Source organism: Benincasa hispida, chromosome 6, assembly GCF_027475165.1.
Source record: "Benincasa hispida cultivar pf3 chromosome 6, pf3_genome.v1.1, whole genome shotgun sequence".
In the NCBI taxonomy this organism is placed as follows: domain Eukaryota; kingdom Viridiplantae; phylum Streptophyta; class Magnoliopsida; order Cucurbitales; family Cucurbitaceae; genus Benincasa; species Benincasa hispida.
The window spans coordinates 17,605,733-17,677,821 of record NC_143483.1 but is presented as its reverse complement, the minus strand read 5'-3'; the positions used below and the strand labels follow the sequence as shown (position 1 = coordinate 17,677,821).

The 72,089-nt window shown below is 36.4% G+C and overlaps 5 protein-coding genes across 5 annotated transcripts; 2 read left to right on the top strand and 3 right to left on the bottom strand.

Moving 5' to 3' along the window:
* The first annotated feature begins 25,647 nt into the window (after nt 1–25,647).
* Nucleotides 25,648–28,412, top strand: LOC150035480 (uncharacterized). Its single transcript, XM_090314326.1, has 5 exons — nt 25,648–25,767; nt 26,718–26,780; nt 26,901–27,428; nt 27,498–27,635; nt 27,879–28,412. The coding sequence occupies exons 1-5, from the start codon at nt 25,648–25,650 to the stop codon at nt 28,410–28,412; spliced, it is 1,383 nt and encodes a 460-aa protein (XP_090170452.1).
* Nucleotides 28,413–33,610: 5,198 nt separating this feature from the next.
* LOC120080328 (uncharacterized) lies at nt 33,611–37,534 on the top strand. The gene is made up of 2 exons (XM_039034965.2): nt 33,611–33,750; nt 36,739–37,534. Exons 1-2 carry the CDS (start codon nt 33,678–33,680, stop codon nt 37,374–37,376), a joined length of 711 nt encoding a protein of 236 aa, XP_038890893.2. The 5' UTR covers nt 33,611–33,677; the 3' UTR covers nt 37,377–37,534.
* A 6,317-nt stretch (nt 37,535–43,851) lies between these two features.
* LOC150035479 (uncharacterized) lies at nt 43,852–45,029 on the bottom strand. The gene is made up of 4 exons (XM_090314325.1): nt 44,799–45,029; nt 44,534–44,725; nt 44,311–44,449; nt 43,852–43,883 (listed from the first exon to the last, which is right to left on the bottom strand). The coding sequence occupies exons 1-4, from the start codon at nt 45,027–45,029 to the stop codon at nt 43,852–43,854; spliced, it is 594 nt and encodes a 197-aa protein (XP_090170451.1).
* Nucleotides 45,030–54,523: 9,494 nt separating this feature from the next.
* On the bottom strand, nt 54,524–54,982 carry LOC150035478 (uncharacterized). Its single transcript, XM_090314324.1, has one exon. It carries the CDS (start codon nt 54,980–54,982, stop codon nt 54,524–54,526), a length of 459 nt encoding a protein of 152 aa, XP_090170450.1.
* Nucleotides 54,983–63,430: 8,448 nt separating this feature from the next.
* Nucleotides 63,431–65,988, bottom strand: LOC120079731 (elongation factor 1-alpha-like). Its single transcript, XM_090314863.1, has 3 exons — nt 65,861–65,988; nt 64,788–65,271; nt 63,431–64,656 (listed from the first exon to the last, which is right to left on the bottom strand). Exons 2-3 carry the CDS (start codon nt 65,247–65,249, stop codon nt 63,769–63,771), a joined length of 1,350 nt encoding a protein of 449 aa, XP_090170989.1. The 5' UTR covers nt 65,250–65,271; nt 65,861–65,988; the 3' UTR covers nt 63,431–63,768.
* Between the last annotated feature and the right edge of the window lie 6,101 nt (nt 65,989–72,089).

Here is a 72,089-nt window from a genome sequence, read left to right as displayed (position 1 = left end):
CTTAGTCCGTTTTCGCATATTCGCCCGCTGAAAAGTTCGCGCACAAAAATTAAGTCCTGTGGTAGCCCCGTCGGGCTCGATAGCCATTCGGGGCACCAAATGAGATCCGTTCGCAAAACCATTTGTGTGCACGACCTTTATTCATCGTTCTTAACCACTAGGTCCGTTTACATGTTTTCGCCCTCCGGAAAGTTCGTGCACAAAAATTGAGCCTCGAAGAAGCCCTGTCGAGCCTGATAGCCATTTGAGACACCAAATGAGCTTCGTTCGCAAAACCTTTGCGCGCACGGCTTTTTTCCATCGTTCTTAACCACTGAGTCCATTTTCGCGTTTTCGCTCACCAGAAAGTTCGCGCATAAAAATTGGGCCTTAGGGCAGCCCCACCGGGCCCATAGCCATTTGGGGCACCAAATGAGCTCCGTTCGTAAAAACGTCTGCGTACACAGCTTTTTTTCATTGTTCTTAACCCCTTGATCTGTTTTCAAGTTTCTGGAAAGTTTGAGCACAAAAATTGGACCCGAGGTAGCCTCACCGAGCCCAATAGCCATTTGGGACACCAAATGAGCTCCGTTCGCAAAACCGTTTGCGTGCATGACTTTTTTTTATCGTTCTTAACCCCTGGGTCCATTTTCGCGTTTTCGCCCGTTGGAAAGTTCACGGACAAAAATTAGGCCTCGAGGCAGCCCCGGTGGGCCCGATAGCTATTTGAGGCACCAAATGAGTTTCGTTCACAAAACCTTCTGCACGCATGGCTTTTTTCTATCATTTTTAACCTCTGGGTCCGTTTTCGCGTTTTCTTTGATCGAAAAATTCGCGCATAAAAATTGGGCCTTGGGTCAGCCTCGCCAGGCCCGATAGCTATTTGGGGGCACCAAATGAGCTCAGTTCCCAAAACCGTATATGCGCATTGCTTTTTTTTCACCGTTCTTAACCCTTGGGTCCATTTTCACGTTTTCGCCCGCCGGAAAGTTCGCACACAAAAATTGGGTCTTGGGGCGCGGGCCCACTAGCCATTTGAGGCACCAAATGAGCTCCGTTCGCATAACCGTCTGTGCGCACGACTTTTTTCATCGTTCTTAACCCCTGGGTCCGTTTTCACGTTTTCGCACGTCGGAAAGTACGCGCACAAAAATTGGGACCCATGGTAGCCCTGCCGGGCCCTATAGGCATTTGGAATAACAAATGAGCTTCATTCGCAAAACCGTCTGCGCGCACGACTTTTTTTCATCGTTCTTAACCCCTGGATTCATTTTCGCATTTTCGCCCACCGAAAAGTTCGCGCACAAAACTTGAGCCCCGTGGCATCCCCGCCGGGCCCGATAGCCATTTGGGGCACCAAATGAGTTCCGTTCGCAAAACCGTTTGCGCGCACGACCTTTATATATTGTTCTTAACCACTGGGTCCGTTTTCACGTTTTTGCCCGCCGGAAAGTTCGTGCACAAAAAGTGAGCCTCAGGGAAGCCCTGTCGGACCTGATAGCCATTTGAGGCACCAAATGAGCTCCGTACGCAAAACCGTTTGCGCGCACGGCTTTTTTCCATCGTTCTTAACCACTGGGTTCAGAAAGTTCGCGCATAAAAATTGGGTCCTAGGGTAGCCCCACCGGGCCCGATAGCCATTTGGGGAACTAAATGAGCTCCGTTCGCAAAACCGTTTGTGCGCATTGCTTTTTTTCATTGTTCTTAACCCCTGGGTCCGTTTTCGGGTTTTCGCCGGATGAAAAGTTCGCGCACAAAAATTGGGCCCCGGGGCAATCCTGCCAGGCCAGATACCCATTTGGGGCACCAAATGAGCTTCGTTTGCAAAATCATCTGCGTGCACGACTTCTTTTCATCATTCTTAACCCCTAGGTCCATTTTCGTGTTTTCGCCCACCAGAAAGTACGCTCATAAAAATTGGGCCCCGAGGCAACCCGCCGGTCCCGATAAACATTTGGGGTACAAAATGAGCTTCGTTCACAAAACTGTATGCGCGCACGACTTTTTTTCATCGTTCTTAACCCCTGGGTCCGTTTTCGTGTTTTCGCCTGCCGGAAAGTTTGCGCACAAAAATTGGGCCCCGAGCAGCCCTGCCGATCCCGATAGCATTTGGGATACCAAATGAGCTCCGTTCGCAAAACCGTCTGTGTACACAGCTTTTTTCATCGTTCTTAACCCTTTGGCCCGTTTTCGCGTTTTTGGAAAGTTCGCGCACAAAAATTGGGCCCCGAGGTAGCCTCGCCGGGCCGATAGCCGTTTGGGACACCAAATGAGCTTCGTTCACAAAACCGTCTACGCGCACGACTTTTTTTAATCGTTCTTAACCTCTTGTTCTGTTTTCGCGTTTTCGCCCACCGGAAAGTTCACGGACAAAAATTGAGCCTCGAGGCAATCCCGTCGAGCTCGATAGACATTTGAGGCACAAAATGAGCTCCGTTCGCAAAACTGTCTGCGCGCACAACTTTTTTTCATCGTTCTTAATCTCTGGGTCCATTTTCGTGTTTTCGTCCGCCAGAAAGTTCACGCACAAAATAACCCCGCCGAGCCCGATAGCCATTTGGGGCACCCAATGAGCTCCGTTCGCAAAACCGTCTGCGTACATAGCTTTCTTTCATCGTTCTTAACCCATTGGTCCGTTTTCGCGTTTTCGGAAATTTCGTGCAGAAAAATTGGGCCCCGAGGCAGTCTCGTCGGGCCCTAGGGTCATTTGGGACACCAAATGAGCTCTGTTCGCAAAACCATCTGCGCACACGGCTTTTTCAATCGTTTTTAATCCCTGGTTTCGTTTTCGCGTTTTCGCCCGCTGGAAAGTTCGCGGATAAAAATTAGGCCTCGAGGCAGCCCCGCCAGACTCGATAGCCATTTGAGGTACCAAATGAGCTTTGTTCACAAAACCGCCTCCGCGTACGGCTTTTTTTCATCGTTCTTAACCATTAGGTTCGTTTTTCGCTTGCCGAAAAGTTCACGCACAAAAATTGGGTCGCATGGCAGCCCCGCCGGGCCCGATAGCCATTTGGGGCACCAAATGAGCTCCGTTCAAAGAACCGTTTGCGCACACAGCTTTTTTCCATCGTTCTTAACCCCTGGGTTCGTTTTTGCGTTTTCACCTGCCAGAAAGTTCGCGCACAAAAATTGGGCCACTGGGCAGCCCAACCGGGCCCGATAGCTATTTGGGGCACCAAATGAGCTCTGTTCGCAAAACTGTCTACGCGCACAACTTTCTTCCATCGTTCTTAATCCCTGGGTTCGTTTTCGCGTTTTCGTTCGCCGGAAAGTTTGCGCACAAAAATTGGGCCTCAGGGCAGCCCTGCCGGACCCGATAGCCATTTGGGGCACCAAATGAGCTCCGTTCGCCAAACTGTCTGCGCGCATGACTTTTTTTCATCGTTCTTAACTCCTATTTCTGTTTTCGTATTTTTGCCCGCCGGAAAGTTCACGCACTAAAATTGGGCCCCGGGGAAGCTCTGTCGGGCCCGATAGCCATTTGGGGTACCAAATGATCTCTGTTCGCAAAATCGGTTGGACGCTCGGCCTTTTTCCATCGCTCTTAACCCCTAGGTCCGTTTTCGCGTTTTCACCCGCTTTAAAGTTCCCGCACAAAAATTGGGCCCCAGGGCAGCCCCGCCGGGCCCGATTACCATTTGGGGCACTGAATGAGCTTCGTTAGCATAATGTCTGTGTGCACGACTTTTTTCATCGTTCTTAACCCCTGGGTCCGTTTTTGTGTTTTTGTACGTCGGAAAGTTCGTGCACAAAAATTGTGCCCCAGAGTAGCCCCGCCGAGCCTTATAGCCATTTGGGGCACCAAATGAGCTCTGTTCGCAAAATCGTATGCGCGCATGGCTTTTTTTCATTGTTCATAACCCTCGGTCTTTTTTTGCGTTTTCGCTCGCTGGAAAGTTTGCTCATAAAAATTGGGCCCCGTGGTAGCCCCGCCAGGCCCGATAGCCATTTGGGTCACCAAATAAGCTTCGTTCGCAAAACCGTTTGTGCGAACGATCTTTATTCATCATTCTTAACCCCTGGGTCCGTTTTCTCGTTTTTGCCTGCCAGAAAGTTTGCGCACAAAAATTGAGTCTCGGGGCAGCCCCACGGGCTCGATAGCCATTTGGAGCACCAAATCAACTCCGTTCACAAAATCGTTTGTGCGCACGGCTTTTTTTTTCATTGTTCTTAAATCCTGGGTCCGTTTTCACGTTTTCGCCCACCGGAAAATTCGCGCACAAAAATTGGGCCCCGGGGCAACCTCGCTGGGCTCGATAGCCATTTGGGGCACAAAATGTGCTCTGTTCGCAAAACCATTTGCGCGCACGACTTTTTTCCATTGTTCTTAACCTCTAGGTCTATTTTCGCATTTTTGCTTGCGGAATGTTCGTGCAAAGAAATTGGGTCCCGGGACAGACCTGCCGGGCCCGATAGCCACTTGGGGTACCAAATGAGCTTCGTTTGCAAAACCATCTGCGCGCAAGACTTTTTTCCATCGTTCTTAACTATTGGGTCCATTTTTGCGTTATCGCCCACAGAAAAGTTCGTACACATAAATTGGGCCTCTGGGCAGCCCTGCTGGGCCCGATAGCCATTTGGGGCACCAAATGAGCTCCGCTCCTAAAACCGTCTATGCACACAGTTTTTTTCCATCGTTCTTAACCCTTGAGTCCATTTTCGCATTTTCGCGGCCAGAAAGTTTGCGCACAAAAATTGGGCCCCAGGGTAGCCCCGTCAGGCCCGATAGCCATTTGGGGTACCAAATGAGCTTCATTCGTAAAACCATCTGCGCACATGGCTTTTTTCCATCGTTCTTAACCCTGGGTCCATTTTCCTGTTTTCGCCCGCCGTAAAGTTCGCGCACAAAAATTGGGACCCGGGGCAGCCCTGCCGGGCCCAATAGCCATTTGGGGCACTAAATGAGCTTTGTTCGAAAATCCGTCTGCGCGCACGGTTTTTTTCATCGTTTTTAACCACTTATTCTATTTTCTCGTTTTCGTCCGCCGGAAAGTTCGTGTACAAAAATTGGGCCTCGGGGCAGCCCCGCCGGACCCAATAGCCATTTTGGGTACCAAATGAGCTCTGTTCATAGAACTGTCTGCGCACGACTTTTTTTTCATTGTTCTTAACCCTGGGTTCGTTTTCGCGTTTTCGCCCACCGGAAAGTTCGAGCACAAAAATTTGGCTCCGGGGCATCCCCGCTGGGCCCGATAGCCATTTGGGGTACCAAATGAGCTCCGTTCGCAAAACCGTCTGCGCACGATTTTTTTCATCGTTCTTAACCCTTGGGTCCGTTTTCTCGTTTTCGCCGGCCGGAAAATTCACACACAAAAATTGGGCCCTAGGGCAGCCCCACCGGGCCCGATAGCCATTTGGGGTACCAAATGAGCTCCGTTCGTAAAACCGTCTACGCACACGGCTTTTTTCCATCGTTCTTAACCCCTGGGTCCATTTTTGCGTTTTCGCCCACCGTAAAGTTCGCGCACAAAAATTGGGACCCGAGGTAGCCCCGCCAGGCCCGATAGCCATTTGGGGCACCAAATGAGCTCCGTTCGCAAATCCGTCTTCGAGCACGACTTTTTTTCATCGTTCTTAACCACTAGTTCCATTTTCGCGTCTTCACGCGCCGGAAAGTTCGTACACAAAAATTGGTCCTCGGGGCAGCCCCACAGGGCCTGATAGTCATTTGGGGTACCAAATGAGCTCTTTTCGTAAAACCGTCTACGCACGACTTTTTTTCATCGTTCTTAACCCCTAGGTTTGTTTTTGCATTTTCGCCCGCCAAAAAGTCCGAGTACAAAAATTGGGCTCTAGGGTAGCCCTGCGGGGCCCGGTAGCCATTTGGGGCACCAAATGAGCTCCGTTCACAAAACTGTCTGCGCTCACGAATTTTTTTTCATCGTTCTTAACCCTTGTGTCCATTTTCGCGTTTTCGCCCGCCTAAAAGTTTGCGCACAAAAATTGAGCTCCAGGGCAACCCCTCTGGGTCCGATAGCTATTAAACCGTCTACGTGCACGATTTTTTTCATCGTTCTTAACGCCTGAGTTCGTTTTCGCATTTTCGCCCGCCGAAAAAGTCGCGCACAAAAATTGGGCCCCGGGGTAGCCCTGCGGGGCCCAATAGCCATTTGTGGCACCAAATGAGATCCGTTCGCAAAACCGTTTGCGTGCACGACTTTTTTCCATTGTTCTTAACCCCTTTTTCCATTTTCGCGTTTTCGCCCGCCGGAAAGTTCGCGCATAAAAATTGTGCCCCGGGGCAGTCCCGCTGGGCTCGATAGCCATTTGGGGCACCAAATGAGCTCCATTCGCAAAACCGTCTGCGTGTACGGCATTTTTCAATCGTTCTTAATCCCTGGGTCTGTTTTCGTGTTATCGCCCGTCGGAAAGTTTGCGCACAAAAATTAGACCCCGGGGCAACCCTGCCAGGTCTGATAGCCATTGGGCACCAAATGAGCTTTGTCCACAAAACCGTCTGGGCGCACGGCTTTTTTCCACTATTCTTAACCCCTGGGTCCATTTTAATTGGCCCCGGTGGGCCCGATAGCCATTTGGGACACCAAATGAGCTCCGTTTTCAAAACAGTCTACTCGCAAGACTTTGTTTCCATCGTTCTTAACCTCTGGGTCCGTTTTCACTTTTGCGCCCGCAAAGTTCGCACATAAAAATTGAACCTCGAGACAGTCCCGCCAGGCCCGATAGCCATTTTGGGCACCAAATTTGCTCCGTTGGCAAAACCGTCGGTGCGTTAGATCTCTAAATCTTTTCATTTTTAGTTTCTTTTTTCGCACTCAATCTAGAAGTAAATAGATTTCTAAGTACCCTCATTTTTTTGCTAACATTGTGAGGAATTGTGATGTTTCAGAATTTAGTAAAAAAATGATAGCATGGCAACTTTATCAAAAACAAATTAAAGAAAATGAGAGAAGAATTAAAAAACAATAACTTTTAGCAAATGATTTAAAAAATGAGAGGAAAATTAAAAAAAAGGTTAAAATATCATCTTGATCCCTATATTTTGAAATTTGTTCAATTTTAATATTTGGACTTCCAATAAATCTTATATTTAGTCCCTATTGCTTGTTTGTTGTTGATTTTTCAAAAACTTTTATATTATTTATCAGTATTTTTACTATAAATTTTGAAAACATATTCCCATGTTATATTTTCTTGCATGAAAAATTAAAGTACGCTTAAAAAATGGATGTCAGTGGATTGAGTCTTGTCAAAAGACGCAACCAAACCCACACTTCACGTTTATCTTTTAGTGTGTGTTTCATCTTTTCCCATAACGATAAAATATTTATCCTATTTTTATAAATAGTTTACGAAGCATCCTACTTCTTGCTATTATTTTGCCAAAGGACTTAATTTAGCATTTAATCCTACTTGGTGCATCTCAAAATATATATTTTTATGAATACTTCCGTCAACCACACAGAAAATAAATTAAAATATTTAAAAAAAGAAAAGAGAATTTTTCATGTGACAAATTATACTTAGACAGTTTAATAAGATGCACAATGATAGTTATACTCGGGATGCATATAAATATTTTCATTTTATTACTTTTTTTTATACAATGTTCAAGTTTATTTTTTTAAAAAAATTATGTGTTAGATTGCTTAATAAATAATATAATTTGGAAGTCATCCCCTCATAACACTTCTTGCATAAGGGACCACCAAATAGAAATAAATACGTGAAGGGTTGTAGCAATGTAATGGACGGTTTTATACCGTTATTGTGAATGTATCGCGTATGATGAAAGAGATTTTACAAAGCGTATATATATTAGGGCAAAATGTACCTTCAATCGTTATTATTTAGAGCTAATATCTACTTGATGTCGAAGTTTCAAAATTCTTATTTTTTTAAAATAGAGGAAACATCCCTACTAATGGCCTCGGAGGTCTAACGAAGATGATCGGAACCAAATTTCATTCCATGAACATATATGAGCATGTGCATCAAGAGTGTGTTCAACGTTATAAAAGTTCTTGAATTCAGACTTGCTAAACCTGCACACCAAATATAGTTTCCTTACACCGAGGTTACCTAAACCTTGTAACTTAAACCCACAAACTTTAATATTTCAAACATGTATGGTAAATGCCCCCTAAATGTTGTGACTTATTTTTAGTGGTCTATTTTCAATTATATTCAATTAACAAGTTATTTGCCCGTCTTAAATATAGTCGAGTAATTTTCTGAAAATAAAATAAACCTAGAATAGTTCAAACACTTGTATATTTTCTAAGATTTAGGACATGTTTGAGGCATTGATTTGGTTATTAAAGTTAGTGGTTATTATAGTTTGTGGGTTAGAATAGTCAGTAGATTATAATAGTATGTGACCAGACTATTTTAGTCTCGATAGAAAATGGTATGTAACAAAGAGGGAAATAGATGAGTGAGTAAAAAATAGTAAATACTCTAACAAAAAATTAATTGTAGATTATAATAGTTGAAAACACCGGTCATTATAATTTGAGCTCCAAACATATTAAAGTGGGGCTATAATAGGCCATTCTACCTAATTGAAAACTTAAAGATTTGATCCTCCACATCACGAGGTTGAATTAAAAAGTAAATTGTTTTTACTCCATTATAAATTGGACCTTAATCTATAAAATATTGTTCTAAGTCTCTTAACTATTAATATAAAATAGTTTTCCTAGATAGAAAAAGAAGAACGAATCAAACTCATAAAATATATTAATATAGTGTAATAGTTTCTAACTTTCAACAACTAGATATTTCGCCTTCTAGAATTCATAGTTAAGGATTAAATTTATTTTATGAAAAATAGTTGAATACCATTTAAGTAGTTTTAACGAGGGAACACGATATCTAAGAGTTTGCCAAAGTAATCATAGCCCAATTGATATATGAGAGTGTTATTGGCCACCAGGTCTATAGTTTAAATCTTCCTACCTTATCGTACTCAAAAAATGATATCTAAGGGTTTTATATCAAATAATTTTAAGGTATGAAATTCACCTCCATTATTGGAATGATGAAATTAAATGTAAAAAGAGAGAAAATAATTTTGTCCCTAATTTTGGTTCTAGTTTCCTTTAGGACTTTTAAAGTGTTACAATATTACCCTTAAAATTTGAGTTTTGTTTCAATTTGATCCCTAAATTGTAAGATTCACACTTTGGCTCGGTTTTTAACTAAATACTCATTTCCAGTTTTTAGCGTTAATGTCTATTAATTAATTTAAAATAATTATGAAGTGAAACTTTAATTTTAATTTTAATCGTAATGAAAGATAGTGAAACTTAATTAATTATAATTCTTTTAAATTAAGATATTGCCACTTAAAACGAAAAGTGAGCATTTAGTGAAAAATCGAAGTTAAAAGAGTAAATCTTAAAATTTAAGAACCAAATTGAAATCAAACTTAAAATTTAAGGACTAAAAATGTAACATTTTGAAACTTGCAAACCAAATAGAAACTAAATAAAAAAGTGTAAATATCAATTTATACCCTTAAATTTTAGGATTGTATCAATTTAAACTAGACCTTAATTTCACATTATATATGAATTTCTCATGTTTAGAAACTGAATTTAATTAGCAAACCGAATGGCATTGCAGGTCTTGGCTCTAGTTTTGGAGGCATAGTGATTATGAGTGTAATCTTTTTCCTTAGACTTTATTTGAACATGTTAATTTTTTATACCACTATTGAATAACTTAATCAGAATAGAATGAATTACTTAATAAATAAAATTAACAGACCCAAAAAAAAAATAGATAAGAAAAACCTAAATAATTAAAAAAAAGGATACAAAAAAAATAGTAATCGACATAAACCCTAATTAACTTTAACAAAATAAAAAGAAGCATACTCATACTTCTTTTTCTATTCTCCTTCAAGATGCTTCTTTGTTCATTCTCATGAGACGATCACGAAGGAACTTGAGAAAGGAGAAAATTACATGGTTGTTCCTCTCTTTTCTCATCAAGAACTTGTATGACAAACTATAGACAAATTTAACCCAACCAACGAACTTGGAGATCGTAACTTTGGCACCGTCTGTTACGGTAAATACTTTTGTATTTTTTCCATAGTGTGATTGGAGTGGACTGCAAAAAGATAAGTGCAGCTTAGAATGCACTCAAGTAATATTCATTTGAATATTCCTTGATATCTAACAGGAAAATTCCGAAATGGACGTGAGGTTGTAGTTAAACGATTGTTTAAAAATAACTACAAAAATGTTGAGCATTTCATGTATGAAATTGAAATCCTTACTTGTTTGCACCACCCACATCTTGTCACCCTTTGCGCCACCTAGATTATAATAGTATGTATTTGAGGTGCAGACTATTTTAGGTATGTATTTGGAGTATAAATTATTTGTCTGGAGTAGGAAATAGTATGTAACAAAGAGGGGAAGAGATAGATGAGTAGGAAATGTTAAATACGGTAACAAAGAGTTAATTATAGATTATGGTAGTTGAAAACACCAATTATTATAATTAGAGCTCCAAACATATAGTGTGTTGTAACAAGCCACTCCATCCCGTTGAAAATTAAAAATATGATCTTTTACATTACGAGGTTGAATTTAAAAGTAAATTGTTCTTCACTCAATTATAAATTGGACCTTAATCTGTAAGATATGTTCAAGTCTTTTAACTCTCAATATAATATAGGTTTCCTAGATGGAGAAAAAGAACCAATCAAACTCAAAATATATTAATAAAGTGTAAAGTTCTAACTTTCAACTACTAGATATTTCGCTTTCTAGAATTCATAGTGTTCACACGAGGCTTCTGGAGAAACTTGTTTCGTGGAGTTGAACTTGAGTTGGTGTTGATATTGAAGTTGATTTGATGCGATGTGGTACGATCTCTAATACTTGATCCTCTGATTCTCTCTCACTTGGGTGAATGTGCTTGGCTTGAAGAAGAAAAACACCGAATGTTCTTGAAGCAGAAGTCTTGGAAGAATTTTTTTTGTGTCTTCAAGGATCTTTTGTATTCTAGGGGTGGAGTCTTGAAGGTCTTCTGCTTGTTGATGAATTCTTTGGATTCTCTGAACGTAGAAAATGCTTGTATCTTCAAAGGATTTCAATCTTCAGAATGCTTATATCTTCAAAGGATCTCAGTCTTCAGGTGTGATCAGCTTCAAGAGTCGATGAGTCTTCTGGTTATAGAGAATTCCCTATAAAGAGTATAGAATCGTTGACCCTCCAAATGAGGAGAGCTTATCTATTTATAGAGTTCACAGGTGGGCTTGGGCTTGGTTGATCCATGGGCCTGGCCTTTGGGCTCAATTAGTTAGACTTGGGTTTGGTTGGTTCATGGGGTTGGCCTTTGGGCCCAATTAATCGAATTTAGGCCTGATTTGACATTTGGGTCAAATTCAGCCTATTTTTGGACTTAGTTGGACTTTGACCCAAATAATAATATCAAATTGGGTCAAATTAATCTTATATGATTCAATGGTTATGATAAAACTAATTAGCATTATCGAAATTTATCTTCAACTTCAATTCAGGACATATTCAACTTCTAATTGAGCCCAAATTTAATGATTTGGAATTTCATAATTAATTTAGTAAATGACGTGGCAACTTGTGATTCGTAAAATTTCTCATTTAACAAATGATTTATGCACATACATGAATGGATGAATCTCGAAAAATATAAAGTTGGAATCAAAATCCAAATATATTTGTTCTTGAATTTGACCTCAATTGATGTGTCAGTCAAATTATGAATTTAGTACATAAGTTTAACTTGAATTTGGGATAAAATTTAGAATATCGCTAAATTTACAAAAAAAAAAATTGAGCTTTGTCCCAATTTAATTTGATTTGGATTTAAGATAAAATTTGGGATATGCCCAAATTTTAGTAAAAAATGATTTTTTTTCTTATCCGCTCAATAGGATACTTGAATTTGGAATATGACCAAATTTTAATTTGGGATGAATTTTATATCTTTCCATTTAGAACCTAAATTTGGATGAATTTGATATAAAATTTGGAAGATGCCCAAATTTTAATTTGAGATTTTATCTTTAATAATTTGGTTTGAGGATAAAAGTCTCATAATTTAGATTTGGGATAAAATTTGGAATATGCTCAAATTTTAATTTGAGATTTTATTTGAAATTTAATCTCAATGTTGAACAATTTTGATTTTGAATAAAATTTGGAATATGGTCAGATTTTAATTTATGATTCTATCTATAATTTAAATTTGACTTTGAACAAAATTTGGAATATGTCCAAATCTTAGTTGAAGATAAATTTGAGGACAAAATCTAATAAGATGAAATTAAATAGGAAATTTGTTTAATTTAATTTGAAATTAAGATAGAATCAAATTAAGAAATCTGATAAAAAAATCTAATATTTTAAATCAAATCTTTTATTTGATTTGGATTTCCTAATTTTTATGAAACCCAGAGAACCTCTATAATTAGGACCCCAAACCCCTCCATTATCTTCATCCCCTCCTCTTCTTCTAATCTTTCCTTTCTCTCCTTTCTCTCTTCTCCTTTCATTTTTTTTTTAAAGAAAATTTCGTATTTTCTTCTCTTTTTTTTCCTTCTTTTTTTTTTTCTCTCTCTCTTTTTTTTTTTTTCTTTTTTTCTTTACTTGCCTTTTTTTTTTTTTTTTTTTTTGCGTAGGTTTACTAATTTTCCCCCTTACTCATTTGTAGGAGCTAAAACGCAACTCAAGGGAGTACAACCGCATCTTTTATAGGATGACCTTGGTATGGTCTATCTACTATATGCCTGTTCATGCTTCCTGATCGTCATGGAAGAGGCTCTACAAGGCTTACAACTCTCCCATGCTTTCACCCTAGGGAGGATCCCGATAAGGTCTATCTTGTAGCACCGTTCGCATATCTTGATCGTCATGGGAGGGGCCCTGCAAGGCTTTCAACTCTCCCATGCTTTCACCCTAGGGAGGATCCCAATAAAGTCTATTTTGTAGCACCGTTCGCATATCCTGATTATCATGGGAGGGGCCCTGCAAGGCTTACAACTCTCCCATGCTTTCACCCTAGGAAGGATCCCGATAAGGTCTACCTTGTAGCACCGTTCGCATATCCTGAACTTCATGAGAGGGGCCCTGCAAGGCTTACAACTCGCCCATGCTTTCACCCTAGGGAGGATCCCCATAAGGTCTACCTTGTAGCACCGTTTGCATATCCTGAATGTCATGAGAGGGGCCCTGCAAGGTTTACAACTCTCCCATGCTTTCACCCTAGGGAAAATCCCGATAAGGTCTACCTTGTAGTACCGTTCACATATCCTAAACATCATGGGAGGGGCCCTGCAAGGCTTACAACTCTCCCATACTTTCACTCTAGAAAAGATCCCGATAAGGTCTACCTTGTTATGTTACTCCTTGATCAAAATTTGAAGATAAGAGAAATATGCCATTGAGTATTGAGGATGAGGCGGATATGCCATCAAACTTTGAAGATGAGAAAAATATGCCATCAAGCTTTTGAGCGAAGTCAGGTTGGCTAGAGTCGATCTCGCGTACAAGGTGGAGCCAGACGGACCAGAGTTGTCCTCGCATATGAGGTAGAGCTTAGCAAACCAAACTTGATCTCGCATATGAGGTGGAACCACACCCACATTTTTTTAGAGGAAGCGAAGCTACACCAATTTTGGAGAAGGGGTGAAGTTGTACTAACATTTTGGAGAGGAAACATTTTGGAGTGTTATTCCTTAATGGGGATGATCAACATCAGTCTTGTAGTATCATATTTGCGTGGTTGTCGTACCTCTTCTGATGGACTAGACTTAAATTTCTTTAAGTTTCCTTCGTACCTTTAAAGAAAGGGATCAAATCATGACGTAGTTCAAGTGTTTTTTTTTTTTTAACTGGACCAAACTTGAAGTTTCTTTCAAGCTGCCTACATACCCTTCATAATGATAGGGATCAAGTCATAATGTAGTTCAAGAAGAATGTTTTTTTTTTTCTTGCGCGACTGAACTTAAATTTCTTTAAGTTGTCTACGTACCCTTTATAATGATAGGGATCAAGTTGTAACGTACTTCGTACAATTTTTTTTTAACATTTGTTAAGCGTAAAAATTCTTGAGAAACTTGTCATTGATTGGGCTAATTCTTATCCCATCTTGATCAACTATCTTGTACGCCATTCTTGAGAAACTTGTCGTTGATTGGGCCAATTCTTAGCCCATCTTGATCAACTATCTTCTATGCCCCTTTTGTGTAGACTTCTTTGATGACGTAGGGCCCATCCCATTTAGGTGTAAACTTATTCCTCGTATGTCTTGTCGTGATAATTGGTCTCCTTACGGAGAACACTAGATCACTAACTTGAAAGGACCGAGGCTTTACATGCTTATTGAAGGCTTTAGACATTCGCGCCTGGTAACATTCCAATGCTTGTTGAGCTTCTAATCGATTTTCATTTAGTGCTTCCAACTCTTGGAGTCGTAGTTTGGCATTGTCCTCTGTAGTGAGCCCTTCTTGCACCGCCATTCTTAGCGATAGAATTTTCTTTCCAAAGGAAGGACAGCTTTTACCCCATAAACGAGAGAGTACGGGGTGATTCCTGTAGGGGTACGGTGAATGGTGCGATAAGCCCACAACACTTCACCGATCTTCTCCTGCCAATCTCTCTTCGACTTGGAAACAATTTTCTTCGGTAGGTTGCACAATGTCTTGTTAAATGCCTCAGCCAACCCATTTGTAGCGGCGTTATACATGGATGACTTATACTGCTTGAATTTGAATTTTTCACACAACTTGTTCATCAAATTGTTGGAGAATTGTCTTCCGTTATCTATCACGATCCGATGAGGAATACCGTACCGATGAATGATATCAGTGTGGATAAAATCCACCACGTTTTCTTTCTTAGCTTCCCTTAGTGTGACAGCCTCAACCTATCTTGAGAAGTAGTCAGTGGTTACGAGGATGTATGAGTGCCCTGCTGATGACTTAGGTGTTATAGGGCCGACCAGATCAAGCCCCCATGCTTCGAAAGGCCACGAGGCTATGGTCGGATGTAGAGGCTCGGACGGTTGATGAATGAAATTCACGTGATATTGATAGGCTTCACATTTCTTTGCATAATCCATTGAGTCCTGGATCATTCCCAGCCAATAGTAACCCATTCTTTTCAACTGGAATTGTAGCTTTGGTCCAGCTTGATGCGCACCACATACGCCTGAGTGTGCTTCCTTCAAAGCCTTTGCCGACTCTTCTTTATTGAGGCATCGAAGGAAAAGTCCTTCAAAGGATCGACGGTATAGGACCATTTTATAGTAAATGAAATGCGCGGCCCTTCTGTGAACCTTGATTTTATGACGGGGATCATCCAGGAGCCTTCTATGCTCAAGGTAATTTATGATGGGTTGCCATCAGTCTTTCTCGTCAGTTAGATGGACTGATATTGCATTCGTTTCCCTATATGTAGTCCCAACCGGAGGTACAATTCATCTCCGCCAAAGCGATATATTAAGGGACACATTATCCAGGTCAGTTAAGGTAGTGGCTAGGTTTGCCAAGGCATTCGCTTTCTTGTTCTCTGTCTTCGGGACATGTTCCAACGCCACGCTTTCAAACTTCTCTATCAACTGGTGAGCATAAGTGAAGTAAGGTTTCAAGTCGTCATGCTTCACCTCGTACTGTCATAAGAGTTGATTGATTATCAACTTTGAGTCACCGAAGATTTCTATACAAGTCACTTCAATCTCTAAGACCATTTGGAGACCAATTATCAAGGCTTGGTATTCAGCGACGTTGTTTGAGCATAACTCGACAAATGTGAAGCTATAAGGCAGCATGTGCTTTTCTGGCAAAATGAGGACGATACCTGCCCTCGCACCACTTTTGCGTGCCGCACCGTCAAAGAACATGACCCACGACCCTGAGGTTTCTATGAAGAGAACTTCGTCATCGGGCAAGTCTTCACTTAACTCTCAATCTGAGGAACTGGGTGATCTGCCAGGAAATCAGCCAATGCCTGCCCTTTAACTGCCCTTTTCGGTACATAAACAATGTCGTACTGTTGAAGCATGATTGCTCACTTGGCTAAACGTCCCGAGATGATCGGCCTGAACAAGACGTACTTGATGGGATCGACTTTCGCAATTAAGTGGACTGTGAAGGCCTGCATGTAGTGCCTCAACTTATCTATGGCGAAGAAGAGTGCAAGGCACATCTTCTCTATAGGGGAATAATTGCTCTCGGCTCCATTCAGGGTTCTACTTAAGTAATAAAGAGCGCGTTCTTTCCCCTTTTCTCTTTCTTGTGCCAATAGTGCCCTCAGTGATCTCTCTTGCGCTGCAATGTACAATATCAACGACTTGCCCGCTATTGGGGCTCCTAAGACAGGAGGGCTAATCAGGTACCTCTTTATGCTATCGAAAGCATTCTGGCAGGCCTCATCCCATTCGAATTTCTCTCCCTTTCTCATCAGTCTTTGAAAGGGTTGATACCGTCCTGCCAGGTTACAAATAAACCTCCGAATGTAGGCCAGACGTCCCTGCAAACTTTTCAACTCATGTAGATTCCTTGGCCATGCCATCTTCTGGATGGTATCGATCTTAGATTGGTCTATCTCTATCTCTCGATGTCTCACAACGACGCCTAAAAACTTTCCCGAAGTTATGCCGAACGCACATTTGAGGGGGATCATCTTCAACTGGTACTTTCGCAGGCGATCGAACACGGTTCTTAGATCTTTCAAATGGCCATGTCGTCACTTGATCTTGACCACAAGGTCATCCACATAGCACGCCACGTGCTTGTGCAACATATCGTCAAACACCTTCTTATTGACCTCAACCTCAAGCTGTTCATTCTTTTTTCTAACCGGGACAATGTTGGCTATCCATTTGGATATTTAACTTCGCGAATGAACCAGGCCTCAATCAACTTATTGACCTCAACCTCAATCTGGGGGATAAGTTATGGCCGAAAGCGTTGTTGAGCCTTCTTAACGGGTCGACACCCCTGTTTGATCGCGAGATGGTGGACTGCTACTTCTGGATCTAGTCCCGGCATCCATTTGTATGACTAGGCGAAAACATCCCTATATTCGGTGAGCAGACTCATGTACTCGTCCTCTTCCTCTTCCGAGAGGGACGCGCTGATGAAAGTCGGACGCGGTTCTTCTACAGTGCCCAGATTCATCTCTTTTAGCTCGTCACCGTGGATTGACCACCGTCCTCTAGACCTTGCAGAGCATCCTCCACTTCCTCTTCGGTCATACCCTCTTCGGATTATTTGGTGATTGTGATGTGGTGGCACGAAGTTTCGCCTTCCTCCTGCTCTAAATTTCCATTATAAGAATTGGTGAAAACAATGTCATGCCTCTTTACTTTGAGTGTGCCCTCACTTGTGTTTAGAGTAACGAAGGTCTTTCTTTTCATGCGTGAGGAGACGGTACTACGAATTTCTCCATCACTTCTTGCCTCTCCTGATGGCTTCGGTCTGATGACGATTTGGCGTTTTTTAGGTCAATTCGTCGCCAGATGGCGCTCGGGATATCGACCCCTTTTTTCTTATGGTCATTTCGGGAGCGTTAGCACAGAATTTTCCCTTCTCCTTTGTCTTATTAAGGACATATTGGTCGAGGAGATCTTCATCCCTCTTATGCTTCAGGCGATAAAAAATAGGAGCATGGAGTTTTCCTTCGTTCTCCGTCGAAACTATGCCTAGTCTCTCGAAGGCTGACATTCGCTCTACGTTCGGTGATTGACAGATGATTTCCTCATTTCCTTCATTTGGCAGAGTCAACATTCGAAAAACTGAACAGCGAGTAACTCTGGGAATAGTATGCGGGCTTTCCCTTTCTACTTCTGTCATGCTTAACCTCTCGAAGACCAAGGCGAGTGCGGCAGGCGGTCTAATGCGGTCGAAGGCTGAGGCTCTTTTATCTTTACCCTTCTTTTCTCCTGTATCATCGACTTCTTCTGCAGTGATATGATTATTGTTGTCCACTTTCCCCTTCACTTTTCTGATTATGTGGACTGGCTCTGATGGCTCATATCCGAGTCCCGCCCTCGACGTGGGTATAGCATGTCCTTCTTGCAAAAGCTTCTTTTGGGTTGGCGAGAGTCGGGGTTGCTCATAAATCTTCAAACTCTTGAACTCAGTGTGAGTTGTGAAGTCGTAGCCTGCCTTCGCTAATAGCTTGTAAGCCTTGGGATCGAATCTGTCTTTAGTTCGCCTCTCAGGCAGCTTTAACCCTATCACTTCCGCCTCCGGCTTGTGGACTTCCTGCTTTGTTATCGACATGAGAGGTGTGACGAAACTCTCCTTTAAAATTTCTCTGTCTCCGACCTGCAAACCTTTTGAGCATTCCGTAAAAGGTGACTCACCCTTTTTTTCGTCTCGACAAAGGGACATAGCGCAGAATCGGAGGTTTTTAGGTTTTTTCGCCCCTCACCACAGGTGTTTCTCCAACGCCGAGGGATATGCTACTCTCTTTAGGGTTGGAGGCTTTTACCTTGCTACCCGTCCTTTTCTCTATGTTTATTGGCGACCTCGACCGGGATCCACCTGCTTTCTTTGCCAGCAAGTTCTCTGCCGACATAGTCTCACCAGAATTCTCGCTCTTTAGGTAAAACTTTGCATCTGCGAAGTGAGACTCGGCCTCAGAAAACGGATTAGAATCTGCTTCAACCTTCTTAATCCCGTCTTGGTAAAACTTGAAACACTGATATAGTGTTGATGTAATCACACCATTCCCATGAACCCAAGGGCATCCTAATAACAGCTTGTAGGTGGTCTTTGAGTTTATCACACGAAACAGCGCGTCGGCCTTCAGATTGCCAATGAGGAGCTCCAAGCGTATCATGCCTATCGCCCTTTGGCTGCCTTGATTGAAACCCTGAATTACTAATTTTCTATTTGATAGCTCTTCCATGAGTATGCCCAACTATTTCATAGTTGTCTTAGGCATTATATTGACGACGGATCCGTTGTCGATGAGGATTCGACCCACTCTCTGTTCTCGAATGTATCTAGAGACGTACAAAGGCCTATTATGCAATTTGGATCCCAGTAGCAGATCTTCGTCTAAGAAGCCTATGGATGTGCAACACGAGACATAAGCACGTGCTGCGGAGGTCGATGCATCAGAGGCGTTTTATTCTAACAGTACCTCAATGAGGGTCGTTTTAGCTTCTCACGGAAGTGAAAGTAGGTCATCTATGTTGAATGGTGACGAACCCTTTGATTCTCTTGTCAGCTTTAATGTGCCTGGAACGGTATCTTCGTCCTTCCTGATACTGACAGCATGACATGCAACAACCTCTGATGTCTCCTCTGAACCCCAATTGCAGAAGTTCTTCGGGAGAAAATCTGCTAACGTCATCTATCGTCTGGGATGAGGAACATCCTCGTCTCTCTCGTCAACTGCTTTGGGCCTCCAAGCCTTCTTTCCACCCTTCCTTTTTTGTGTCTTGCTCCCTCTCTTGTAGCTTCTATGAAAGCATAGCTCTTTTTGGGTAGAGTTTAGTCTTCCCTTCTTACGGCGCGCCAGAAGAATCCAACCTTCGTTATCGTCATCGTCAGCGTGCTCTCCTCCGTTTTGAGGATCTGTAGCTTCGATCTCATGCTAAAATCACACTACCATAGGTTCCAAGGTCCCAAACTGGACCGAGCTCTCCTTTTCTTCATAATATATGATCGGTGCCGCCACGCTTGGAGCTACTGTCACTGCAGCATGATTCGTTTGGACCATCTCCTCTAGATCTAGCTCTATTTTCCTCTCACGAGCCAATTTAAGGATCAATTCCTTCAGTACGAAACATTTTTCAACTGGGTGGCTAACGACCCTGTGATACTTGCAGTAGTTGGGATCATCCACTTTGTCGGCCTGTTTCAGTCATTTACATTCTGGTAGCTGGATAATGTTGTTCTTTAGTAGTTGCTCAAGCATATCTACAATATCAGAGTCGGGGAACGGATAGAATTTTTCCTGCCGTTCCTTCAGGGTTAAGTGATGTCTTTCGCCTCCTTCGTCTTTCTTTTCTATCTTCTTCTCTTTCCCTTTAAAGGAGAACTTCAACGAGGTCGTATTAACGACCATTGATTCCTTTGTGGCACCTTTCACAATTTTCTCGGTGCCCTTCACTTCCTTCTTGTCTTTCTTCAGTTCGTGGCTCAGGAAGTCCCTCGTTCCTCTATTGGCGATACTTAGCTCTATGTCGTCAGAACGGGTCGCCAATTCTTCAAAGGTATGGGGCTTTATTCCCTGCAGGATGTAGAGAAGTTCCTAGTGTATATCCTATGTGCACATTTTTACAGTAGATAATTCGGTGAGTCGATCTTTGCAATCCAAACTCAGAGCCCTCCATCGGTTGATATAGTCAACGACCGGCTCCCCTTTCCGTTGTTTGGCGTTTGTCAACTCCATCATGCTGACGGTGGCCTAGTGCTGTAGAAGAGATTTAAGAATTCTCTTTCAAGTTGCTCCCAGCTATCAATCACCTTAGGCTCTAAGTCCGTGTACCAGTCAAAAGCTATACCCAAAGGCCAGGCCCATGGATCTACCAAGCCCAAGTCCAACTAATTGAGCCCAAAGGCCAGACCCATAGATCAACCAAGCCCAAGCTCACTTGTGAACTCTATAAATAGATAAGCTCTCCTCATTTGGAGGGGTCAGCAATTCTATACTCCAGAAAGCTTATAGGGAATTCTCTATAACCAGAAGACTCCTTGACTTCTGAAGCTGATCACACCTAAAGACTGAGGTCCTTTGAAGATACAAGTATTCTGAAGACTAAAGTCCTTTGAAGATGCAAGTATTCTGAAGACTGAAGTCCTTTGAAGATACAAGCATTTTCTACATTCAGAGAGTCCAGAGAATTCATCAACAAGCAGAAGACCTCTAAGACTCCACTCCTAGAAGATAGAAGACCTTTGAAGACACAAAGAAAACTCTTCCAAGATTTCTGTTTCAAGAACGTTCGATGCTTTTCTTCTTCAAGCCAAGCACATTCACCCAACTGAGGGAGAATCAGAGGATCAAGTATTAGAGATCGAACCACATCGCATCAAATCAACTTCAATATCAACACCAACTCAAGTTCAACTCCACGAATCAAGTTTCTCCGGAAGCCTCGTGTGAACAAATTGGCACGCCCAGTGGGATCATCTCTACCTCTCATCTCTCTCTCAGCATCTAAACAAGGCAAATGGCACCTAAGAAGATGGCATCTAAGGCTTCCTCCACAAACGACTCATACATGGGACCTGTCACCCACAGTTGCTCAAGAGAAGTCATGCAGGAGTAAGAACAGAGCTCCCTCATTGCCCATAATATTTTGAGGCAAATGACAGAATCCCACAAGGTGGGGTTGTCATCAAGGAAAACCCCCTGTTTGACAACTCTATTTCCGCCTCCAGCAAGCCGAAAAGAGATTCACCGCTAGATGTGATCTCCGTCATAATGGCAGATGTGATGGCAGAAATGGAAAGGAAGATTAACTTTCTGATGAAAGCCGTTGAGGAGTGAGACCATGAGATTGCTACCCTGAGAGAGAAAATGCAGTCTCGAGAGGCTGCTGAATCCAGCCAAGCACCTACGGTCAAAGCAATTGACAAGGGGAAGACCGTGCTGCAAGAAAACCAAGGGCGACAGTCAGACTCGGTCACCTCTCTGTTGGTCCAACAATCGCAAGACATGATCATGACCTCCATAAGAGCTCAATATGGAGGGCCGACTCAAACTTCCTTCATGTATTCCAAGCCATACACCTAGAGGATCGACAATCTAAGAATGTCTGCAGGGTACGAACCCCTAAAGTTCCAACAATTCGATGGAAAGGGCAACCCAAAGCAACATATCGCCCACTTCGTAAAAACATGTGAGAATGCGGGAACAAGGGAAGATCTACTAGTCAAAGAGTTCGTCAGAACCCTAAAAGGAAACGCTTTTGATTGGTACACAGACTTAGAGCCTGAGGTGATTGATAGCTAGGAACAACTTGAAAGAGAATTCTTGAATCGCTTCTACTGCACTAGGCGCACCATCAGCATGATGGAGTTGACAAACGCCAAACAACGGAAAGGGGAGCCGGTCGTCGACTATATCAACCGATGGAGAGCTCTGAGTCTGGATTGCAAAGATTGACTCACCGAATTATCTGCTGTAGAAATGTGCATACAGGGTATGCACTGGGAACTTCTCTACATCCTGTAGGGAATAAAGCCCCATACCTTTGAAGAATTGGCGATCCGTGCCCACGACATGGAGCTAAGTATCGCCAACAGAGGAACGAGGGACTTCCTGAGCCACGAACCGAAGAAAGACAAGAAGGAAGTGAAGGGCACCGAGAAAATTGTGAAAGGTGCCATAAGAAATTAATGGTCGTTAATATGACCCCGTAGAAGTTCTCCTCGAAAGGGAAAGAGAAGAAGATAGAAAAGAAAGACGAAAGAGGCGAAAGACATCGCCTAACCCTGAAGGAACGACAGGAAAATGTCTACCCGTTCCCTGACTCTGATGTTGCGGATATGCTTAAGCAACTACTAGAGAACCACCTTATCCAGCTACCAGAATGTAAACGATCAGAATAGGCCGGCAAAGTGGATGATCCCAACTACTGCAAGTATCACAGGGTCGTTAGCCACCCAGTTGAAAAATGTTTCGTACTGAAGGAATTGATCCTCAAATTGGCTCGTGAGAGGAAAATAGACCTGGATCTAGAGGAGGTGGTCCAAACGAATCATGCTGCGGGGACGGTAGCTCCAAGCATAGCGGTACCGATCATATATTATGAAGAAAAGGAGAGCTCGGTCCAGTTTGGGCTTTGGAACCTATGGTAGTGCGGTTTTAGCATGAGGTCCAAGCTATAGATCCTCAAAATGAAGGAGAGCGCGCTGACGATGACGATAACGAAGGATGGATTCTTGTGGCGTGCCGTAAGAAGGGAAGACTGAATTCTACCCAAAAAGAGCTACGCCCTCATAGAAGCTCCAAGAGAGGGAGCAAGACACAAAAAAGGAAGGGTAGAAAGAAGGCTTGAATGCCCAAAGCTGTTGATAGATAGACGAGGATGTTCCTCGTCCCAGACGACAGACAACGTTAGTAGATCTCCTCCCGAAGAACTTCTGCAATTGGGGTTCAGAGAAGACACCAGAGGTTGCTGCATGTCATGCTGTCAGTATCAGAGAGGACGAAGATACCGTTCCAGGCCCATTAAAGTCGACAGGAGAACCAAAGGGTTCGTCACTATTCAACATAGATGACCTACTTTCACTCTTGCGAGAAGCTAAGACGACCCTCATTGAGGCACTGTTAGAATCCAACGCCTCTGGTGCATCGACCTCCGCAACACGTGCTTATGCCTTGTGTTGCACATCCATAGGCTTCTCAGGCGAAAATCTGCTACTGGGATCCAAATTGCATAATAGGCCTTTGTACGTCTCTGGATACATTCGAGACAGAGAATGGGTCGAATCCTCATCAACAACGGATCCACCGTCAATATAATGCCTAAGACGACTATGAAACAGTTGGGCATACTCATGGAAGAACTATCAAATAGCAAATTAGTAATTCAGGGTTTCAATCAAGGTAGCCAAAGGGCAATATCCATGATACGTTTGGAGCTCCTCATTGGCGATCTGAAGGCCGACGCATTGTTTCATGTGATAAGACTTAAAGACCATCTACAAGCTTCTATTGGGACGCCCTTGGATTCATAGGAATGGTGTGATTACATCGACACTACATCAGTGTTTCAAGTTTTACCAAGACGGGATTAAGAAGGTTGAAGTAGATTCTAATCCATTTTTCGAGGCCGAGTCTCACTTCACAGATGCAAAGTTTTACCTAAAGAGTGAGAATTCCGGTGAGACTATGCCAGCAAAGAACTTGCTGGCAAAGAAAGCAGGTGGATCTCGGTCGAGGTCGCGAATAAACATAGAGAAAAGGGCGAGTAGCAAGGTACAAGCCTCCAACCCTAAAGAGAGTAGAATATCCCTCAGCGTTGGAGAAACACCCGTGGTGAGGTGGTGAAAAAACCTCAAAACCTCTAATTCTATGGTATGTCCCTTTATCGAGACGAAAAAAGGGTGAGTCACCTTTTACGGAATGCTCAAAAGGTTTACAGGTCGAAGACATAGAAATTCTAAAGGAGAGTTTCGTCACACCCCTCACGCCGATAACAAAGCAGGAAGTCCAAAAGCTGGAGGCGGAAGTGACAGGGTTAAAGCTGCTTGAGAGGCGAACTAAAGACGGATTCAATCCCAAGGCTTACAATCTGTTGGCGAAGGCGGGCTACGACTTCACAACTCACACTGAGTTCAAGAGTTTGAAGATTTATGAGCAACCCCGACTCTCGCCAACCCAAAAGAAGCTTTTACAAGAAGAACATGCTATACCCATGTCGAGGGCGGGACTCGGATATGAGCCATCAGAGCTAGTCCGCATAATCAGAAAGGCGAAGGGGAAAGTGGCCAACAACAATCATATCACTGCAGAAGAAGTCGATGATACAGGAGACAAGGAGGGCAAAGATAAAAGAGCCTCAACCTTCGACCGTATTAGACCGTTTGCCGCACGCGCCTTGGTCTTCAAGAGGTTAAGCATGACAGAAGCAGAAAGAGAAAACCCACATACTATTCCCAGAGTTACTCGACGTTCAGTTTTTTAAGGTTGACTCTGCCAAATAAAGGAAATGAGGAAATCATCTGTCAATCACCGATGGTAGAGCGACCATCAGCCTTCGAGAGACTAGGTGCTTTTCCGACGGATAACGAAGGAAAACCCCCCGCTCCTATTTTTGATCGTCTGAAGAACGAGAGGGATGAAGATCCCCTCGACCAATATGTACCTAGTAAGACAAAGGAGAAGGGAAAAGCCTGTGCTGATGCCCCCGAAATGACCATAAGAAAAAGGGAGCCGATACCCTGAGCGTCCATCTGGTGACGAATTGACCTTAAAAATGCTGAAGCGTCATCAGACCAGAAGCCATCAGGAGAGGCAAGAAGTGATGGAGAAATCCGCAGTACCGTCCCCTCACGCATGAAGAGAAAGACCTTCGTTACTCTAAACACAAGTGAGGGCACACTCAAAGTAAAGAGACACAACATTGTTTTCACCAATCCTCAGAGTGGAAATTTAGAGTAGGAGGAAAGTGAAACTTCATGCCACCACATCACAATCACCGAAGAATCCGAAGAGGGTATGACCAAAGAGGAAGTGGAGGACGTTGCGCAAGGTCTAGAGGATGGTGGTCAATTCATGGTGGACGAGCTAAAAGAGGTGAATCTAGGCACTGTAGAAGAATCGCGTCCGACTTTCATCAGCGCGTCCCTCTCGGAAGAGGAAGAGGACGAGTATATGAGTCTGCTCATTGAATACAGAGATGTTTTTGCCTGGTCATACAAAGACATGCCGGGACTAGATCCAATAGTAGCAGTCCACCATTTCGTGATCAAACAGGGGTGTCGACCCGTTAAGCAGGCTCAACGACGCTTTCGACCAGAACTTATCCCCCAGATGTAGGTTGAGGTCAATAAGTTGATTGAGGTTGGGTTCATTCGCAAAGTTAAATATCCAACATGGATAGCCAACATTGTCTTGGTTAGAAAAAAAAAATGGACAGCTTTGTGTTTGCGTAGACTTTCGCGACCTAAATAGCGCATGCCTGAAAGACGATTTTCCCTTGCCCATCACAGAGATCATGGTCGATGCGACAATGGGATATGAGGCCTTATCCTTCATGGATGGATCTTTCGGGTATAACCAGATACGAATGGACCTCACAGACAAGGAAATGACGACATTTCGAACCCTAAAAGGGATATATTATTACAAGGTAATGCCTTCGGGTTGAAGAACACCGACACTACTTATCAACGTGCCATGCAGAAGGTGTTTGACGATATGTTGCACAAACACATGGAGTGCTATGTGGATGACCTTGTGGTCAAGATCAATCGATGACATGACCATTTGAAAGATCTAAGAACCGTGTTCGATCGCCTTCGAAAGTATCAGTTGAAGATAAACCCCCTCAAATGTGCGTTCGGCGTAACTTCGGGAAAGTTTCTAAGCGTCGTTGTGAGACATCGAGGGATAGAGATAGACCAATCCAAGATGATTCCATCTAGAAGATGCCAAGGCCAAGGAATCTAAATGAGTTGAAAAGTTTGTAGGGACGTTTGGCCTACATCCGGAGGTTTATTTCTAACCTGGTAGGACGGTGTCAACCCTTTCAAAGACTGATGAGAAAGGGAGAGAAATTCGAATGGGATGAGGCCTGCCAAAATGCTTTCGATAGCATAAAGAGGTACCTGATTAGCCCTCCTGTCTTAGGAGCCCCAGTAATGGGCAAGCCGTTGATATTGTGCATTGTAGCGCAAGAGAGATCGCTGGGGGCACTATTGGCATAAGAAAGAGAAAAGAGAAAAAAACACGCTCTCTATTACTTAAGTAGGACCCTGAATGGAGCCGAGAGAAATTATTTCCCTATAGAGAAGATATGCCTTGCGCTCTTTTTCGCCATAGATAAGTTGAGGCACTACATGCAGGCCTTCACAGTCCACTTGATTGTGAAAGGCGATCCCATCAAGTGCGTCTTGTCCAGGCCGATCATCTCGGGATGTTTAACCAAGTGGGCAATCATACTTCAACAGTACAACATTGTTTATGTACCCCAAATGGCAATTAAAGTGTAGGAATTGGCTGATTTCCTGGCAAATCACCCAGTTCCATCGGATTGGGAGTTAAGTGAAGACTTTCCCGATGACGAAGTTCTCTTCACAGAAACCTGAGGGTCGTGGGTCATGTTCTTTGACAGTGTGGCACGAAAAAGTGGTGCAGGGGCAGGTATCGTCCTCATTTTGCCAGAAAAGAACATGCTGCCTTATAGCTTCACACTTGCCGAGTTATGCTCAAACAATGTCGCTGAATACCAAGCCTTGATAATTGGTCTCCAAATTGCCTTAGAGATTGGAGTTTTGTAGAGAAATCTTCGGTGACTCAAAGTTGAAAATCAATCAACTCTTATGCCAGTACGAGGTGAAGCATGACGACTTGAAACCCTACTTCACTTACGCTCGCCAGTTGATGGAGAAGTTCGAAAGTGTGGCATTGGAACATGTCCCAAGCACAGAGAACAAGAAAGCGGATGCCTTGGCAAACCTAGCGACTACCTTAACGGACCTGGATAATGTGCCCCTTAATATATCGCTTTGGCAGAGATGGGTTGTACCTCCAGTTGGGACTACATATGGGGAAACGAATGCAATATCAGTCTATCTAACTAACGAGGAAGACTGGTGGCAGTCCATCATAAATTACCTTGAGCATGGAAGGCTCCCGGATGACCCCCGTCGTAAAATCGAGGTTCGCAAGAGGGCCGCACATTTCATTTACTATAAATGGGTCCTATACCGTCGATCCTTTGAAGGACTTTTCCTTCGATGCCTTAGTAAAGAAGAGTCAGCGAAGGCTTTGGAGGAAGCACACTCAGACGTATGCGGCGCACATCAAGCTGGATCAAAGCTACAATTTTAGTTGAAAAGAATGGGTTACTATTGGCAGGGAATGATTCAGGACTCAATGGATTATGCAAAGAAATGTAAAGCCTGTCAAGATCACGTGAATTTCATTCATCAACCGCTCGAGCCTCTACATCCGACCATAGCCTCGTGGCCTTTCGAAGCATGGGGGCTTGATCTGGTTGGCCCTATAACACCTAAGTCATCAGCAGGGCACTCATACATCCTCACATTCACTAACTACTTCTTAAGATGGGCTGAGGCTATCGCGCTAAGGGAAGCTAAGAAAGAAAACGTGGTGGATTTTATCTGCACTCATATCATTCATCGGTATGGTATTCTCTATCGGATCGTGACGGATAACGGAAGACAATTCTCCAACAATTTGATGGACAGGTTGTGTGAAAATTTCTAATTCAAGTAGTACAAGTCATCCATGTATAACGCCACTGCAAATGGGTTGGCTGAGGCATTTAACAAGACATTGTACAACCTACTGAAGAAAATTGTTTCCAAGTCAAAGAGAGATTGGCAGGAGAAGATTGGTGAAGCGTTGTGGGCTTATCGCACCACTCACCGTACCCTTATAGGAGTCACCCCGTATTCTCTCGTTTATGGGGTAGAAGCTATCCTTCCTTTGGAAAGAGAAATTCCATCGCTAAGAATGGTGGTGCAAGAAAGGCTCACTACAGAGGACAACGCCAAACTGCGGCTCCAAGAGTTGGAAGCACTAGATGAAAAACGATTAGAAGCTCAACAAGCATTGGAATGTTACCAGACGCGAATGTCTAAAGTCTTCAATAAGCATGTAAAGCCTCGGTCTTTTCAAGTCAGTGATCTAGTGCTCGCCGTAAGGAGACCAATTATCACGACAAGACATATAGGGAATAATTTACACCTAAATGGGATGGGCCCTATGTCGTCAAAGAAGTCTACACAAATGGAGCGTACAAGATAGTTGATCAAGATGGGCTAAGAATTGGCCCAATCAACGACAAGTTTCTCAAGAAGTTTTATGCTTAACAAATGTAAAAAATATATATATATATATACTGTACGAACTACGTTACGACTTGATCCCTGTCATTATAAAGGATACATAGGCAACTTAAAGAAATTTAAGTTCAGTCACGCAAAAAAAAAACATTCTTCTTGAACTACATTATGACTTGATCCTTATCATTATGAAGGGTATGTTGGCAGCTTGAAAGAAACTTCAAGTTCAGCCCAGTTTTTTTATTAAAAAAAATGATCATTTTCTTTAAAGTTACGAAGGAAACTTAAGGAAATTTAAGTCTAGTCCATCAGAAGAGGTACGACAACCACGTAAATATGATACTACAAGATTGATGTTAATCATCCCCATTAAGGAATGACACTCCAGATTGAAGATGTTAATCCCTACTGAAGGCAACATAATGGATTGAAGAAGTTCATCCCTCGTAAAGAGCTAGCACAGTAAGTAAAAGGCACACGCTTGGAATGCACTTCGCTTCCTCTTCGAAATCAAACTCGGATGCTCTTCCATCTTCAAGTTCAGAGGTTTCATCGATGCTTCATCTTCATGCTCAAGTCTGAAGGCTTTTCAATGGCATCTTCATGCTCAAAGTCACGAAGTCGAGCTCAATGTGAAGATTCATCGATGTTTCATCAAACTCAAGTGCAGAGGATTTATGGATGCTTCAAGCTCAAATGCGGAGGATTCACTGATTCTTCAAGCTCAAGTGCAGAGGATTCGCCGATACTTCATTAAACTCAAATGCGGAGGATTTACCAATGCTTTGTCGAACTCAAACGCGAAGGTCTCGTCGATGCTTCTCCATCTTCAAGTTCAAGATTGGCGTGCATGACCCCACTTCCATCTTCAAGTTCAAGATCAGTGTGCATGGCTCTGCTTCCATCTTCAAGTTTAATATTGGTATGCATGGCTCCACTTCCATCTTCAAGTTCAAGGTCGGTGTACATGGCTCCACTCCGTCTTCAAGTTCAAGGTCGATGTGCATGGCTCCGCTCCATCTTTAAGCTCAAGATCGGTGTGCATGGCTCGGCTCCATCTTCAATGAGTCAGTCTACAAAATCATGATGCAGCTTCGCTTCATCTCCAAAGTCTGGCGTGGTTCGCTTCATCTTCAAAGTCATGGCGTGGCTTTGCTTCATCTCCAAATTGATGGCGCGACTTCGCTTAATCTTCAAAATGTTGGCGCAGTTTCTCTTTATCTCCAAAGTCTGGCGTGGTTCGCCTCATCTTCAAAGTTGTGGCATGGCTTTGCTTCATCTCCAAACTGATGACTCGACTTCGCTTCATCTTCAAAGTCATGGTGCGGTTTCGTTTCCTCTCCAAAATATTGGTACAACTTCACCCCTTATCTAAAATTGGTGTAGCTTCGCTTCCTCGAAAAAATGTGGGTTTGGTTCCACCTCATATGCGAGATGAAGTTTGGTTTGCCAAGCTCTACCTCATATGCGAGGATAACTCTGGTCTGTCCGGCTCCACCTTGTACGCGAGATCGACTCTAGCCAACCTAACTCCACTCAAAAGCTTGATGGCATATTCTTCTCATCTTCAAAGTTTGATGGCATATTTGCCTCATCCTCAATACTTAATGGCATATTTCTCTTATCGTCAAATTTTGATCAAGGAGTAACATAACAAGGTAGACCTTATCGGGATCCTCCCTAGGGTGAAAGTATAGGAGAGTTGGAAGCCTTGCAGGGCCCCTCCCATGACGTTCAGGATATGCGAACTGTACTACAAGGTAGACCTTATCTGGATCCTCCCTAGGGTGAAAGCATGGAAGAGTTGTAAGCCTTGCAGGGCCCCTCCCATGACGATCAGGATATGCGAATGGTGTTACAAGGTAGAGCTTATCAGGATCCTCCCTACGATGAAAGTATGGGAGAGTTGTAAGCCTTGCAGGGCCCCTCCTATGACGATCAAGATATGTGAACGGTGTTACAAGGTGGAGCTTATCGGGATCCTCCCTACGGTGAAAGCATGGGAGAGTTGTAAGCCTTGTAGGGCCCCTCCCATGACGTTTAGGATATGCGAACGGTGCTACAAGGTAGACCTTATCGGGATCCTCCCTAGGGTGAAAGCATGGGAGAGTTGTAAGCCTTGTAGGGCCCCTCCCATGACATTCAGGATATGCAAACGGTGCTACAAGGTAGACCTTATTGGGATCCTCCCTAGGGTGAAAGCATGAGAGAGTTGTAAGCCTTGCAGGACCCCTCCCATGACGATCAGGATATGCGAACGATGCTACAAGGTAGACTTTATTGGGATCCTCCCTAGGGTGAAATCATGGGAGAGTTGTAAGCTTTGCAGGGCCCCTCCCATGATGTTCAGGATATGCAAACGGTGCTACAAGGTAGACCTTATCGGGATTCTCCCTAGGGTGAAAGCATGGGAGAGTTGTAAGCCTTGCAGGGCCCCTCTCATGACGTTCAGGATATGTGAACGGTGCTACAAGGTAGTCCTTATCGGGATCCTCCTTAGGGTGAAAGCATGAGAGAGTTGTAAGCCTTGCAGGACCCTTCCCATGACGATCAGGATATAAGAACGGTGCTACAAGGTAGACTTTATCGGGATCCACCCTAGGATGAAAGTATAGGAGAGTTGTAAGCCTTGCAGGGCCCCTCCCATGACGATCAGGATTTGCAGAAGGTGTTTCAAGGTGGACCTTATCAGGATCCTCCCTAGGATGAAAGCATGAGAGAGTTGTAAGCCTTGCAGGGCCCCTCCCATGAAAATCAGGAAGCATGAACAGGCATACAGTAAATAGACCATACCAAGGTCATCTTACAAAAGACGCGGTTGTACTCCCTTGAGTTGCGCTTTAACTCCTACAAAAGAGTAAGGGGAACAAATTAGTAAACCTACGCAAAAAAAAAAAAAAAAAAAAAAGGCAAGTAAAGAAAAAAGAAAAAGAAAGAAAAAAAGAAGGAAAAAAAAAAGAGAGAAAAAAATACAAAATTTTCTTTAAAAGAAAATGAAAGAAGAAGAGAAAAAGGAGAGAAAGGAAAGATTAGAAGAAGATGAGGGGATGAAGATCATGGAGGGGTTTGGGGTCCTATTTATAGAGGTTCCCTGGGTTCCATAACAAATTAGGGAATCCTAAAAGAATTGATTTAAAATATTAGATTTTTTTATCAGATTTCTTAATTTGATTCTATCCTAATTTCAAATTAAATTAAACAAATTTCCTATTTACTTTAATTTTATTAGATTTTGTCCTCAATTTTATCTTCAACTAAGATTTGGACATATTCCAAAATTTGTTCAAAGTCAAATTTAAATTGTGGATAAAATCATAAATTAAATTCTGATCATATTCCAAATTTTATTCAAAATCATAATTGTTCAACATTGAGATTAAATTGCAAATAAAACCTCACATTAAAATTTGGGCAAATTCCAAATTTTATCCCAAATCTAAATTATGAGACTTTTATGCTCAAGCCAAATTATTAAGGATAAAATCTCAAATTAAAATTTGGGCATATTCCAAATTTTATCCCACCTAAATCACCAAATCATACTTTTATCCCAAATTATTAAGTCAAATTAAAATTTGGGCATATTTCAAATTTTATCCCAAATCCAAATTATACTTTTATTCTCAAACCAAATTATTAAGGATAAAATCTCAAATTAAATTTGGGCATCTTCTAAATTTTATATCAAATTCATGTACTAAATCAAGTTGTGGGAAAGATCTAAAATTCATCCCAAATTAAAATTTGTTCATATTCCAAATTCAAGTATCCTATTGAGCGGTTAAGAAAAAAAATAATCTTTTATTAAAATTTGGACATATCCCAAATTTTATCTTAAATCCAAATCAAATTAAATTGGGACAAACCTCAAAATTTTTCATAAATTTGGTGATATTCCAAATTTTATTCCAAACTCAAGTTAAACTTATGTATTAAATCCATAGTTTGATTGATACATCAATTGAGGTCAAATTCAAGAATAAATATATTTGGATTTTGATTCCAACTTTATATTTTTTGAGATTCATCCACTCATGTATGTGCATAAATCTCGAAGGGGCATTTGTTGAATGAGAAATTTTAGACAAATCACAAGTTGCCACGTCATTTACTAAATTAATGATGAAATTCCAAATCATTATTGGGCTCAATTAGGAGTTGACATATGTCCTAATTGAAGTTGAAGACAAATTTTGATGACGTCATGTGGTTTTATCATGACCGTTGAATCAGATAAGATTAATTGGACCCAATTTGATATTATTATTTAGGTCAAAGTCCAACTAAGTCCAAAAATAGGCCGAATTTGATCCAAATGTCAAATCAGGCCTAAATCCGATTAATTGGGCCCAAAGGTCAACCTCATGGACCAACCAAGCCCAAGTCCAACTAATTGGTCCCAAAGGCCAGACCTATGAATCAACCAAGCCCAAGCCCACCTGTGAACTCTATAAATAGATAAGCTCTCCTTATTTTTGGAGGGTCAGCAATTCTATACTCCAGAAAGCTTTGAAATTCTCTATAACCATAAGACTCCTGCAAGCATTCTGAACGTTTGGTGCTTTTCTTCTTCAAGTCAAGCACATTCACTCAACTGAGAGAGAATCAGAGGATCAAGTATTAGAGATCGAACACATCGCATCAAAATCAACTTCAATATCAACACCAACTCAAATTCAACTCCACGAATTTTCAGATTGGTCCAAAAAAATACCTTCCACCCAATCCAACCCAACTCATGTACACCCCTAGTTAAAAGTGTAAATCTTGAAACTTAAGAATCAAATTAAAACAAATCTCAAATCTTAATAGTAAAATTGCAAAAATTTGAAAACTAGAAACCAAATTAAAATCAAATTCAAAATTTAAAGACTAAAAATGTATTATTTTAAAATCTATAAACTAAATGTAAACTTAGAAAAAATAACTTAAAAGACTAAAAATGTATCTTCCTCTGTAAAAACTATATTGAAATGATCAAATTTTTAAGCCAATAAAAATTGAAGAGTAGTATTGAAAATAACTTTAAATTAGAGGGTATAAATGAAAATTTCGTAGGATTTGTAGGGTGAAATTGGGCTTGACAGGGCCATATTGGGCCTGATGGCAGGCCCATTATGGACTGTAAGAAAATTTAAAAGAAAAAAGAAAAAACCGAAATTACAAATAACCAACTTGCAGCTTCGAAGCAGACACCGGCAGGGGAAGAGGTTTTTGCTTCTGGAGTATGACGAGGGCCGCTCTCTTCCATTTGCTACGATCACAATCCAAAAATCTCTCGCGAAGAAATTTCCATTCAGGTATATTTCTCCTTTCTTGTTCCATTTGCCAATCTCTCCTGCAAGAATGAGAGGTATTTTCTTTCTCAAGCTTTCAATTCTGCAATTTTCATGCTCCTAAAGTAGTAAAGGATGTAAAACTTCTTGTTTGCTTCCTGTTAATGCGATGAGAAAAGACTACTGTTAGCCTTTAATTTTCGGAAATGATCTCAAACTTAGATTAGAAGATCTATTCGTGAAGTTTTATGCCAAACGCTAGCTTGTCTAGCTTCAAAGATAGGGGATCTTGAATTATATCGTATTAGATCTTGGGTTTGAGATAAATTTTACTGGAAGAGTTCTACATTCTGGGAGTTGGAACTTTGGGTGCAATCTGGTTTGCTTTTTTCACAGCGAGGAATTACTATCCTATCACAAACATTTCTTATGTTCACTTATTGGACATAGAACTTAGGGATTCTTGCGCAACTAAGTTTTGTTTTATCAATGGAGTATATGTAATCTGACTAATTGGTTTTGAGATGGAACTCCATATTTATCTGATGTGGTACTGGAGTCCATGATGCCCCAACAAACATTTGTTCTAAATAAATTTGAATCCGACCCAAGAATGGTGAACCCAAAGAGGCATTATCTTGAGGGACATGGAAGGAGAAGAGACTTCACAATTTTTTATAAGATATGCGAGTTACTCCTTTTATTATCAATTGGTTTTGATATGGAACCTTATGTTTATCTAATTTGTTGGTATGTGTTTTTTAAAATCAATATTTACACCGAAAGTATGCATTTGGCTCATCTCCTTGTAAGACTTGCTTTGTACTCTGTAGCTGCCTTGTTTTCTTCCTTCCCACTTCCAATATTATAGTCTAGCATCGCTTTTCGATGGGCTCATCTTAGCATTACTACGGAAAATTTCTTTTTTTGCATATAACGCCCTTATAAGGTAAAACAAACAATTAGTTAGAAAAGATGAAACAATTACTAGTAAGCAAACAATTAAAATAATGCAAACGAAATGCTTGATTGAAATCAAGTAAATTCACAAAAATGTTGAGAAAAACTAGAAAATTTTCAATTCTGGTAGCGACGCCAAAAAAATTGATGGTTGAAAAGCAATAGCAAGTATATAATATCAAGTTTTAGCAAATATAATGAGAAAAAATTGCTGCCCTCTAGGGTTGGATGTCAAAATTTGCTCTAGTATTTCTTGTTGTTAACTCAACTTTATTTAGATACTCAATTTGTTAATGCGAAGGGGTGCTAGCTACTCAGGTATTTAGGGTCGGGGAGCTTCCATCTCTTCTCTGGCAGTTGGTCAAGAATTCCTTTGTTTTATATTTTTAGCCTTGCTTTTCTTCCATCCTACACAATAACAAAAGGACAAGCATAATCTAGCCCAAATAAATTCAGGACTAGCACTACTTTAATGTTTAAGTAAAAAAAAAAAAGGTAAAAATATTAAGCACTAGAAACATGCTAACAGGGCTTGTTGTAAGATTTTCTATGGGAAATAACTCCCTTTCTATCCATCACTTGCAATTGGTTGATGATGTCATTCTTGTTCTCTTACTTAGTGAAGGAAAATCTTGACAATTTCGTTATTATTGTCGAAGTCTTTGTAGAGGTTTCAGTCCTAACATCAACTTATGGTAAATCAGAAATTGTCGGCATTGGTTGTGTGTGACATCACCAAGCAGATTGCTCTGAACTTCAGTTGAGAATTGGGCCACTGGCGATTTCTTACTTAGAGCCTCCCTATTTTTCTTTTAGACCTCGTTGTTGAAAGAATAGAAAACAAACTACAATGAAGAAAATACCTAACTAAAGAAGGCAGAATCAACCTACTCTCTAATCTTCCTATCTATTCAATAAACTTCTCTCTCTTTATGGAAATTAAGACTGCAAACTCAATTGATAAGCCCTAGTCCGTGCAAAGGAGTTGAGAGAAAACGGGGCTGCCACTTTGTTAAAGTTCTGCTTCCCTCAGGAGCTTGGAATTAGTTACCTTATAGGTCGAAATTGCTCTCGTCTTGTTAAATTCAATGGATCTGGAGATTTCACCTTAAAAAGGATAATGTTTGGAGGTAATTTATTGTTGCTAAAATCTAATATTGGAGGAATTTTATATTGTTTTCTATTTAAATTTTAATTATCTTTACTTCCTCATTTTTCTGGCTTTTGCCTATGATCCTACTAAAACCTTAGTACCTTTCCTACCCGTTGAAGAACTTTTGCATTCTTCCATGGGACTTTCTTTGTCTTCTTGTGATCGTTTGTTCAATGAAGTTATTGTTTTTTTAGCAGAAAAGCTTTAGTTATTTTGACTTGGAAAACGAGACTGCAACTTAAATAAGATGTTCTCACTATATTTCCATTTAAAGAAAGAAATGGATTTTAAACTCAACTTAGAAGCAGGGTTTTGATGTCTTTTTGTTCCCTTTTCTGAAGGACGTAGCAAACAAATTCTAGACGTATCTGTTTTTGTTACGATCTCTCTAGGATCATTACCTGATGTCACTATCCTTCATTAGTCCATCTCTTATTAATTAATTATTTTAGATTTGCTTTTACTCACAAAGATCCTCTTGACTCATACTAAAAACAAGAAAAATTAGAAGCTATAATGATATTAGAGCTTTGTCACCCTCATTAGCAGTGTTTTAAAAACCCTCCTAGCGCACGCCTACTTGCAAGGCACTGGTTTTTAAGGCTCACAAAATAAAGTGCCCCTTTTATGAAGCCTCAAAGCTCAAAATCCGGGGTTTTGGGGCTTTTTCATTATTTTTAAAAAGTAGTAAAAATGAGGGTTTTTCCTTTATTAACTAAAAAAAACCAAATTTACTATGCCTGAATGCAAAATTTCTTGTATTTAGGGATTTTCTCCCATATTTCTACTTCAACTATGCTTTCTCTTGTCTATGTAGTACTTCTTTATGTGCCTTACACTTGCACTCTAGAAGACTATTGCGCTTTGTAAACACTGTTTTAAGTACTCTTTTGCCTCAGGTTATCATCTCCAACGGTCGTCAGCATGGATCAATGAAAAATGTGTACCCACCAGCAACTTTCTTTCACCGCAAAGTGCAGTTCAGAAGAGATGGGCATCTCAAGCTACAACAAGAGAAGACGATAGCAAGATCAGCATTGGACCCCGCAGAGGACAAGAAGCTGAGGAAGAAGAAAAAGATGTCGCTTATGTTGGACCAATCTCATCGACTATCAAGAAAGTTAAGCATCTGTCTTTATCTACATGCTGCCTCTCTGTATCGCTCGGCCCAGTCATAACCTTCATGACGTCGCCCGACATGAATGTGATTGTGAAAGGTGCTGTTGCATCATCTGTGATATTCCTCAGCGCCAGTACCACTGCAGCACTTCACTGGTTCGTGAGCCCTTATGTTCATAAAATCAGATGGAAACCAGGTTCAGACAGTTTCGAGGTTGAGATTATGTCATGGCTGGCAACTTACATTCCTCGAACCATTCGGTTTGCGGATATTCGACCACCCGAAACAAATCGTCCCTTTGTGACATTCAAGGCTAATGGGAGCTTCTACTTTGTAGACAAAGAGCACTGTCATAACAAGGCTCTATTAGCTAGACTGACTCCTCAGCAACATGAATCAGCTTTTAAAAACTTGTGATTGTCTTAGGAGATTTTCTTGTTTTTTCTTTTCTTCACTGAGTTGAAGGCCAATGAGGTGGCTGAACTGATGTCATAAATCATGTACTTCCCCATAGATAAATTGCTGCACATTGTACTTTTGAGATCATTTTTGGCAGAATGGTTTTTTGAACACAATTCATGTGTACAAACTTTGATATTTCATAGAACCCTATTACAGTATTTTGGAATTTTAAAAATAGTTTCCATTAAAATTTTCCTTTTATAATTTGAAAATACATTCCCATACTATATAGAAGTTAATATTATCTAACCTATTTTGATCAAAATTAACTTAGGAATGACTAAATTTAAGATTTATTTAAAGTTTAGTGATAAGGCAATCTTAATCTTCAACCCAAAAATTCAAGCTTTTGTTGAAGTAAGAACTTTGAAATCTAAGAAACTAAGAAACTAACACGTTCTTATATGAAATTTAGATCAATCTAGAGAAAAAGAGTTGCATTAGATTATCTCTTAGATAGAAGATTTAAAACTAAGATTTGGAACCTTGATCGAGTCATTCTTCAATCAAACTTGATGAAGGCTTGATTGAATGACTCACATGCATTTTGCAAGAAAAAACTTAGAAGAGTAAAGATAGTTGCTCAAATTTCTAAGAAAAAAGTATTAAACATGAAAGCTCAAATTTCATTCATAGTCTTTGATTACAATTGAAAGGTAGGAAGACTTTATATAATTTTTAGAGATTATAATATATTTGATCTAAAGAAACCAAAAAGACAAAATAAAACACTAAAAGAAATAAGTCATTTTCTCAATTATTATCTTTAATGCATCTCCATTAGAGACAACAACCTTCATCGGTTCAACAACCATCTTTAATAATGCATATTCTTTTGGAAACATTGACTAGACATAAAAAAGAAAAGAAATTGAAATTACAATTACAATAAAAATAAAAATTTTATGAAAACTAATAAAAGAAGCCTTTAAAGTGTTGGCCTCCATGATTCTAATCAACTTAGGTTTATTAATGATAATTGTTGCTTCATATGACTGAAATTGAACAATCTATACTATTTAAAAGAAGATACAGGAAAGAAATTTCTGATCTGCCATTTTGCCCCTTTTAGATGATGGTCATAGGGTTATCTTAGCTAATTTGACATTTAAATCATTAAATAAACTTTTTTTTCTATATTTTTTTAGCATCACAAGTAAAAAAAATTGAAAAAATCCCCTTTTTGTTTGCATCAAGTGTAAGAAAAAAATATGTTTAAAAATCACATTTTATCTCGGACTAATCTACTTCACGTTAAATAAAGCGTTTTTTTTAAAAAAATCAACTTTTATCTTTGACTAATATCTACCTTACGTTAAATAAAGCATTTTTTTAAAACGCATTTATCTCTAAATGATATATATATTAATTTTTTTTAAATCACATTTTATCCCTAACTAATATCTTAAATAATAGAGGAAATGTTTTTTTTTTAAAAAAAGCACATTTTATCTCTAATAGCTAATATCTACTCCACGTTAAATAAACATAATTTTTATTAAAAAAATCACATTTTATCTCTAACTAATATTTATTGCACATTAAATGAAGGATATTTTTTTAAAACAAATACATTTTATCTCTAACTAATATCTACACCAAGTAAAATAAAATGATTTTTAAATAAAATATTTTTTTAAAAAAAATACATTTTATCTCTAACTAATATCTATATCATGTAAAAAATAAAATGATTTTTTTTTTTAAAAAAAAGTAAATGTATCTATCTAAATTATTTTTGTAAAATCAAATTAGGATTTCAAATCTAAATTTTCTGTATAGTTGAGTTGAAACTTTAGTTTTCACCAAGTCTCTTCATCCTTTTTCTTTCAGTTTTGGTTTTAATTTTGTTAATTCGCACTCCCTAATTTTTTATGAATTTTTTCCTACCGTATTCTTTAAAAAAAAAACGTTTAAGCATTTTTGCCACATTTTTGTGTTTTTTTTCCCTTATTCTTAAGATTTTAATTTTTTTCAGAGCCTAGTTAGGCATCGTCTATAATTTTTCTACTTCAAGTAACTCTTTTTTTTCAATATTTTTCTTTTTCTTTTTTAGGATTAAAAGTAGCCAAGTATTACACCCCCATTATTATTATTATTATTATTATTATTATTATTATTATTATTATTATTATTATTATTATTATTTTAAGGTATGCTGTTCTTTTCAATTGTTTTTCTTATCATTTAACGAGAATTGTGTTCTTTTAAAATATTTATGTGGGATTAAGATTTAGATTAAATAGTATTTTTTTTAAAAAAATAAAATAATGGTCCTTTTTTCAAAGGAAATTAAATAGTAGTTATAAATATATAAGAATTAAGATTTTATTTCTTATTATAAATGCAAATATTATTAACTTGTCTGTTGTCTTACTATCATTGTAAGAGATCAAAAATTCAATTTGAAAACTAAAATAAATAAAAAAAACAGTTAGGAAAGATATTAATTCAATTTATTTTTTAAAAACCATAAAGAAAAAAACATTATCAAATATAAAATCTTATTTCAACTTTTACACACACACACACACAAAACACACGCACGCACGCACGCATGCGCGCGCGCACACACACACACATATTATTTTCACGGTTGTGAAATACGTACAGCGTAGTGTTGGGATTGGTGTCCTAAATCTCTCTTGTATTATCGTAGTTTGTAAACTCTGTATAAACAAATTGTTATTTTATGAGCATACACTCAATCCAATAAATTAAGATCCTAGGTTACTTTATGTAATCTAAACATGTATATAGAGATATACAAGCGGATCGTGTTTAAATGATATCCTAAACGGTATACAGTAGATAGATAAGGCTAGGTACCTTACCTGGTAATATTACGGATATGACCCACTTTGTAGTTGTTAGAAGTGTTGTAAAGTGCTACAAATGATCTGATCCTAATCATTCATGTGGAGACATGTGAGGGGGTTTCCTATATGATAAGCAAATAATTGGCAAAGATAGGAGCTAGAGCATTTAATGTTTACTTCCAAACTAAGGTTCCTACCCATGGTGAAGAATTACAACTTTTTATGCCTCTAAAGACATTTTTTCATCCAAGAGTCATAATGAATCTGAAAATTTAGATTCATTTACGTTATTAATGTCCTATGTATCTATTTAATTTATGTATTTTCATTTATTAAAGATTCATGTATTTACTTGATTGATGAAAGATTGTATCCTTTCATAGTGTCTTTTCATTCAATATAAATAATGTTGTACTTTTCAAAATCAAGAGATAGAAGAAGATTTGAGAAATGTAATCTTGGGTTTTAAACCTTGAAAGCTTTTTAAGCTTTGTTTCTTGTGTGTTCTTGAGATAGAATGCATGAATATCTGGAGCATTTAAGTGAAGATTGATCTATCTTGCTTGTGGAGTGCTTTGAAAATCAAGGGTTGATGGGAGTTGAAGCTTTGTCCAGTCCTTGGTTTATTAGATCATCTAAGTAATCTGTCATCTAACCTATTTTAGGGGTTGAGATCAAATTGGTTATGGGCTCTGTTGGGGTTGAGTTTTTTAAGTCTTGTTTTTCAATATGGTTCTTAGATTCGACGTTCAAGGGGTTGAATCTTTAATAAATGCAACTACATAAATTAAATAGATACATAAGACACTAATAACGTAAATTAATCTAAATTTTTAGATTCACTATGACTCTTGGATGAAATGATGTCTTTAGATGCATGAAACGTTGTAATTCTTCACCATGGGTAGGAACCTTAGTTTGGAAGTAAACATTAAGAGTGTGTTTGGTGCATGATAAAAAAAAGTAGAGATTTGAGTTGAGTTGAGTTGGTAATTATTATCTGGAGAGTTAAATTGTCTGTGTTTGTTTGCAAAGTTGAGTTGAATTGATAATTATTGTCTGTGTTTGTTGTGCAAAGTTGAATTGAGTTGAGTTGAGTTGAGTTGGGGGATCTGATGCAGTTTTTTGTGAATGAGATTAATTCTATTTTTTTCTGTTTGTTTTTTTATTTCATTCTTTTGTTTTTTAGTTTTAAGCTTTTCTATTGTTGATTAATTTTCAAATAACACGTATTTTCTCAAATCATTTATGACATAGACTGGACAATCTCAATTTTTTTTCTCAATTTGTAGAACATAATAGATTATTTTTCATATATTCTTTTAAAAAACTGTAATAATTCTAATTCTCTTCAATCTGTAAAACATACCAACAAAATACGTTTCATATTGCTGCTCAATTAATTGGTATATTGTATATTGTATGTACATATATTGAAGGTAATTATCCCAATTACTAATTGGTATATTGTATGTATATATATTGAATCTTGCTAACTTAACATTATTATTTCACATATCATACAGTTTATTTTTATATAATATGGATAATATATTTGGAATTAAAATTGTAATAGGATAATTACCTTTCATTTAATTATGATGGTGAGAATGTGATGTAGTACAGTAATATTTTTCATAAGATCACAAAAATAATATGAACCGATCGAACATGTGGCCGTTTTAAAAAAAAATCACAAAATATATGCTCTTTTCGATACTTGTAATATCCGTGTCATAATACAAACACAAAAATTACATGTCATGACATATGCAAAAGTTATCATTCTTTTTTACATGACAGTCCATTGTCCATTTGTTGTTATCCAAAAGAACTATAAACAAAATACAGGGGTACTGGTTCTAATATAGGTGGTTAATCTACATGTTTCTTCCTATAGACGGAGGCAGTACCTCTTCCATGAGTGTTTTGGTAGCAAGGAAGCAATTTGTCTTCTAAATGTCTGTGACAGGGAGGTCAATAAAGGTGACCTGATCATCCTCATGAACCAAATCATCATATCAAATTTTTGTAAAACTAAAAAGTAAGTTGAAAAAAATTTTAAATGAACCGAAAAAAAATATTTATGTAATATAACACAAAAAATCTATTAAATTAGCTACCAAATTTGAAACGAAAATCAGATTAGGATGTATAAAGAAAAAATAGATGTAAACAAAGGATAAGATAAATATGAAAACATGAGGGAAGAAATCGAAAAATAGAACAAAAATACAAAAAAAAAAAAAAAAAAAAGTAGTAGCATAAAGAAAATGGAAGAAGAAAAGGGACACGAAATAAGAGATAAGATGAGGGAGGAAACCAAACCGTGGGAGAAGAGAGAAGATGATGGAAGAAACTGAACAGCGGGGCATCAGAAGAAACTACAAGAAATCTGACTTCTCCCGACGTCACAATTCGTTGGAAAAGTGTGAAAAATGCATTGGGAGAGCCTCTCCCAACGAATAAAGAGTCGTCGGGAGTTTGGTCGGGAGAGGAACTCCCGGTGCACTTTAAAACGGCGTTGGGAGTTAATCGGGGAACTCCCGACGCACATATAGGGCGTCGAGAGTTCTAGTAACTGTCGACGCCTGATATACGACGTCGACAGTTCTAGAACTCCTGACGCCCTAGATGTGTGTCGGGAGTTCCCCGATTAACTCCCGACGGCGTTTTAAACTACGTTGAGAGTTCTCGAACTCCGAGTGGTTGTTCCATGCATCTGAAGTTCCGGAACTCCTGACGGTTTTATTTAATGCGTCAGGAGATACAAGAACTCCTGACGCAGTAATATATGTGTGGGGAGTTCATTCATTAGTTGAAAATTGTCTATCGAATATTTTTAATTTATCGTTTGTAATTTTTTAAATTTGATCTGAATATCCTATAAAACATAATAAACCAAATAAAGATTCACATAATTAAACAACGAAAATGAAGTCCATATTATAACACGTAAATAAAAAATTACAATATCCTCTGATAAAACAAAGTCGATATTAGAACTTCATAAACATTCATATCACAAATACATAGAAGAAATAAAATGAAAACAACGTCTAGAACACGTCTGGAACACAACATCTTCAACAATTGTCCTAGCTCATCTCCGAACAACATTCTACAATAAAAAAAACATTCAAATGTCATAATCGGTAAACATCTACAACACGTTCAAATTTCAATACGGGTGTAATGAAACTCTACCCACCCCCTATGACAAACATGGAATCTTCTAAACATCAAAAACACACAAAATAAGTAAACAAGGACCAACACACATAAAACTCAAACTTTTCCCCAAAATGGTTTAAGCCCCCCCCCCCGACAATACATTAAACTTCGTAAACATTCATAAACACACAAGAACTCCAAGTTCAACAACAAGACGAGTGTAATGAAACTCTACCCACACCCACGACAAACATGGAACCTCTCGAATATAAAAACCACACAAAACGAGTAAACAAGGACCAACACACATAAAACTCAAACTTTGTCCCCAAAATGGTTTAACCCACCCCCTCCCCCCCACAACATATTAAACTTCGTAAACATTCATAAACACACAAGAACTCCAAGTTCAACGACAAGACGGGTGTAATGAAACTTTACCCATCCCCTACGACAAACATGGAACTTTCTGAACATAAAAAACACACAAAACAAGTAAGATGAAGGGCCAACACATAAAAGAACACACAAAACAACAAAAAACACATCAAAATCCAATTGTTTGGCTACCATAACTGCATGATAGCCAACAATTCTTTATCATAAAGCTACTTAAGACATAACTACTTTGCTACCATAACTGCAGGATAGCAACATATTAGACAACTAAATAATGTAGTAATCATACCTAATTCGATGGGTTTCCTCTCTGTGATTGTATCATGCCTTCAATCATTTTTTTCATTTCTTCCATTTGTCTTGCATGACCCTCTTTCATTTGTTTCTGAATGTCTTCAAGTTCCTTAATCCTCGACGAGACTGTTCGAAATTGGCTCTCAATTCCTCCATTCCTCTCTCCGTTTCTTGAGTAGATGATGAGCTTGATGAGATGCTACCCCTTTTTGACTTAGGACCCCAACCTAGGCCTTTTGAATATCTGGGTCGTCTACCCAAAACCGCCTCACAGATTTCATCCCCTGTTATTGATTGAGAACCTTCTAGAGTGGGATTGGATTGTAATTCCAACATTTGATTCTAGACATATCAATTAAATGGGTAAGAATGAGCGATTAAAGTTAGAAATGAAAAACAACATGATAGTAAAGCAAAAAATATTACATGTGCATTTTCAGTTGCCTCGTTCACGAACTTGCCACCTTTAGAGTGTGTTTCCCTAAATAGGTCAACACGTCCTATTTCTTGACCTTCCTTTGCCTGCAAGTTTTCCTGAATTCGTAGGAATGACTTCGATCCACCTACGTGGTCGAACGATAATTTCTCTCTATTCTTCTTGTTCGTCACAGACATTTCAACAAAAAAATAAATGTCAATAGTGTCATGTATTAGTAAATGCAACAAATGATACGCACCTTAAATATTCTACTTGAAACGATTCACTCTCAAAGTGGTCACACAAAAAGTACCAATCTTCTGGCCTATTTTTAAGCCAGCTAGGCAAGTTGGCACGTGCTTGCTGAGGATCTCCACATTTTCTGTAATGTCTGTGCAAATCTGCTCTAAATTGTTTGAAGGAGTTTTGCATTTGATGTTCTATAAAACGGTTAAGTCGTTGACTGGACAGATCAAGTTCTAAATTCTTAGATGAAGGTCCCATTGCAAGTGAAAAGAAATCATCGGAGATATCTTCTCTCTCGCGCCGTTGTAGAACCTGATAATTAATTATACATTAAAAATGACTACGAAAAATGAATCATCTCTCAACTGTTGCCTACAAAATGACTATGTATACTAAGATCTGAACCAATCGGGAAATTTGCGTTGATGTTTTATACATAAGTCAGAGGCGCTTTGAGCTTCAAGATGAATTAACCTCAAATATTGCCTATAAAACTGATCATTTAAATGTTATATCAAAGGGTTACTCTAGAATTTAGAAAAGGAAAAAGTTTGAAACGTACTTGTGATAGTTTGTTATTTCTTTACAATTGTTGAGAATGTACCAATGTGCAATACGCTTTTCCTCCGTTGATAGCGTCCGTAAAGTTGACGCCCCCAATGGTCGTACCCTCTACCTAAATAATTCAAATTCACCAAATATCTCATGATCGGGAATGTTATCATCATTTCGTTCATCTCTATTGAATCTCGTTTCAATCCCACTTAGATATCGCGAGCAAAAGTTCCATGATTCATTCATTGCATATGCTTCCGCTATAAACCCCTCGGAACGTGCTTTGTTTCATACAAATTGTTTTAATGTTCGTAAACTTCTTTCAATAGGATACATCCAACTGTAACTAACTGAACCCACCACTTTGGTTTCATATGGTAGATGAATTGCAAGGTGTACCATTACATCAAAAAAGGCAGGTGGGAATATTTTCTTCAACTTACAAAGTATGACTATGATGTCTACTTGTAGTCTGTTCAAATCACTTACACATATTATCTTTGCACATAAGTCACGAAAGAATGTATACAATTCAACAATAGCAGTGGATACGTTCTTCGGTAGGTATGCTCGAATACCAATAGGGAGTAGTATGTGAAGCAACACACGACAGTCGTGTGTTTTCAGCCCCGATATTTTTCCATCTTTGTCATTCACATATCGTGATATGTTAGATACGAATCCATCAGGAAATTTCACTGATTTCAAATACTTACAAAACGAAATCCGTTCACCATTTGTTAATGTGTATGTTGCATGTGGTTTTACAAATCTGTTATCGACTTGTATTAAGTGTAGGTTCTTTCTATCTTCAAATCTTGTAAGTCTAATCGAGTGTTCGTTGTATCCTTTGTCTTTCCTTCAATATTTAACAATGTGCCCACCAAATTGTCGCATATGTTTTTTTCAATATGCATTACATCCAATTTATGACGTAATAATAGTCTTGACCAATATGGAAGTTGGAAAAAAAATACTTTTGTTAGTCCAGTTTAGAATTCGTTTTCTTCTTTTATCTTGCTTCGATGGATGTTTGCTAAGCACAGAAAAATTTAACATATTTATTTGTTGTAAGATCTCTTCTCCATTCATTACGACTGGTAGAGGTCTATGTTCAACTTTTCCATCATGTTGTCTACTTCGATGCCAACTATGATTCTCTGGAAGATAACGTCGATGTCCCATAAATGATATTTTTCCTCTTATCCCGAAGGACGAATTATCTTCTTTGCATATTGAATATGCTTGATAAGCTTTTGTACTCCACCCAGATAAGTCAACGTAAACAGGGAAGTCATTAATCGTCCATAATAAGGTAGCATATAGTTGAAAGAACTCACCAGTAACAGAATCATAAGTTCGTACACCAATTATTCATAATTCTGTCAACTCTTCAATCAACGACTGCAAGTAAACATCAATTTCTTTTTCAGAAGATTTTGGACCAGGTATGAGCAAAGACATGAAGAAGTTTATTTCTTTCATGCATTTTCAAGGGGGCAAATTATAAGGAATTATCACCACATGCCACATATTATAAGAAGTGCTCATATTTCCAAACGGATTGAAACCATCTGAAGTTAATCCCAAACAAACATTTCAGGGATCTAAAGCGAAATGAAGAAATTCACGATCAAAATGTTTTCACCCCTCTACATCAGCGGGATGTCGCAATACATCCTCCGTTTCAACTCACTTATCTTTATGCCATCTCATGTCAGAATCGCCTTTGTTTGATGCAAATAATCGTTTTAATCTACCGATCAATGGAAAATGACGCAATACCTTATGTGGTATTTTTTTACCCTTATCATCATTAACTTTGTACCGAGACTCACCACAAACGGGACATTGTTGCAAATCTGCAAATCTTTCCAATACAATACACAATCATATTTTCACGCATGAATAGACTCATAACCTAGGCCTAAATCACGCAATTTTCCCTTGGCTTCATAAAAGGAAGTAGGTATAGAGGTGCCAGCTGGAAATGTTGCTTTTAACAATTCCAGCAACATGTCAGATGATTTGTTACTCCAACCATTGAGAACTTTGATATTCATCAACTTCACTAAAAAGTTCAAGGACGAAAATTGCGAACGACCAGGGTATAATTCATTACATGCTTCGGTCATTAAATCCTCGAATAAGTTCGTGGTATCTCTTTCTTGACCATTAAAGGACATTTCATTCTCAATCCTTCCTTCATTTGTATTTTCGTTTTTAATTGGAACTTGTAAATCGTTTATAAGATTCAACATCTCATTTTCTTCTAAAACATTACTCTCTATATTATCTACTTCAACATTCTGTATTGAATAACTTGTATGATTTTCAAAACTTCTAGGTAAGTTTACTGGCTTTCCATGATATACCCATTCACAATATAAGGGAGATATTCCATATATTAATTGATGTCGTTCCACAATATCTATCTTTTCCCAAATTGAATCCATACAATTCTTGCATGGACATCTTATTCGTCCAGAATCATTAACATGAAACTTTTCCATATCTAAAAATTAGGATACTTTTTATCTATACTCCACTGATAACTTATTCCTTAGTTTAATCCATTCTTTATTCATCCTTAAAAATAAATCTTTTCTGACCAACTTGTAATCCAAAACAATAACTTGGATTAGAGGACAAAGTACAAAGTATTTATTAAGCATGAACTTTGATTAAAAATTTCCAAGTTTGTTCGGAGTATTTAAAATTTTAACTAATTTATAATACGTGATTTGACTTTTTTGCCCCTAATGTTATTGATTTTTTTCCCCCTAAACTAAGTCCAAAATTAAGTAAGTTGAAACATCCACAATCTATGGGTTACATAAAAAACAATGCTAATTAAAAACAATCCACAATAACATTCATACTCCAAAAAAATTGCATAAATTGAAACATCCACAATCCATAATAATAACTTAATCCATAGTAACATGCTATAAATTAATCCACAATCCACAAAAAAAATTGCATAAATTGAAACATCTACAATCAACAATAACAACTCAATTCATAAATTAATTCACATTCAACAACAATAACAACTCAATCCATAAATTGAAACATCCACAATCCATGGGAATCTTGTTTTGGTTTAATTTTTGGAGCTTTTGAAAATGGTATTTGGAAAGTAAAATTAATTCACAGTCAACAACAAATGAAAATTGATCAATAATGATTAATTGAAACATCTACAATGATTAATTGAAACATCTACAATAACACAATAACAATTTGCATAAATTATTTAAATCATGAATTTTCAATTAATCGATCAATAATGATTAAATTAATATACAAGAGAAAATAATGAATTAAATAAATATAAAAGAGAAAATAAAATGAGAAGATTACCGAAGGCGGCGGCGGGCGGTTGAAGGCGACGGCTGAACGAGATGAGGAGACGGCGGTGGCGGCAGACGATTGATTGTGACTACTGACTGAAGGGAGGAGGCGGCGGCAACGGCAAGTGGTTGAAAGAGCAGCTACGGTGGGAGAGGGGGCGGGTTCTTGAATAATCTGAACAAACTTGGCCAGCGCACAAGGGATAGGAGCGGGGGGAGTAGATTTGAGGGAAGGAGGGGAAAAATGGGAGAGAATGACCGAAAAAAATGGTTGGGCAGCGGGGGGACGTTGGGCGGCGGGTTAGGGCTAGAAGAGAGGGAAGAATGGGAAAAAAATGGGGAAGAAGAGATCTGGTTTATACCAGATCCCATCTCTCGATGCCGCTTGACGGGTGTCAGGAGAGTCGTCGCTTAAATGGCATTCTCCCGACACTTAAATGGGGTAAAAAAACACCAGAAGATTCCTGGGGGATTCCGTCTTGGATGAAAGGAACTGAAAAATTGTTAACAATGGTAGCCACCATGGGGAAACTTTGGAAAGTGACGTTCCAAAGGTTTGACGATTAAAAAAAAAAAAATCAGATATGGGGGAGAATACAAATGGCAAAGATGAGGGAAAAGAGAAAGAAATGAAAATATCACTGTTTTTAGGGTTAGTTTTGACTAGGTAAAAAAGGTGGTTTTAATAACCTACAGTTTTTCTTTATGAGCTTAACAAATATGGGTAATAAATACCCACCCAACCCAACAACTCACACCCATTTATCAAACACCCCTAAATGCTCTAGCTCCTATCATTTCCAATTATTTACTTATCATTCTCCCCTTCTTTGAGAAGATTCGTCCCTGAATCTTAAGGATGTCTTTGCGATGCAGCTTTGCAGTCATCTTCTTGAGCCATCAAATTACACAACTTTTCTCAAAACTTAAATTTGAAGACACCAGCTTTGCAGGACATTAATAACGTAAATGAATAGCTACTATATGATATTATAAATGCCAAATGGATTGCCATACTTTTAAAAATAAAATAATAAATAAATAAATCAATTGCTTTATACTTGTGCACTTAAACCCCTTTGAAAGGATGGGCTTTTCCTTTTGCTCCAAGTCCTTGGAAATAAGTTCTAAAATTATCATTTTAGTCTTGCACAAATCCACAAACAAAAAGAATAAGGAGAAGGGAAAAAAAAAAGTTTGGCAACTACTCTATCCAACCGTTAAAACTAAAGTCCTATTTGAGAAAAAAGTGTTTTTTTAAAAAACAGTTATTATTTAAATATTTTTTATAAAAATTATTTAAAATACATTTTGAAAACGTTTCAAAAGTTATTTTGAGTGATGGTTAAACACTAACTTTTTTTCTAAAATCATTTATTTCAAGAATTTTTACTTAAAAAACTATCTTTGGCCATGTATCTTAAAAAAATATCTTTAATTTTGAATTTTTTCAATAAAAGCTTTTAGTGTTATTTTTAGACAAAATTGCCATTTTTCTTTTTCTTTTTTTTTCTATTTTAATTTTTCATCCTTTTAATTGCATAATTATGTTTTTTCACTAATAAACCACCTTTGTTTCTCTATTATCGAAGTTTTGTTAATGATGGAGAGATAAGTACATTTATTATAGAGTAAGAAAATGAATTTAATATGATTTTTTTCATTTTTATTTGAGAGAGAAAAAATATTTAATATATATATACTTTTCATTTTCAATTGGACAAAGAAAATGAATTATTTTATTTTCAATTTCATGGTTTCTAGCATCTCTTCATTTTTCATGTTTGGTTTTTAATATTATGTGATATATACCCTTGTTTGTTTTGAGTATTATTGTTTTAATGTACTATATTTCATTGTTTATTTGGTTTATATACCAGTTATTTATGTATACACTTAGGTATCACTTGTGACGGTAATATATTCTCATGATGTTCTGATATGTATGTCAATATACCTTGGAATATTGTCAATTTACCTTAGAGTATATACAAAATTGAGAGTAGATATTACAATATACAAGATTAAGAGTAGATATTACAATATATAAAAATAAGAGTATATATTATTTCATTGAATTTTTTATCAGTTATTCCACGGTATGTAAATCACATGTTGACTTAATGTTTAACATAAATCACAGTAAATATCAAATAAACAAAGGGTATACCACATTATGTAATTCACATATATCAAATAAAGAAATGCATATTGACTTGGGGGTTTATAATATATATATATTAAGGGTTTAAAAGAAAAAGAAAAGTTCTCCTCGGTCTTGGTGCAAGAGATGAAGAAAACAATTTGCCTCTTGATAGGTATGTATTTGAGTGAGATGTTTTATTTTCAATTTTTTCTTTAATAAAGTGCCGATCAATGTCCACATGCTTTATGCGATCATGATGGACTCGGTCTTTGGCGATACTGATAGTAGCTTAATTATTACAGTGTACCTCCATTGGTTCTTCTGATTTGATTTTAAGTTCAGATAGAATGCATTTGAGCCACATTCCTTCACATATTCTTTGAGCTAGAGCTCTTAGTTCTGCTTCGGCACTGCTCCTGGATACTACAGATTGTTTCTTGCTTCGCCAGGTGACTAAATTTCCCCAAACAAAGGTGCAATATCCAGAAGTTGACCTTCTGTCTATTTTTGAGCTTGCCCAATTGTCATCTGTGAAGATTTCAATGTTTCTTCTCTTAGATTTCTTGAAGTATAATCTTTCTCCTGGAGTTCCTTTCAAGTACCTGAGTATTCTGTATACAGCTTGCATATTGTCTTCTATTGGACTTTTTATAAATTGACTTACAAAGCTAACTGCAAAACAGATATCAGATCTTGTGTGAGTTAGGTAAATCAATTTTCCAACTAGCCTTTGATACTGATCTTCGTTAACCATTTTGTGATTGTTTTCTTTGATTATGTGATTGTTAGTGTCAATTGGAGTATTAGCAAGCTTGCATCCAAGCATTCCAGTTTTCTTTAACAGGTCAAGGACATATTTTCTTTGAGAAATACTTAAACCTGTTTTTTAGCGGGTCACTTCCATTCCTAGGAAGTATCTAAGGTTGTCTAAGTCCTTTACTTCGAATTCCTTGGCTAAGAGAAGTTTTAGATTTTTTTATTTCTTCTTCATGGTCTCCTATAATGATAATGTCATCTACATAGACAATGATAATTGCTATTTTATTTGTGCAAGAATGTTTGACGAAGAGAGTATGGTCAAATTGACATTGTGAGTACCCGTTTTCCTTTACCACTATTGAGAATTTATCAAACCACGCCCTAGGGGATTGTTTTAGGCCATATAGGGACTTTTTGAGTTTGCATACCTTATTTCTGGTTTGAGTAGATTTTACACCGGCCGGTATATCCATATACACTTCTTCTTCTAAGTCTTATTAAGGAAGGCATTCTTTATGTCTAATTGGTGAAGAATCCAATCATTATTCACAGTTAAGGAAAACAGGACATGAATAGTATTTAATTTTGCCACTGGGGCAAATATTTCTTGATAGTCAATGCCATAGGACTGTGTGAATCCTTTGACGACGAGTCTATTTTTAAACCTATCTATTTCTCCATTAGCCTTGTACTTGATGGTGAAGATCCATTTGCATCCTACTGTTTTCTTTCTTGGAGGTAGGTCTGTTATTTCCCATGTGTTGTTCTTTTCCAAGGCCTTTATTTCGTCTAATACAACTTGCTTCCAATTAATGTCCTTGAGGGCTTCATAGACATTGTTTGGAATGTAAACTTGGGATAGTGTAGTTGTGAATGCTTTAAACTTGGGAGAGAGGTTTTTGTCGGATAGGTAGTTTTAGATGGGATGCATCGTATAGGTTCTTACCCCTTTCCATTTTGCAATAGGAAGATCAATGTCTTCAGTTAGTGTTTCAACTGTGGAGTTGGAGACATGATTTTCCTGTATTTCGGTTGGGTTTTGTTTGAGTATGGGTGCATGTTCAAGGGTGTTCTTCCTTCTAGTATAGACTATAGGATCTTTCCTACTTTATGGTGGGCCTTGATTGGGAATATCTATTTCATGTATATAAGGAACATACAGAGTAGTCTCTTCAATGAGATCTAGTTTTTGGTTTCCTTCGTTTTCCAGAAGTAATTCATTTTCTATGAGGGTAGAAGGTTCGGTGGTGTCTTACTTTTTGAAGTAAGGTTAGGTTTCAAAGAAGGTTACATCCATGGATGTACATAACCTTTTTGTAATTGATGAGTAGCATTTGTATCCCTTTTGGCTTGGAGCATAACCGAGAAAGATGCATTTTATTGCCTTAGGATCTAACTTACTCCTATTGGTTCTATGATCTTGGACAAAAACTGTGCAACCAAATATTTTTAAAGGGACTTGAGAAAATAATCTATCATTTGGAAATACTTCCTTAAGTTTTTGTAAGGGAGTTTTGAAGCCTAATATTCGAGAGGGCATTCTATTAATAAGGTAGGTGGTTGTTAGAACCACTTCTCCCCAAAAAAAGTGGGAGGTGTTAGCGTGACACATTAAAGCTCTAGAAACTTCTAGGAGATATCTGTTTTTTCTCTCTGCAATTCCATTTTGTTAGGGAGTGTTATGACATATACTTAGGTGGGCAATACCTTTCTCGTTTAGAAAATTTTTCAAGGAAGTGTTAAAATAATCCTTAGCATTGTCAGTGTGAAGGATTTGGATTTTGGTGTTAAAGAGATTGAGAATCATAGCAAACAAATTCTGGAATATAGAAATAACTTCAGATTTTTCTTTCATTAAAAACACCCAAGTAAGTCTAATATAATCATCGATAAATAAAACAAACCATTTAGCTCCTGTTACATTCTGAACTCTACTAGGTCCCCAAACATCACTATGCATCATAGAAAAGGGATAAGAGGGTTTATATGCACTTATCGGATATGAGGATCGAGCCAACTTTGCCATTTCACAAGACTCACATTGAAACACCTAAGAACTTTTATTGAAAATATCTAGAAACATTCGTTTCAAATATAGAAAATTGGGATGTCCTAAACGATTATGCCATAACATTATTGTACTATCATAATTGTCTTTAGAAGCAACAAAAGAAGATGTACTAACATAATTATCTTTAGAGACAACAAAATTAGATGTACTAGATGTACTATCATAATAGTATTTAGAAATAAAACAAGATTTGCTAAGACCTAACTCCTTGACTTATGGCTTAAGAGAATTTAGTATGTAGAGACCCGAGGTTTCCTTAGCATTGCCAATCATCTTCCCCGAATTCAAATCCTGAAATACTAGATCTTTAGATACAAACACAATTCCAATTCCCATTACTTTAGAATAGGTACCATCGGCAATTTTTACAGTAATTTGACTGTTACAGTGTGTGTAGTTAGTTAAAAGTGAGATGTCACCTGTCATGTGATCTGATGCACGAGTGAATAATCCAAATACTACAATTTTCTTTGGTTGTATTAAGGGCCCAAAGAAAGTTACCTGATTGTGCCATTGTTGCTATGTTGGTTTCTGATGTTTTTTGGGTAGGTTTCGGTTGACCGAATAGTTTTTAGAAAAGGTCCAATTGCTCCTTAGTAAACACATTATATTCAGGATTGATGTTACTTTCTGATAATGTACTTGCTTGATAGGCCTTTCCATGTCTGTCTCCTGCACCTTTGTTGGGCTTCCAATCTAGAGGTTTTCCATGAATATCCCAACACACTTCTTTAGTGTGTTCTTGTTTTTTACAGTGTTCACACCATGGTCTTAGCTTTCGTTGTCGATTCTCATTTCCTGTGTAGTTCTGGTTTTGATTGTAACGGTTATCATAAGTATTTGTATGTACCTCATTACCAAGGTTTCAAGCAAGTAAGGCTGATCCTTTAGATTCAGAACTTGCAGTCACTCCTAACATTAGTTTCTTCCTACTTTCTTCTCTTCTTACTTTTGCAAACACTTCTCTGATGTTAGGTAATGGTTTAATAGCTAAGATTCTACCACGTACCTCTTCGAGTTCTTTATTAAGGTCAAGCAGGAATTTGAACACTCGTTTCTTTTCAACTATCTTTTTGAATGTAGCTTCACCTACAGTGTACTCCCACTTATGGCTTTCAAATACATCCAGTTGCTGCCAAAGGCGAGATAGTTGAGTGAAATAATAAGTGACTTGCATATCCTCTTGCCGTAGCTCATGAATTTTTCCTTCAATTTCAAATGACTCTACAGTATTTTCTTGGTCAGAATAAGTTTCACGGGCTGCTTCCCAAATTTCGATTGCAGTTGAGAAGAGTAAAAATCCTTCACTAATCTCTATCGTCATGGAGTTGATTAGTCATGACAACCATATTATTTTTCACTTTCCATGTCTTGTATCTTTGATCAATTTGGTCTGGGATAGGATTTTTGCTTGACAGGTAGTCTTCCTCCTTTTTCACATATGAACATCATGACTGATTGTGACCAATGTAGATAATTCCTTCCATTTAATTTGTGATTAGTGATTAGAAGAATGGTCCCTTCAGTATTGTTAGAATTTATGGATGCCATAGAAAAAATGTTGATTGGCAAAACAAGAAATTAAGGACGAAACAAAAAAGAAAAGGAAAAACTTATAAAAAAAAACACTCCAGACTCGGTTTCTGTAAAAAAAAACCCGCTCTAGACCCGTCCGGTTGGGTTAAAAAATACTCTAGACCTAAAAACAGCTCCAAACCCGACCCGATTAGGTTAAAAAAAACCTACCAACCCAATTAGGTTAACACGATTCAGCCACACTATTTATCGACCCGATTGCTTGATCAAGTTAGACTTGATCCTCCTTAACACGATCTGACCCACGCTACTTATCGACTCGGTTCAGCAATCGATCGCCACTCTACATCCACGATCAGAGTCATTTATGGGAATCGGCACCCACGGTCGACAACTTTGAGCCACGGTTGACGACTTTCGGTTGATGAATGAGCTTCGTGGTCATCGGTCGAAGAATGTGTTTTGGCCGGGAATGCTTCGATTAGTTCCAATTAATTTTTTAGACGTGATTTGATGTGTTTCGATGTTTCAGTCGGACGTTCGTGAGAGTCGAAGTACGAATTTGTTTCGGACGTGAAACTCCAAGGAATCTGATGCACTACTTTAAGGAAATTGGTATGTTTGATATTTTAATGTTCTGTTTTTCTTTTCTTCCCTTATATATATAACTATGATAGCTAATTATGGAAAAACTTATAACAGTAAAAAAAATGTACATATGGTAAGAATAAAAATAAACCCAAATTACAGGGAATAAAATCATATGTACAAAGTAGGAGGCGATTTTCCATTTTCAACAAAATATATATATATATATATTTCTACAGAAATCAAAATTCAGAGATAATAACCTTCATATTAAGAAAGTTATTTCGAGACAGACCATGGCAAATTTACAATGTAATTTTATACAAGGGTAAATTTAGGAGTTCTTCCCATAAGGATTGATTTAAGAATGTGAAGTATTATCGAAACTCGTGGTTGCCCAAATATATGAACAAAGGAGAGAAACTAAAATCTATGTTTGTGGACATTCAATGTGAAGGAACCTATGAAGGCTATGCAGCGGAAGTGGAGATCGTTCCCAATTTTGGTTTTCACAGAACCTTAATTTACATAACATGGACAGGAAAAATCATGCATTAAACATTAAATATAGCATGCTTGGGAGGGAATTAAGAAAGAAAATAATGCTTACCTTTGAAGAAATTACAGTCTTCACGAATTCCCTCAATCCAGATCACGAACTTTTCGATTTGGATCTCGATCTTCCAAAAAGAAAAAGAAATCCCAAATGGCCACCACCACAAATTGAAACCTTTGTATTCTCCTTAGGAATTTAGAATTAGTAGGAGGTGTGGGCTCTGCTAAGTAATTTGGGAAGAGGGAGGAGAGGATTTGAGAGGAAGAAGAATAAAACCCGTTTTCTTCTTTGTGTGAACTTAGGGTGAAAAGCCACAAAGCTGGCTGCTTTCTTGTTCCTCTACGTAAAAAATGCAAGCTAGAAGAACCAACCTATCATAATCCCCTCAACACCACCAATGATGGAGAGAAAAAGTAAGAAGGGAGTCATGTCATTTAATTTAATTTAAAATTAAATTAAATATAATATATAACTATATGTTATATCAAATATAACATGTAACCTATAGTTTTTATATTGTATCAAAGACAATATAACCTATAGTTTGTATTTCTCTCAATTAATCATGATATTTAGTATAAATCACATTTATATGAATATCATCCATATAAATGATATTTGAATCATATTAAAAAACTTAATTCCTCTAAAAATTTATGTTATAATGTATCAAATACATTATGTTAATTATATCACATATAATTAATTTAATTAATTATATCATATATAATTAACCTTCAATTAATTTGAACAATTCAAATTAATCCAAAATTAATCCTCAATAATCCATGTTGAGCTACATAGCAGACTTTATAGGCTTGTAGATTGAAGCTCCAACGGTACTTGGATAATTAATTAAACTCTTTAATTCAATTACCCAATATTCATTAACTATTGGTCACTTCACTAAAGACTGACAACTGCACTCTTCGCACTACAAATATATTTTTGTGTCTATTAGGTATAACCAATCAACAGTACGATGACCCTTCACAAATTGCTCATGAGTACAGCTGGACCAAAATTACTATTTTCTCCTGTAGTTATATCTAACTTCTTAAGTACTACTAATCCTTCTAATGAACAATAAGTCATAGTCCAATTATGACCAAGTCTCTTTTGGGCCAAGAGACGGTGTGGCCAATAGTTTAAGTTTAGAATCAGCCCTTAAAGAAGCAATTTATCTGCTTACATCGACATTAGAGAAGAAGTGAATTCCGTCTTGTGTAATTGTGTTCCCATCTCCCCAATCAGACGAATCTCCAAAATGGTAGGCATATTGAGTTGCAATCTGGCAACTCTCACCCATACAAATCAAAGGACCGTCTTCATAAGCAGAAGTTCACAACTCACTCATGATTCAGGTCTGTCACCTATGGTCATTTTGGTGAAATGTAAGTCTCTATTATTAATGGGAACGACGTTACATTATATAATGAGTCTAGTCATTTCGTGGTTCGGTCTTATACAAACTCTTTGTATAGGATACCCCTGCTCACATGTCTCTACACGAATGATCAGGATCTGATCATTTATAGCACTTTACAACATTTATAACATCTACAAAGCAGGTCGTATCCGTAGTGTCACCAGGATAAGATACCCAGCCTTATCCATCTACTACAGATCGTTTAGGTTATCATTTAAACATGATGCATCCATATGTTTTCACATACATGTTTAAATTACATAAAATAGCCTAGAATCTTATTTATTGGATTGAGTGTATGCTCATAAAATAACAATTTGTTTATACAATGTTTACAAACTACGAGAATGCTAGAAATATTTAGGACACCAATTCCAATACAAAGCCCATGGAATTTGAAAGAATTGGCTCTGGAGAATTTTCTATAGAAAAACTTGAGTGGTCCATTAGATGCACCTATGTTGGTACATCCCAAGTATGATCCAATAAAATTCTGCCACATGACATTTTTATTTTGTAAAAGAACAATTTCTTTTAACTTCTTTTTTGTGTGGTAAAGAAGTGAAGCACAAGTGTAGGTGTATCCTAGGCTGTATTTGATCACTCTTATTGTATTACCTACTACTCTCATTCATATTTAACACATTATCAAATAATATATTAATTTATTATTTATTTATTTCATAAATTTCACATAATTATTAAATTTATTTTTGTGGTAAACAATAAATGGAGGTAGCATAAAAAAATTTCCATACTACCATAATATTAGAATTTTTCTCTAACCTAACGGTGGGATATTTCAACTCATTCATTGATTTGTCTCTTTGGATCAGGTTTATGCAAGATTTGAATCAATTGAAGTTGCACATTTTTGCTCTTGCATTTTTGTTCCGTTAAAAAATCACTTTTGTTCCCTAAACTTTCATAAAAGTAATAATTTAGTCAATGAACTTTGGATTGTAATGATTTAGTCCCTATATTTTCGATTTTATAACAATTTAATCCCTAAACTTCAGTATGTAACAACTTAGTCATTGTACTTTTAAATTTGTAACAATTTAGTCCCCAATATAAACAAATTTATCAAGATTAGATATCAATTTTAATTATTTTATCACGTATACTTTGTATTTTATAAAAATGTTGAATTTTTAATTAGTTTATTGGTTTATTCGTTACATAACAAAGTTAAAATACTAAATTGTTACAAAATTGAAAGTCAAGGGACTAAATCGTTATAATCCAAAGTTCAATGACTAAATTATTACTTGATAGAAGTTTAGGGACTAAAAGTGATTTTTAACCGTTTCGTTTTTACTTGTTTACAAAATATCTTTCTTTCTCTCTCTCTCTCTCTCTCTCTCTCTTTTTTTTTTTTTTTTTTGCCAAATTAAATTTGTCAATTTAAAATAAAAAAATATAAAAGCAATTTTAATTTTGAATTTATTTATAAATCCAAGCTTTTTTTAACTTTAAACCACATAGCTATATTATTTATGATGAAGAAGAAAGAAGAAGATGCTGAAGTGGAAGATGTAGTAATTCAACTTAGAGCAAAGAGCATATTGGTGAATATAGAGAGTCCTAAAAGGTTTTGAATAATATGAAAAAACATATATTAACTTAAAAGGGCCTCTTTGGATTGCAAATACTGTTTTATGTATATTGTTCGAAAGTTAAACATATGTATTTGATTACCAATTTTGTATAGAAAAATCAAATTTAAATACTTAATTAATATAAGAGAACATTTAATATAGTCATAAACGAAATTTAGCATTATTTAATATATTGTTATATGATATGATTAAATCACTTAAAATAAAAATAACTAAATACTTTTATGGATTGTTTCCAAACGTAACAAAATGAATCAACTTATTTACCAGTATAGTAAAATTTCAAAGTCACCGATAGACAGTGAAATTTTGCTATATCTATAAATAATTTCCACTGTTTTGTCATTTAAACCAATACCCTATTTTTACATTAAACATAACTAAATTATTTATTTGATTAATTAAAATAATATTTTATATTAAATAATTAACGATAATGATTATTGGAAATATATTAAATCTAAATAATATATTTATATTTAGTAATTAATTGAAACTAATAGTGATGATTAATTGATATGAATAAATTGAACTATATGTTTTCTCTTACAAAACCTATGAAACAAAAAGACCCTAATGATCTGTTTGGTTCATAGGAATAAGAGTTATGAATGAGAAATGATATTCTATCACCATGTTTGGTACATGTTTTCAACTTAGGGAATGAGAATATCTTATTCCAAATCATTTCATATTTCCGTCCATGAAGATTTTTCATCACAACCCAAATAGATGGATTTTCTCCATTTTCAATGGTTTTTCACTCTCTTACTTTTTATGTTTTCATCTTATTTGTTTTTCTTCTTTGTTGATATTGGTTAATTTATATAGTTTTTATAATTATGTTTAAATTAAATTTATAATTGACATATATAATTAATTTTATTAATAATAATGCTAATATAATAATTGATTCTATTATTATGAATTAATATGAAAATCAATGATCTTTTAAACAAAATATGAATAACCATAATTATATTTGCTTAAATCTGATTATATATATTAACATCATAAATTATTTATTAAAATTATTAATTAGTCTTTAAAAATATCAATTAATCAACTAATAATAAAATAAGTTAATTTTTTTTTTCAATTAAACGATCTTGTACACTAATACTTCTAGTTTTAATCTATAATTATAGTTATCTTTTAAAATTAAAAATATTATATGAGTTTATATCAACTTCTTTTGATATGAGGCTTATAATTGATATTAAACAATTAGCTAATTAACTCTTCAATTAACAAAACTAAAGAAAAAAAAAAAGAAAAATAGATATTTAAATTAATTACCAATATTTTTTTTAATAAAAATTAATAATATAAATGTGCAATATAAAAAATTTAATTAATAATAAATATATTAAGCTGGAAGGTAAGTGGGTAAATTTAATTAGATTTTAATGGCTTAAAATTGATTTAATAACTTATTGAAATAAAAATAAACTAAAAAACAAAAATTAATTATTATAAATTAATTATGATTAATTTTTAACTTTATAATTGCATAAAAAAGTATAACATCTTACATCCTAATCTCAAACATGTATAATATCTTAAACCAAACAGCCCCTAAAGATTAAAGGATGAACGAAATCTAACATTCACAATTAGAAAAATTAGGGAAATTGTGTCCTATAGCACAAATAGAGTTTCATTTTGAAATATAGTAAAACACAGAAATCTTTAGAAATATAGCAAATTTCTCATTTTCCACGCGATCGGATATTTTTTAAATCCTAAAATGACTTCCGTAATCCATAAATATAATGTAATTAAATATGATTAATTATAGATTTGATAATAAACAAAATCTGACTTTAATTGGTTTGAATCTTGAATTTTGATCGGATCTTAATTTTCAAATATGAATTTATCTAATTATTTCATTTTATCCACATATTTTTGTGGATTTTAGATTTTATTTTTTAATATCAAATAACCACAATTTATCTAATTAATTTTCATTTTTGCCTTCTTTTAACGTATTTTGGCCTTTTCTGGTTTTAACATTTTATATCACTTTGTCTTATTTATTTTGCTTTTTTATACCTATAATAGTTTGAACTTTTTAATAATTTCTAATTGATTTTTTTTTTAATTTTCTCAAATTAATTCTCATATTTTTTTCCCAATTGATTTCCAATTGATTTCAAATAACCATCCATTCCCTTCTTGTTTTTGTTTTGTCTAAATTGATTCTAATATTTGTTGTTTTGTTTTTTCAATAATTTTCAAATAAGCATCTATAACCTTTTGCTATTGTTTCGTTTGAAATTTTTCATTTTGCTATTGTTTTTCAACCACTAAGGAGCATTGGGGGTGCTGAGTTGATTATTATAATCGATAGTTATTATAGTCACTGAATTATAATAGTCAATAGGTTATTATTTGGGTGTGCGACAAAGGAACATTTTGGGTGCTGAGTTGATTATAATGGTTAGTTTTTCAACCACTAAGGGACATTTTGGGGGCATTGAATTGATTATTATAATCAATGGCTATATAGTCACTAAGTTATAATAGTCAATAGATTATAATGGTTATAATAGTCACTAAGTTATAATAGTCAATAGGTTATAAGCTTTTTGTTTTATTTTTGTCTGGTTATATTGGAGTGTAAACTATTTTTGGATAGATAGGAAATAGTAAACACTAGCAAATAATAAAAGAGATGATAAGTGTAAAATAGTAAATCCTATAAATAGTAATACTATAGCAAAGAAGATTTTAAAATAGTATTTATTATATTTAATTGTAGGTTATAAATAGTTGTACACTCTACTATTATATTTGGTGCTCTAAACATAGAGTGGGCTATAATAACACACTCCACTAACTTCTAGTTGGTGTCCCGGCCTCTATGAATTTTTTTTATTGGTAAGTGGGATGGTACCTTGTAGATAGCGGCAATTTTCTACTTAACAATTTCTTGAAGAACAGAATGGACGTCCAAGGATTAATTAAGGATTCTAACTTCAATTTGATTTCCTTTTTCCTAACTTTATAAATGTCATCGATAATGCTAATAATGGCATGAAAATGTTTAGATCCACCCTTTATTTTGAAATGTTTAGATCATATTTTAGTTTGTTAGAAGTTAGGATCATATCTTACTTTCTTTAAATAAATCTATATTAAATATCAATAAAATCTAGATGATTTTAAAAAATATGTAATGTAAATACGATTTGGGGCAGTTTTGTAATCTAATAATTTGTGATCAATTAAATCCAAATTTGCTATTTTTCAAAATGGAACTTAAAAAAAAAAGGTTATTTCTCTTGTTAGCCTACAAAATTTATCAAGTGTATTATCCAAAATTGAACTTGAAGATTTTATTGAAACATAAATTTAGCTCTCTTTCAAAATCAAAATGGACTTAGAATATCTTAAATTAGTTGTTTGGCCACTTTTCTCAGGGAAGTTGTCTTTAATTTTCTTAAATATATATATATAAACGAGAATTTGATGTTCTATCCAACATATTTGCTACGGACGTATTTGAATATTTTTTATGTTTTCAAATTCAACAAATTTAATTGATTGATTTTGTTTATGATGTTTTTATTTTATCCAAATTTTGAATTTCAAATTTTAAAATGTAAAATTAAACAAAATTAAAAACATATGGAAAAACAATATATCAAGTTATAAATTCAAATCATTTTTTAAATATATAATATACTAATATTACAAAATAATAATAATACAAATCTTTTTAACCTAACTTATATTTATAAATAATTTATTATCAAATAAATACTACAATTCAGTTTTATGCTTTACAAATGTATAGTATCACGCATTTTAGACGATTATTTAAATTAGAATCTACTATCAAGCACACATTTTAAAACATGAAACTTTATCTATTGAATCCACTGCGTTATTTTCTACCAAGCAGATCCTAATTTCTCCCACTGGATTTGCCATGTTATTATTGGTCACCTCTTGTTTCATTTCTTTTTAAGTTTTTTTTCAAAAAGAAAAAAAAAAGTCCCGAAGAAAACTTTGGAGAAATCGGCCAAGTAATAGAGACACAAAAGGGCTTCTAAGAATATGTATTAAAACCAAAACGATCCATTATATGTAAGAAACAGAAACAAAACTCAATACCACAAAAAGAAGTTTTAAGATAAAAACACTCATAACACATATAATAACCTTCGAAGATTAAAGGAAGACTTGAAGACTTGCCACCGCCGATCAAGCACCCAATTCTGCGAAAAGCTGCTCCGCGATGATGGAGGAAACTTGAAGACGTTACCAACGAGACACAGACAATACAAATACCAACCAGATGCTGCTCCTTTAATAAGAACCCAATCATCATTGTGACAAACATCACCACAGACGGCTACTCGTACCATTCACTTTCCTGATTTCTTTGCTGCAGACTTGGTGACCTTGGCACCGGATGCATCCTTCTTCTCGACGGCCTTGATCACACCAACAGCCACGGTTTGACGCATGTCCCTCACGGCGAATCGCCCAAGTGGAGGATACTCGGAGAACGTTTCCACCACCATGGGCTTGGTGGGGATCATCTTAACAAATCCAGCATCTCCGTTCTTCAAGAACTTGGGCTCTTTCTCGAGTTCTTTACCAGAACGCCTGTCAATCTTGGTTAAAATCTCAGCAAATTTGACTGCAATGTGAGAGGTGTGGCAGTCAAGGACAGGGGCATAACCATTTCCAATCTGCCCTGGATGGTTCATGATGATAACTTGGGAAGTGAAATTGGCAGCTTCCTTGGCGGGATCATCCTTGGAATTTGAAGCAACGTAACCACGCTTGAGATCCTTCACGGCAACGTTCTTCACGTTGAACCCCACATTGTCACCAGGGAGAGCTTCTTGGAGAGCTTCATGGTGCATCTCTACAGACTTCACTTCAGTAGTCAGTCCAGTTGGGGCAAAGGTGACCACCATACCGGGTTTTATAATACCAGTTTCAACACGACCCACTGGAACAGTTCCAATACCACCAATCTTGTAGACGTCCTGAAGGGGAAGACGAAGGGGTTTGTCTGATGGTCTCTTAGGCTCTTGGATCATGTCAAGGGCCTCAAGAAGGGTTGGTCCCTTGTACCAGTCGAGGTTTGTGGATCTTTCAATCATGTTGTCACCTTCAAATCCAGAGATGGGGACGAAGGGAATTTTGTCTGGGTTGTAACCAACCTTCTTGAGGTAGGAAGAAACTTCCTTCACAATTTCATCGTACCTAGCTTTTGAGTACTTGGGAGTGGTAGCATCCATCTGTCACAGCAAGAACCAAGTCAGCAAAGTTACTCATAGCAGAACCCAATATAATATAATAAATACTTCCAAAAATCAATGGCTTGAATAGAAGAAAAACAAGAATACTAAGGATTGACTATCAATATTACCTTGTTGCAGCAGCAAATCATTTGCTTGACACCAAGAGTAAAGGCAAGAAGTGCGTGTTCACGTGTCTGCCCATCCTTAGAAATACCAGCTTCAAAACCTCCGGTAGTGGAGTCAATGATAAGAACAGCACAGTCAGCCTGGGAAGTACCAGTAATCATGTTCTTGATGAAATCACGATGGCCAGGAGCATCAATAACAGTGCAGTAGTACTTGGTGGTCTCGAACTTCCACAGGGCAATGTCAATTGTGATACCACGCTCACGTTCAGCCTTAAGCTTGTCCAACACCCAAGCATACTTGAAGGATCTCTTGTTCATCTCAGCAGCTTCCTTCTCAAACCTTTCAATAACACGCTTGTCAATACCTCCAAGCTTGTAAATCAAATGGCCAGTAGTGGTCGACTTGCCAGAGTCGACATGGCCAATGACCACAATGTTGATGTGAGTCTTCTCCTTACCCATGCTTGAATCTTAGGTAAAAGAACTGCAAAACAATAAAAAGTTCATATAAAACAAGAACACGAAGAACCGTTATCCAGAAAAATCATTATTGAAATTTATACATAACCCTTATTTTCTGAACTTCACATATCTTAATATGTAAAATTAGAATACCCATCACAATCTCAACCTATTCACTGAACAATTCGATAATTATAAAAGTAAATTTCTCGGAACTAGAACAGAGAAAACAAATTTGAGAAACGAATTATGACCTATCTAATCCAATCAGATAGACTATATTGAACGCAGATCTACGAGAATTGATGAACAATAACACGCGTCTCAATAGATTGGCAAACATAAACCTAAGACTTGCATCAAAACAAAAGGATCGCTACGAATATGCATCAATTATGTAACATATGGACACGAAGAACAACACAACAATAAAAGGGTTAACAAAAGTTGTTTAATACAGAAGCACAACACAAAATTCAGAACCAAACTATATTTCATGTTACGATCTACAGAGAAACACAGAAAAAGATCCAGAAATCAGAGATTATCGAGTATAAACAAGATAGAAACTGAGAACCGAAAGATTGAAGAAGATGAATGGAAATCCCAACCTGAGGAAAAAAACTGCCCTTAAACCCTTGCGGCGACAGATGGAAATGGAAACTGGAATGAAAGGGTTAATAATAGGGTTTGAGGATCATTATATACGATGTCTAAACTCTTTTGTTGACGAAAATACCCTTATTATAATTTCAAAATTCCGACACAGCCACACGGGGGCCCTCGACGGTAGGAAGATATAGATTTTCCAATTAAATTTTCCGTATTTAGTTTTTTTTGGACAAATATTAATTTATACTCTGATGGTACCAATTTAAACTCTAAGTTAATAATTATATCAATTTAAATCTTAAATTTTTATAAGTCTATTAATTTAAACCTCAAATTTTCATAACTATATCAATTTAAACTCTTTATTATGTTTTATTTGGATATACTTATAAATATTCAAGATTGAAATTGATATACTTATAAAAGTTTGATGTTTAAATTGATACATTTTTTAAAGTTCTCAAGGTTTGAATTGATAAAATTATTAGTTTAAGGTTTAAATTGATACAAATTCCAAAATTTATGGTTTAAATTGATATTACTCCCAAAGTTTAAGATTTAAATTGATACAATTTTTAGTCTAGGGTTTAAATTGATACAATTCCCAAAGTTTAAGTGCATAAATTGATCTTTGCCCTAGTTTTTATTTTTCTTTGATGAAATTCTTCAAATTTAGGCCACATTTATCGATTTGCGATTAAAATAAATATATTCATAATGAAATATATTGATAAATCAATCATAATAGACCATAATCGCAAATGTAATTTAATTATTTTTTTATTACGTTTACTTAAAATTATAAATGTGTGACATTTATTATTACCTTACCGTTACTGTTATCATTTGACCTAAATGACAATGTTAATGATTTGTAAAAAAAAATGTGGTAATTGTAATAATAGTGGTAACAACTATAGATTCATAATTTTCATATTATAATATAAACAATATCGATAACAGTAATGATATTAATAGGTAGGTTCTACATAATTGAATTGATTACCTTTTACTCTTCAATTAATTTTTTTTATGGTAGATGTATTCACATGCCAGGAAGATAAAACATAAGAAAATAACAACAAACTTGATCAAATAAGACTCACTTTTTAGATTAATTATATTTTCCTTGGGATAATGTGACCTTTGTTAAAATTAGAAAAGTATCAATTTTGACACTAAATTATTTAATCATGTTAATTTATAATTTAGCTTTCAATTTCATCAATTTTGTAAGTTCATACACTATAAGAAAATTGATCATTTTCAAAGGTCCCAATCTTGGAAAAATTCTTTAATAAATCTTCGATATACCTTTTTTAAAGGTTATTCCAACATTTGAAAAGTGTCAAGATAAATCCCGTTGAAAAAACTTTTTCAATGGATTACCAACCTTCAAAAATTATTATTTTTCAAAGATCATATGTCTTCGATAATTGTCAAATTATTTATCGATAATCATTTTCTGTCAAATAGTCTTTTTTAAAGATTTTCATTAATTTTAAAGGTTTATAATGCTATTTTCAAATATTTTAAAACCTTCCTACATACTTCTTTATCGACCATAGTAAAACCTTTGAAAATTATCCATAATTTTTTTTTATTACATTTAGATTATTACTGACAAATATGAGGAATTTTTTTTCTTTTTTTTTTTTTTACTAATTCACCTTCTCGTAATACTCTGAATTACAAAGCTAAAGAATGAAATAGAAGGAATAGACAATTATATGAAATCAACTTAGCAACTCAAAGAATAAAAGAGAGAGAATTAGTACTTGGAATATCCTTATGCCACATTACACACTTTTGCTACAAAATTAACAAAGTCTGTAACTGAGCTGCCAGCCCGTGATTGAACGGCATGCTCCGGCCACCCTCGCCGATGGCGCTATTCAAGGTCCTCCCCCGATGAGTTCAGATTGAAAAGGAGTTCTCTATCGCCATAGAGGAAACCACATAATCCTCACTGAAGCCGGCGAATACAAGTTGTTCTCCATTTCGTTATACCCCGACTCAATTGCTTGGATGAGACCATCATTTACCACTCTTCTAAAAGTTCCAAAAAACAATCGTTTCTTTCAAGATAAAAGATATGATGCATACGCAATATGAACTGAAAAAACATCTAACAAAAGGGGATACATTGCAGAAATTTACAAACTCGATGATAAAGGTAGGAAAAGCTGCATTATGGTCCCTGAAGATATCCCGAATGAAAACCAAAAGGCTATAGACAGATCTGAAAGAAGACAAGATGCTGAGTGTTCCAAAACCAAATACAATAAAGAAATGCTCATATACAGAAACAATCAGATACCCTCATAGTTCATCTGAATCTCTCGACTCTACCTCAAATCCTTCAAGCACAGATTCAGATAACGGGGGAATACAAAATATTATTGACATAGAAGATGAGGAAACTTTTAAGTGGAAAAATATTATTGTGTTATCTCGTAGATGTTTCCACGACGATTGGATCAGAATCATGGAAGCTCTCTGAAAATCAAATGAAGTTATCTATGCTTTCAACCCTTTCCACGCCGACAAAGCTTTAATCACTGTTTGGGACATCGACCAAGCTTGGCTACTTTGCAAAAATAAAGGATGGGTTACAGTGGGAACCTACACTCTGAAATTTGAAGAATGGACGAAAGAAAAACACTTGAAGCCCAAATTTATCCCCAACTATGGTGGATGGCTTTGTCAGAGGTATACCCATGACCGCTTGGAACCTGCAAACCTTAAAAAAAATTGGTGAAGCATGTGGTGGGTTTGCCGATGTTGGGGCAACCACTTAGAACAAATTTGACCCAATTGAAGCTCATATGAAGGTCAAAGCAAATTATTGTGGTTTTTTGCCTGCTATGATTCAAATTGAAGCCGAAAAGGAAAGTCATATTACAATCCATACTGTAGATCTGAGGAACGAAAGTAGTTCACCGATGGACACCCAAAGATCCATGGGTGTTTTTTTAATTCCCACAAACTATTCCCAGATATTGTTTTTCCATGCATAACTAAACATAGTTATCCTTGATTCCCAGTAATTTTATTCCAAAACATATAATTCCTAGACATCCTTAATTCTTGATCTGAAATATGAGAGGATTAGGCTTTGCCTTAATCAAAGCCTTAATGAAAGGGGTTGTCACTAATATTAGTCCTGATTTTGTTTTTCTCACTAAAACAAAGCTAATTGAGGTCAATTATTTCTTAGGGGTGTTCAAATAACTCGACCATCCGAACAATCCAGATTACCCAACCTAAAATGTAAGGGTTGGGTTGTGTTGAATTTTTCTATTTTTATTAGATTTGATTGGGTTGTGGGTTGGCTAAAAGAAATTTGGGTTGACCCAACATGATTCGAATTTTATATATATTAATAATATATATATATTTCTCTTTGTTTAAAGTTTGATTACTTTGTATGGATTAATTTGTGAATTTTTAATATTTTTCTTCTAAAATTGTTATGATATTTGTTTTTATTTAAAGTTTACAATAAATATCATAGATATTTGGTATTTAGCATTTGAATTTTATGAGATTTTAGTTATTAGTCATGTGTTGTATATAAATTTACATATTTTTCATTAAAAAAAATTATAACCCAACCCGAATTTTAAGGTTTGAGTTGGAAACTTTATTTGGGTCATTAGAGCTTGATGAAAATGAGGAATTGAATCTCATATATGAGATTGATATACAACATCGTTTAGCCTTGAAGAGCGACCTGTTACAGATCAATTTCAATGAAGCAAGAAAATGGAGCCAACTGTATAAACTCAAATGACTAATGGAAGGTGATGAAAATGCAGCTTATTTTGATAAGGTATGTTTGACCTGCAGACAATTTAGTTTCATATCTGAGATTCAAACTATGGAAGGTATCACCAAATTCTCACATAACAATATAGAATTAACTTTCATTGACTACTTTATTGCCGTATATAGATGTGCATCTAAATGTACTTGGCTAGTCTCAACTGGAGACATATAATAATCGCTCTCGTTACTAATCTTGTCAAGCCTTTTACGAAACTTGAACTCTTCAAAAGTTTTCATTAACCTTAAATAAAAAGTACATATTACCCTAAGGTTTTTCTAATCCTACTGATAAACGTATGTATGTCTCTTTCGAATTATTTTATTAATCTCCGATAAAATATGGTTGAAATAGGTTAACTTATAAATGTTGAATTTTTAACACTTGGTTCAATTTTCACTATTTTATCTACTAATTTGATATATATATAAACTTATTGGTTTTAATTAAATTAAAATTTGCACAAAAACTAACTTGGGTCAATTGAATAATATTTTCAATATCCATATTAAAAAAAAAAAAAAAAGCTCTGACGTTGTTTATAAAAAAAAATTATCAGTTTATCCATTTCACGTGTTTTGAAATTCGTAAATGCATGGGAGCAAGTTTTTTAATGATACTTAGAGAAAAAAACTTAATAAAAAGTTTAAATTGCAACCATTTTGAAAGTTATGGAACCTAAAGGTCTCATGATTAATTTTTATATAAGTTTGAGTTGTAACAATTATATAAGTTTAAAGTCAAGGTTGATGAAATTATCGGTCTAAAGTCCAAATTCATTTCATGGTCAAAATTGATCGTTTCTAACCTATAAAGTTTTTTAAACGACAAAACTAACCTATTTTTTTTAAAAGAAAAATCTAACCACTATCTTATTTTTTTTCAAATTTTAAGTGGACAATTTCATATAATGAAAATACTATTTTGTCCCTCAGTCAAGCGTTGTCAATTTTACCTCTAGTTTAAACATTTTGTCTCATATTTGAGTGACAAAATCTAAAAAAAAAAAATTAAAAAAATAAAAGTTATGTTTTTTTAATAAATATAAAAACTGTGTTCAATCTTGCCTATAACATCGATAACGCAAGTACAAGACCTTTTGAATGCACATTTTGAATATCACCATTCAAATGAAATTTTTGGAAATTGACTCGTAAAAACAAAATAGTGAGTTTTAGAAAAACCTTTTGAAATTCTTTCATTTTATAGAAAGAAGTTATGTTATTTTTAACAAATATAAAAACCTTGTTCAATCTTTTTTTTAATAAATTGTTTTCTTTGAAATTATTTTGTACAATTTTAAAAAAAAAATTGAAAAAGAAAAAAATCTCAACAAAAATTAAGGTTCAATTCCCGTAAATTTCAAATTAAGGTCATGTAGGTTAAATTAGGAATAAATTTGATAATTATTAGTGAGATATTTATGTATACTAACAAATGAAAACAAGAATGGTATGCTTCACAAAAATAAGAAAATGTATTTCTAAAAAGGAAACATTTATTATTGAGCTGAAATCAAACTGAATCATATTAAATAGAATTGAATATCACATACAAGTTGTTGAAATATTTAAGATGGTGGAGATTTAATTCTATGCAACAATGCATTAGGTTCTTTTAGTACTTTTCCTATGGCCTCCCTTCCTATTAATTAAATAATGAAAAATTTTCGTAAATGGAAAAAATATCAAATTATTTATAAGAATAGAAGAAAAAAATATTAATAGACATTAATAGACTTCTATCTGCTTTTATCACTGATAGACACTCTATCAAAAAAGATTAAATTTTGTTATTTTATATATATATATTTTTAAATATTTTTTAAATAAATTAAAAAAAAAAAAAAAAAAAAACTCACTCCAATTTCCTGTAATTTTTTTTCTATTCTTTTTAAAAACTTGATTAATATGGTGAAGGCCTAACAACTTTTGTGAATCATACTATTACGTTCTATATTCAATTTTATTTAATATATTCGGCTTGATTTCTATCCAATAATGAATTATGCTCTTTTTATAAATAGATTTTTTTCCCGAGTGAACCACATCATTCTTGTAATTTTTATTTGCTATCATATCATAAATATCTCACTAATAATTATCAAATTTATTTCTAATTTACCCAACATGACTTTAATTTGAAATTCACGGAAATTCCGTTGAAACTTTTTTTTTCTTTTTTTCTTTTCAACTAAGAATGGCTTTTTTTTTAAGAAAAAAGTTTATACAAAACAATATTCAAAGGAAAATAGATTTTATTAAAAAAAAAAAAGAAAAAGATTGAAGATAGTTTTTATCTTTATTAAAAAAACACTAATTTTATTTTATTATTAGTTGAGACTTTGTCATTCAAATGAGTGTGTTTAAAACTAGATGTAAAATTGAAGGTACTCGTGT

Bases quoted from the DNA above. Each gene is read 5' to 3' on its own strand.
- LOC150035480 (XM_090314326.1), top strand. From the start codon at position 25,648: ATGGGATATGAGGCCTTATCCTTCATGGATGGATCTTTCGGGTATAAC. The intron at 25,768-26,717 runs GTAATGCCTTCG...TTCTCTTCACAG, and splicing joins AAGGGATATATTATTACAAG to AAACCTGAGGGTCGTGGGTC. The intron at 27,636-27,878 runs GTTGGCCCTATA...TAATTCAAGTAG, and splicing joins AAGCATGGGGGCTTGATCTG to TACAAGTCATCCATGTATAA.
- LOC120080328 (XM_039034965.2), top strand. From the start codon at position 33,678: ATGACGAGGGCCGCTCTCTTCCATTTGCTACGATCACAATCCAAAAAT. The intron at 33,751-36,738 runs GTATATTTCTCC...CTTTTGCCTCAG, and splicing joins GCGAAGAAATTTCCATTCAG to GTTATCATCTCCAACGGTCG.
- LOC150035479 (XM_090314325.1), bottom strand. From the start codon at position 45,029: ATGGGACCTTCATCTAAGAATTTAGAACTTGATCTGTCCAGTCAACGA. The intron at 44,726-44,798 runs GTAGAATATTTA...TATTTTTTTGTT, and splicing joins TTGAGAGTGAATCGTTTCAA to GAAATGTCTGTGACGAACAA. The intron at 43,884-44,310 runs GTAGCATCTCAT...TTTTATGTTCAG, and splicing joins GGGTCCTAAGTCAAAAAGGG to AAAGTTCCATGTTTGTCGTA.
- LOC150035478 (XM_090314324.1), bottom strand. From the start codon at position 54,982: ATGACGATAGAGATTAGTGAAGGATTTTTACTCTTCTCAACTGCAATC.
- LOC120079731 (XM_090314863.1), bottom strand. From the start codon at position 65,249: ATGGGTAAGGAGAAGACTCACATCAACATTGTGGTCATTGGCCATGTC. The intron at 64,657-64,787 runs GTAATATTGATA...TTGCTGTGACAG, and splicing joins TGATTTGCTGCTGCAACAAG to ATGGATGCTACCACTCCCAA.